The sequence below is a fragment of the Uloborus diversus genome, chromosome 3, assembly GCF_026930045.1.
Source record: "Uloborus diversus isolate 005 chromosome 3, Udiv.v.3.1, whole genome shotgun sequence".
NCBI classification, from domain to species: Eukaryota; Metazoa; Arthropoda; class Arachnida; order Araneae; family Uloboridae; genus Uloborus; species Uloborus diversus.
In genome coordinates, this window is record NC_072733.1 from 69,156,866 (window position 1) to 69,208,627 (window position 51,762).

At 34.1% G+C, this 51,762-nt stretch overlaps 1 protein-coding gene across 1 annotated transcript; it reads left to right on the forward strand.

The window, feature by feature from the left end:
• Positions 1-22,939: 22,939 nt before the first annotated feature.
• On the forward strand, positions 22,940-46,088 carry LOC129218501 (nucleoside diphosphate kinase-like). Its single transcript, XM_054852786.1, has 3 exons — positions 22,940-23,071; positions 34,756-34,857; positions 45,972-46,088. The coding sequence occupies exons 1-3, from the start codon at positions 22,946-22,948 to the stop codon at positions 46,086-46,088; spliced, it is 345 nt and encodes a 114-aa protein (XP_054708761.1). The 5' UTR covers positions 22,940-22,945.
• Positions 46,089-51,762: the final 5,674 nt, after the last annotated feature.

The window sequence follows — 51,762 nt, forward strand, 5'->3', positions numbered from 1 at the left end:
GTTAATAAACAGACATATGTCAATTGTCTGTTGTGAAGAACAAACAACATTTAAATTGTGAAAGCATTTAATTCAATTTATTTTATTTAAAAGTTTCTGAAAATTTGAGAAAAACAAAATTTGAGAAAGAAAAGTGGACAAAATTATTGGTTTTTACAAACGATTCAGGGGCACCCATATGGGGGGGGGGGCAAGGGGGCTCAAGCCCTCCTATGAAACATTTCTTCTCTGGCATTTAATGAATAAGTTATTAAAAATCTCAAATTTTAATAACTCTAATCTATTAAAGTCAGACCAAACAACGTAAGTAGAAGCACAAATTTGTAAATTACAGCAGACACGTGTTTCGGCGTTACAGGGAACGCCTTTTTCAATGCAAAAATAATGAGCTTATGGACGAAAAGACATCCGACAAAAGCCAAGAGCATATAAGCATGCAGCTTAAAAGATAAAAACAGCGGATTAGCCAAACACCAATGACAATGTTATAAACCGATCAGGAACCAATAGGAATGCAAGCAAAGGTCAGGAGCTTTCGCTTAGGTACGAACCCAGAAAGAAAGAATTCAATTGGACAAGGATTAAGCCGAAGCTTAAACAAAAAGAAAAGAAATTGTCAGTAACCGTGAACCGCAAAAAAGGAAAAGCAGAATGGAAAACCATGAAATAAGATAAACAGAAACAAAAAATATTCGAAAAAAGGAAAAATAAAGATAAATAGAAGAAAATTGGGGGGGGGGGGGTGTCAATCAAGACAAAAAGGCAAAAATAAACAAAGGAAGATAGATTTAAAAAAAAAAAAAAAAAAAAAAAAAAAAAAAAAAGGGGGGGGGATGGGGAAAGGACAGTATTAAAGATATGGGAGCCAAATGTTAGAAAAATATGGAACTGCACTAAGATCGTTAACTAAGTTAGAACTGTTCCTCAAAATATGAAAGGATTCCCAAAAGTCAAGATCTGATGAATTGGGGCATTTTTGGATAATCTGAAAAGAGTTAAAATCAAAAGAGTGATTCGAATCCCAACAATGTTGAGCGATACTAGACTTATTTAATTGTTGTTTTTTCACATAATTTTGATGCTCTTTCAAGCGAATTTTTAAAGCACGCCGAGTCTGTCCAATATAGGCAAGTTTACAACTACAATTAATTCTATAAATTCCACAACAATTAAGAGGGTGAATAGGATCTTTAAGAGAAGAGAATGAAAGTTTATTAATAGGAGAGAACACCACCTGGAATTGGAAACGTTTTAGAATCTTAGCAACCTGATAGCTTACAGATGGAAAGAATGGCAAAACAACCAAATTCTTTCTGATGAAGGTTCGGTTAAGAACATTAGTTTGGGATTTATTTGAAAGTTTTTTATAAATGGAATCAATCAAAGTTGGCGGATAGTCTCTATCAATTGCCACAGCTTTAAGATAATTAAGTTCCACTTTAAGAAGTTCCGACGAAGAACAAATATTAATTGCGCGATAAACAAAAGAATTGAAAGCAGAATATTTTTGATTTGGAGGATGAGACGATAGTCTATGAGGAGGTAAAGTGACAGCAAAAGGTTTGCGATAAACAGTAGTTTCAAAACCAATTTCAGTACGAGAAACAAGTACATCAAGAAATGAAATGCAATTATTCCGTTCTTTCTCACAAGAAAACTGAATATGAGGATCAATGGAGTTTAAAATAGATAAAACCTCATCACTCTCAAACTGATTCTGGTTCATTAGAACAAAACAATCATCAACATACCGAACATAAAATTGGAACTGCAGTTTTTGGAACAGCTTAACCTCAAAATAATGCATGTAAATATCACTAAGAATGGGGCTAAGTGGGTTACCCATAGCCAGACCATCTAACATAATATAAAAATTCCCATTAAAAACAAAAGAACATTGTTTAAGACAAGTACGAGTAAGGAAAATTAAATCCTCAATTTCCGTATTGGTGAAATGAAATTCAGAAAGTCTTCTACGAAGGCATAACAATGAACCCTCGACGGGAACGTTCGTAAATAAAGAGTTAACATCAAAAGAAGCCATAAAAGAATTATTTGGAACGAAACTATGAATTTTTTTAACAAACTCAACAGAATTTTTAATGGTAAATAAATTGTGACTCCTAAGGGGAGAAAACACAGAGACTAAATATTTTGCAAGTTTGTACGAAGCCGTTCCAATATTGGAAACAATCGGCCTGAAAGGAATACCAGCTTTATGCACCTTAGGTAAAGCATAAAATCTAGCACAATTAGCAATAGATGGAACAACAGAGCGTTTAACATTTGAAGGAATAGACTTAACAGACTTGACAGCAGATGCAATAGTTTTTAACTCTTTATCACTAGGATCTTTAGAAATTTCAGCATATGGCCCAGAAGAAATCAAATCATTAGTTTTATCAACATAAGATGATTTGTCAAGAACAACAATTTGGCCACCCTTGTCAGCTTTGGTAACAACCAGATCAGAATTCGAAACTAAGTCTTTAACAGAACGGCTAACAGTATTAGCAAATACAGGTTTAGAAATTTTCGAGTTAAAGTCGATATTAGAAGCTATAAGATGCCGAATCGAATCTTTTTGAGAGGAAGTTAAGGCACTAAATTTAAAAGCTTTCTCAACAGGAGCAATAAGCTTTGAAAAAGAAGGATTAACACTCACAGCAAAATTATCATTACATTTTAAAGCCTCAATTTGAGAATTACTTAATGGAACGCTAGAAAGATTAACAACAACATTCTTATTAACAACAGGTAAATTATCAAGAGGAACGACATGAGAAGATTTACAAAGCATAGCTAATTTCTTTTTCAAAACAATTTGATGTTTATCAGAGGAACGAAGAGTTCTAGACCAAGAATTTCTGTCAATAATGTTAAAGTTCGGAATGGAATTAGAAACCGAAAGATGTAAATCATAAAGTTCACGTTCAGTGAACGATAAATGTTTCCTAGTTTCCTGGATCGAAGCTCTGAGTAAAGCCAATTTCGACCGAAAGATTACTTTGTCAATTTTTACAGAACGTGGTAAATTACATTTCAAAGAAATAAACTTCGGAATAATTTTCTTGCGCCTACACTATTGAAGAAATTTTAAATGGTTCAAAAAACGAAATTTCTTAATCCGAAGATTGGTAAACCTATTGATTTGAGACATAATCAAAAGCAAAACCAAAACAAATGAAAATAAACAAAATCAAACAATAACAGAATGAATAAGAAACAAGAAGTAAAAAGTCACGATCAAAATACAACAATAGACAAAAATTCCGAAAACAAAAACAAAAACACAAATTGCATAAAAGGCGGAAAATGTAAACGTAAGGCCCGTTTAAGCCACAAATAAGATAAATAAATACCTTTGTGCTGAATAGTAAAGTCAGACCAAACAACGTAAGTAGAAGCACAAATTTGTAAATTACAGCAGACACGTGTTTCGGCGTTACAGGGAACGCCTTTTTCAATGCAAAAATAATGAGCTTATGGATGAAAAGACATCCGACAAAAGCCAAGAGCATATAAGCATGCAGCTTAAAAGATAAAAACAGCGGATTAGCCAAACACCAATGACAATGTTATAAACCGATCAGGAACCAATAGGAATGCAAGCAAAGGTCAGGAGCTTTCGCTTAGGTACGAACCCAGAAAGAAAGAATTCAATTGGACAAGGATTAAGCCGAAGCTTAAACAAAAAGAAAAGAAATTGTCAGTAACCGTGAACCGCAAAAAAGGAAAAGCAGAATGGAAAACCATGAAATAAGATAAACAGAAACAAAAAATATTCGAAAAAAGGAAAAATAAAGATAAATAGAAGAAAATTGGGGGGGGGGGGGTGTCAATCAAGACAAAAAGGCAAAAATAAACAAAGGAAGATAGATTTAAAAAAAAAAAAAAAAAAAAAAAAAGGGGGGGGGATGGGGAAAGGACAGTATTAAAGATATGGGAGCCAAATGTTAGAAAAATATTTAACTGCACTAAGATCGTTAACTAAGTTAGAACTGTTCCTCAAAATATGAAAGGATTCCCAAAAGTCAAGATCTGATGAATTGGGGCATTTTTGGATAATCTGAAAAGAGTTAAAATCAAAAGAGTGATTCGAATCCCAACAATGTTGAGCGATACTAGACTTATTTAATTGTTGTTTTTTCACATAATTTTGATGCTCTTTCAAGCGAATTTTTAAAGCACGCCGAGTCTGTCCAATATAGGCAAGTTTACAACTACAATTAATTCTATAAATTCCACAACAATTAAGAGGGTGAATAGGATCTTTAAGAGAAGAGAATGAAAGTTTATTAATAGGAGAGAACACCACCTGGAATTGGAAACGTTTTAGAATCTTAGCAACCTGATAGCTTACAGATGGAAAGAATGGCAAAACAACCAAATTCTTTCTGATGAAGGTTCGGTTAAGAACATTAGTTTGGGATTTATTTGAAAGTTTTTTATAAATGGAATCAATCAAAGTTGGCGGATAGTCTCTATCAATTGCCACAGCTTTAAGATAATTAAGTTCCACTTTAAGAAGTTCCGACGAAGAACAAATATTAATTGCGCGATAAACAAAAGAATTGAAAGCAGAATATTTTTGATTTGGAGGATGAGACGATAGTCTATGAGGAGGTAAAGTGACAGCAAAAGGTTTGCGATAAACAGTAGTTTCAAAACCAATTTCAGTACGAGAAACAAGTACATCAAGAAATGAAATGCAATTATTCCATTCTTTCTCACAAGAAAACTGAATATGAGGATCAATGGAGTTTAAAATAGATAAAACCTCATCACTCTCAAACTGATTCTGGTTCATTAGAACAAAACAATCATCAACATACCGAACATAAAATTGGAACTGCAGTTTTTGGAACAGCTTAACCTCAAAATAATGCATGTAAATATCACTAAGAATGGGGCTAAGTGGGTTACCCATAGCCAGACCATCTAACATAATATAAAAATTCCCATTAAAAACAAAAGAACATTGTTTAAGACAAGTACGAGTAAGGAAAATTAAATCCTCAATTTCCGTATTGGTGAAATGAAATTCAGAAAGTCTTCTACGAAGGCATAACAATGAACCCTCGACGGGAACGTTCGTAAATAAAGAGTTAACATCAAAAGAAGCCATAAAAGAATTATTTGGAACGAAACTATGAATTTTTTTAACAAACTCAACAGAATTTTTAATGGTAAATAAATTGTGACTCCTAAGGGGAGAAAACACAGAGACTAAATATTTTGCAAGTTTGTACGAAGCCGTTCCAATATTGGAAACAATCGGCCTGAAAGGAATACCAGCTTTATGCACCTTAGGTAAAGCATAAAATCTAGCACAATTAGCAATAGATGGAACAACAGAGCGTTTAACATTTGAAGGAATAGACTTAACAGACTTGACAGCAGATGCAATAGTTTTTAACTCTTTATCACTAGGATCTTTAGAAATTTCAGCATATGGCCCAGAAGAAATCAAATCATTAGTTTTATCAACATAAGATGATTTGTCAAGAACAACAATTTGGCCACCCTTGTCAGCTTTGGTAACAACCAGATCAGAATTCGAAACTAAGTCTTTAACAGAACGGCTAACAGTATTAGCAAATACAGGTTTAGAAATTTTCGAGTTAAAGTCGATATTAGAAGCTATAAGATGCCGAATCGAATCTTTTTGAGAGGAAGTTAAGGCACTAAATTTAAAAGCTTTCTCAACAGGAGCAATAAGCTTTGAAAAAGAAGGATTAACACTCACAGCAAAATTATCATTACATTTTAAAGCCTCAATTTGAGAATTACTTAATGGAACGCTAGAAAGATTAACAACAACATTCTTATTAACAACAGGTAAATTATCAAGAGGAACGACATGAGAAGATTTACAAAGCATAGCTAATTTCTTTTTCAAAACAATTTGATGTTTATCAGAGGAACGAAGAGTTCTAGACCAAGAATTTCTGTCAATAATGTTAAAGTTCGGAATGGAATTAGAAACCGAAAGATGTAAATCATAAAGTTCACGTTCAATGAACGATAAATGTTTCCTAGTTTCCTGGATCGAAGCTCTGAGTAAAGCCAATTTCGACCGAAAGATTACTTTGTCAATTTTTACAGAACGTGGTAAATTACATTTCAAAGAAATAAACTTCGGAATAATTTTCTTGCGCCTACACTCTTGAAGAAATTTTAAATGGTTCAAAAAACGAAATTTCTTAATCCGAAGATTGGTAAACCTATTGATTTGAGACATAATCAAAAGCAAAACCAAAACAAATGAAAATAAACAAAATCAAACAATAACAGAATGAATAAGAAACAAGAAGTAAAAAGTCACGATCAAAATACAACAATAGACAAAAATTCCGAAAACAAAAACAAAAACACAAATTGCATAAAAGGCGGAAAATGTAAACGTAAGGCCCGTTTAAGCCACAAATAAGATAAATAAATACCTTTGTGCTGAATAGTAAAGTCAGACCAAACAACGTAAGTAGAAGCACAAATTTGTAAATTACAGCAGACACGTGTTTCGGCGTTACAGGGAACGCCTTTTTCAATGCAAAAATAATGAGCTTATGGATGAAAAGACATCCGACAAAAGCCAAGAGCATATAAGCATGCAGCTTAAAAGATAAAAACAGCGGATTAGCCAAACACCAATGACAATGTTATAAACCGATCAGGAACCAATAGGAATGCAAGCAAAGGTCAGGAGCTTTCGCTTAGGTACGAACCCAGAAAGAAAGAATTCAATTGGACAAGGATTAAGCCGAAGCTTAAACAAAAAGAAAAGAAATTGTCAGTAACCGTGAACCGCAAGAAAGGAAAAGCAGAATGGAAAACCATGAAATAAGATAAACAGAAACAAAAAATATTCGAAAAAAGGAAAAATAAAGATAAATAGAAGAAAATTGGGGGGGGGGGGGGTGTCAATCAAGACAAAAAGGCAAAAATAAACAAAGGAAGATAGATTTAAAAATGAAAAAAAAAAAAAAAAAAGGGGGGGGGGAATGGGGAAAGGACAGTATTAAAGATATGGGAGCCAAATGTTAGAAAAATATGGAACTGCACTAAGATCGTTAACTAAGTTAGAACTGTTCCTCAAAATATGAAAGGATTCCCAAAAGTCAAGATCTGATGAATTGGGGCATTTTTGGATAATCTGAAAAGAGTTAAAATCAAAAGAGTGATTCGAATCCCAACAATGTTGAGCAATACTAGACTTATTTAATTGTTGTTTTTTCACATAATTTTGATGCTCTTTCAAGCGAATTTTTAAAGCACGCCGAGTCTGTCCAATATAGGCAAGTTTACAACTACAATTAATTCTATAAATTCCACAACAATTAAGAGGGTGAATAGGATCTTTAAGAGAAGAGAATGAAAGTTTATTAATAGGAGAGAACACCACCTGGAATTGGAAACGTTTTAGAATCTTAGCAACCTGATAGCTTACAGATGGAAAGAATGGCAAAACAACCAAATTCTTTCTGATGAAGGTTCGGTTAAGAACATTAGTTTGGGATTTATTTGAAAGTTTTTTATAAATGGAATCAATCAAAGTTGGCGGATAGTCTCTATCAATTGCCACAGCTTTAAGATAATTAAGTTCCACTTTAAGAAGTTCCGACGAAGAACAAATATTAATTGCGCGATAAACAAAAGAATTAAAAGCAGAATATTTTTGATTTGGAGGATGAGACGATAGTCTATGAGGAGGTAAAGAGACAGCAAAAGGTTTGCGATAAACAGTAGTTTCAAAACCAATTTCTGTACGAGAAACAAGTACATCAAGAAATGAAATGCAATTATTCCGTTCTTTCTCACAAGAAAACTGAATATGAGGATCAATGGAGTTTAAAATAGATAAAACCTCATCACTCTCAAACTGATTCTGGTTCATTAGAACAAAACAATCATCAACATACCGAACATAAAATTGGAACTGCAGTTTTTGGAACAGCTTAACCTCAAAATAATGCATGTAAATATCACTAAGAATGGGGCTAAGTGGGTTACCCATAGCCAGACCATCTAACATAATATAAAAATTCCCATTAAAAACAAAAGAACATTGTTTAAGACAAGTACGGGTAAGGAAAATTAAATCCTCAATTTCCGTATTGGTGAAATGAAATTCAGAAAGTCTTCTACGAAGGCATAACAATGAACCCTCGACGGGAACGTTCGTAAATAAAGAGTTAACATCAAAAGAAGCCATAAAAGAATTATTTGGAACGAAACTATGAATTTTTTTAACAAACTCAACAGAATTTTTAATGGTAAATAAATTGTGACTCCTAAGGGGAGAAAACACAGAGACTAAATATTTTGCAAGTTTGTACGAAGCCGTACCAATATTGGAAACAATCGGCCTGAAAGGAATACCAGCTTTATGCACCTTAGGTAAAGCATAAAATCTAGCACAATTAGCAATAGATGGAACAACAGAGCGTTTAACATTTGAAGGAATAGACTGAACAGACTTAACAGCAGATGCAATAGTTTTTAACTCTTTATCACTAGGATCTTTAGAAATTTCAGCATATGGCCCAGAAGAAATCAAATCATTAGTTTTATCAACATAAGATGATTTGTCAAGAACAACAATTTGGCCACCCTTGTCAGCTTTGGTAACAACCAGATCAGAATTCGAAACTAAGTCTTTAACAGAACGGCTAACAGTATTAGCAAATACAGGTTTAGAAATTTTCGAGTTAAAGTCAATATTAGAAGCTATAAGATGCCGAATCGAATCTTTTTGAGAGGAAGTTAAGGCACTAAATTTAAAAGCTTTCTCAACAGGAGCAATAAGCTTTGAAAAAGAAGGATTAACACTCACAGCAAAATTATCATTACATTTTAGAGCCTCAATTTGAGAATTACTTAATGGAACGCTAGAAAGATTAACAACAACCTTCTTATTAACAACAGGTAAATTATCAAGAGGAACGACATGAGAAGATTTACAAAGCATAGCTAATTTCTTTTTCAAAACAATTTGATGTTTATCAGAGGAACGAAGGGTTCTAGACCAAGAATTTCTGTCAATAATGTTAAAGTTCGGAATGGAATTAGAAACCGCAAGATGTAAATCATAAAGTTCACGTTCAATAAACGATAAATGTTTCCTAGTTTCCTGGATCGAAGCTCTGAGTAAAGCCAATTTCGACCGAAAGATTACTTTGTCAATTTTTACAGAACGTGGTAAATTACATTTCAAAGAAATAAACTTCGGAATAATTTTCTTGCGCCTACACTCTTGAAGAAATTTTAAATGGTTCAAAAAACGAAATTTCTTAATCCGAAGATTGGCAAACCTATTGATTTGAGACATAATCAAAAGCAAAACCAAAACAAATGAAAATAAACAAAATCAAACAATAACAGAATGAATAAGAAACAAGAAGTAAAAAATCACGATCAAAATACAACAATAGACAAAAATTCCGAAAACAAAAACAAAAACACAAATTGCATAAAAGGCGGAAAATGTAAACGTAAGGCCCGTTTAAGCCACAAATAAGATAAATAAATACCTTTGTGCTGAATAGTAAAGTCAGACCAAACAACGTAAGTAGAAGCACAAATTTATAAATTACAGCAGACACGTGTTTCGGCGTTACAGGGAACGCCTTTTTCAATGCAAAAATAATGAGCTTATGGATGAAAAGACATCCGACAAAAGCCAAGAGCAGATAAGCATGCAGCTTAAAAGATAAAAACAGCGGATTAGCCAAACACCAATGACAAAGTTATAAACCTTTCAGGAACCAATAGGAATGCAAGCAAAGGTCAGGAGCTTTCGCTTAGGTACGAACCCAGAAAGAAAGAATTCAATTGGACAAGGATTAAGCCGAAGCTTAAACAAAAAGAAAAGAAATTGTCAGTAACCGTGAACCGCAAGAAAGGAAAAGCAGAATGGAAAACCATGAAAAAAGATAAACAGAAACAAAAAATATTCGAAAAAAGGAAAAATAAAGATAAATAGAAGAAAATTGGGGGGGGGGGGGTGTCAATCAAGACAAAAAGGCGAAAATAAACAAAGAAAGATAGATAAAAATGAGTGGGAAAAAAAAAAAAGGGGGGGGGGAATGGGGAAAGGACAGTATTAAAGATATGGGAGCCAAATGTTAGAAAAATATGGAACTGCACTAAGATCGTTAACTAAGTTAGAACTGTTCCTCAAAATATGAAAGGATTCCCAAAAGTCAAGATCTGATGAATTGGGGCATTTTTGGATAATCTGAAAAGAGGTTAAAATCAAAAGAGTGATTCGAATCCCAACAATGTTGAGCAATACTAGACTTATTTAATTGTTGTTTTTTCACATAATTTTGATGCTCTTTCAAGCGAATTTTTAAAGCACGCCGAGTCTGTCCAATATAGGCAAGTTTACAACTACAATTAATTCTATAAATTCCACAACAATTAAGAGGGTGAATAGGATCTTTAAGAGAAGAGAATGAAAGTTTATTAATAGGAGAGAACACCACCTGGAATTGGAAACGTTTTAGAATCTTAGCAACCTGATAGCTTACAGATGGAAAGAATGGCAAAACAACCAAATTCTTTCTGATGAAGGTTCGGTTAAGAACATTAGTTTGGGATTTATTTGAAAGTTTTTTATAAATGGAATCAATCAAAGTTGGCGGATAGTCTCTATCAATTGCCACAGCTTTAAGATAATTAAGTTCCACTTTAAGAAGTTCCGACGAAGAACAAATATTAATTGCGCGATAAACAAAAGAATTAAAAGCAGAATATTTTTGATTTGGAGGATGAGACGATAGTCTATGAGGAGGTAAAGAGACAGCAAAAGGTTTGCGATAAACAGTAGTTTCAAAACCAATTTCTGTACGAGAAACAAGTACATCAAGAAATGAAATGCAATTATTCCGTTCTTTCTCACAAGAAAACTGAATATGAGGATCAATGGAGTTTAAAAATAGATAAAACCTCATCACTCTCAAACTGATTCTGGTTCATTAGAACAAAACAATCATCAACATACCGAACATAAAATTGGAACTGCAGTTTTTGGAACAGCTTAACCTCAAAATAATGCATGTAAATATCACTAAGAATGGGGCTAAGTGGGTTACCCATAGCCAGACCATCTAACATAATATAAAAATTCCCATTAAAAACAAAAGAACATTGTTTAAGACAAGTACGGGTAAGGAAAATTAAATCCTCAATTTCCGTATTGGTGAAATGAAATTCAGAAAGTCTTCTACGAAGGCATAACAATGAACCCTCGACGGGAACGTTCGTAAATAAAGAGTTAACATCAAAAGAAGCCATAAAAGAATTATTTGGAACGAAACTATGAATTTTTTTAACAAACTCAACAGAATTTTTAATGGTAAATAAATTGTGACTCCTAAGGGGAGAAAACACAGAGACTAAATATTTTGCAAGTTTGTACGAAGCCGTACCAATATTGGAAACAATCGGCCTGAAAGGAATACCAGCTTTATGCACCTTAGGTAAAGCATAAAATCTAGCACAATTAGCAATAGATGGAACAACAGAGCGTTTAACATTTGAAGGAATAGACTGAACAGACTTAACAGCAGATGCAATAGTTTTTAACTCTTTATCACTAGGATCTTTAGAAATTTCAGCATATGGCCCAGAAGAAATCAAATCATTAGTTTTATCAACATAAGATGATTTGTCAAGAACAACAATTTGGCCACCCTTGTCAGCTTTGGTAACAACCAGATCAGAATTCGAAACTAAGTCTTTAACAGAACGGCTAACAGTATTAGCAAATACAGGTTTAGAAATTTTCGAGTTAAAGTCAATATTAGAAGCTATAAGATGCCGAATCGAATCTTTTTGAGAGGAAGTTAAGGCACTAAATTTAAAAGCTTTCTCAACAGGAGCAATAAGCTTTGAAAAAGAAGGATTAACACTCACAGCAAAATTATCATTACATTTTAGAGCCTCAATTTGAGAATTACTTAATGGAACGCTAGAAAGATTAACAACAACCTTCTTATTAACAACAGGTAAATTATCAAGAGGAACGACATGAGAAGATTTACAAAGCATAGCTAATTTCTTTTTCAAAACAATTTGATGTTTATCAGAGGAACGAAGGGTTCTAGACCAAGAATTTCTGTCAATAATGTTAAAGTTCGGAATGGAATTAGAAACCGCAAGATGTAAATCATAAAGTTCACAATCAATAAACGATAAATGTTTCCTAGTTTCCTGGATCGAAGCTCTGAGTAAAGCCAATTTCGACCGAAAGATTACTTTGTCAATTTTTACAGAACGTGGTAAATTACATTTCAAAGAAATAAACTTCGGAATAATTTTCTTGCGCCTACACTCTTGAAGAAATTTTAAATGGTTCAAAAAACGAAATTTCTTAATCCGAAGATTGGCAAACCTATTGATTTGAGACATAATCAAAAGCAAAACCAAAACAAATGAAAATAAACAAAATCAAACAATAACAGAATGAATAAGAAACAAGAAGTAAAAAATCACGATCAAAATACAACAATAGACAAAAATTCCGAAAACAAAAACAAAAACACAAATTGCATAAAAGGCGGAAAATGTAAACGTAAGGCCCGTTTAAGCCACAAATAAGATAAATAAATACCTATGTGCTGAATAGTAAAGTCAGACCAAACAACGTAAGTAGAAGCACAAATTTATAAATTACAGCAGACACGTGTTTCGGCGTTACAGGGAACGCCTTTTTCAATGCAAAAATAATGAGCTTATGGATGAAAAGACATCCGACAAAAGCCAAGAGCAGATAAGCATGCAGCGTAAAAGATAAAAACAGCGGATTAGCCAAACACCAATGACAAAGTTATAAACCTTTCAGGAACCAATAGGAATGCAAGCAAAGGTCAGGAGCTTTCGCTTAGGTACGAACCCAGAAAGAAAGAATTCAATTGGACAAGGATTAAGCCGAAGCTTAAACAAAAAGAAAAGAAATTGTCAGTAACAGTGAACCGCAAGAAAGGAAAAGCAGAATGGAAAACCATGAAAAAAGATAAACAGAAACAAAAAATATTCGAAAAAAGGAAAAATAAAGATAAATAGAAGAAAATTGGGGGGGGGGGGGTGTCAATCAAGACAAAAAGGCGAAAATAAACAAAGAAAGATAGATAAAAATGAGTGGGAAAAAAAAAGAGGGGGGGGGGGGAATGGGGAAAGGACAGTATTAAAGATATGGGAGCCAAATGTTAGAAAAATATGGAACTGCACTAAGATCGTTAACTAAGTTAGAACTGTTCCTCAAAATATGAAAGGATTCCCAAAAGTCAAGATCTGATGAATTGGGGCATTTTTGGATAATCTGAAAAGAGGTAAAATCAAAAGAGTGATTCGAATCCCAACAATGTTGAGCAATACTAGACTTATTTAATTGTTGTTTTTTCACATAATTTTGATGCTCTTTCAAGCGAATTTTTAAAGCACGCCGAGTCTGTCCAATATAGGCAAGTTTACAACTACAATTAATTCTATAAATTCCACAACAATTAAGAGGGTGAATAGGATCTTTAAGAGAAGAGAATGAAAGTTTATTAATAGGAGAGAACACCACCTGGAATTGGAAACGTTTTAGAATCTTAGCAACCTGATAGCTTACAGATGGAAAGAATGGCAAAACAACCAAATTCTTTCTGATGAAGGTTCGGTTAAGAACATTAGTTTGGGATTTATTTGAAAGTTTTTTATAAATGGAATCAATCAAAGTTGGCGGATAGTCTCTATCAATTGCCACAGCTTTAAGATAATTAAGTTCCACTTTAAGAAGTTCCGACGAAGAACAAATATTAATTGCGCGATAAACAAAAGAATTAAAAGCAGAATATTTTTGATTTGGAGGATGAGACGATAGTCTATGAGGAGGTAAAGAGACAGCAAAAGGTTTGCGATAAACAGTAGTTTCAAAACCAATTTCTGTACGAGAAACAAGTACATCAAGAAATGAAATGCAATTATTCCGTTCTTTCTCACAAGAAAACTGAATATGAGGATCAATGGAGTTTAAAAATAGATAAAACCTCATCACTCTCAAACTGATTCTGGTTCATTAGAACAAAACAATCATCAACATACCGAACATAAAATTGGAACTGCAGTTTTTGGAACAGCTTAACCTCAAAATAATGCATGTAAATATCACTAAGAATGGGGCTAAGTGGGTTACCCATAGCCAGACCATCTAACATAATATAAAAATTCCCATTAAAAACAAAAGAACATTGTTTAAGACAAGTACGGGTAAGGAAAATTAAATCCTCAATTTCCGTATTGGTGAAATGAAATTCAGAAAGTCTTCTACGAAGGCATAACAATGAACCCTCGACGGGAACGTTCGTAAATAAAGAGTTAACATCAAAAGAAGCCATAAAAGAATTATTTGGAACGAAACTATGAATTTTTTTAACAAACTCAACAGAATTTTTAATGGTAAATAAATTGTGACTCCTAAGGGGAGAAAACACAGAGACTAAATATTTTGCAAGTTTGTACGAAGCCGTACCAATATTGGAAACAATCGGCCTGAAAGGAATACCAGCTTTATGCACCTTAGGTAAAGCATAAAATCTAGCAATTAGCAATAGATGGAACAACAGAGCGTTTAACATTTGAAGGAATAGACTGAACAGACTTAACAGCAGATGCAATAGTTTTTAACTCCTTATCACTAGGATCTTTAGAAATTTCAGCATATGGCCCAGAAGAAATCAAATCATTAGTTTTATCAACATAAGATGATTTGTCAAGAACAACAATTTGGCCACCCTTGTCAGCTTTGGTAACAACCAGATCAGAATTCGAAACTAAGTCTTTAACAGAACGGCTAACAGTATTAGCAAATACAGGTTTAGAAATTTTCGAGTTAAAGTCAATATTAGAAGCTATAAGATGCCGAATCGAATCTTTTTGAGAGGAAGTTAAGGCACTAAATGTAAAAGCTTTCTCAACAGGAGCAATAAGCTTTGAAAAAGAAGGATTAACACTCACAGCAAAATTATCATTACATTTTAGAGCCTCAATTTGAGAATTACTTAATGGAACGCTAGAAAGATTAACAACAACCTTCTTATTAACAACAGGTAAATTATCAAGAGGAACGACATGAGAAGATTTACAAAGCATAGCTAATTTCTTTTTCAAAACAATTTGATGTTTATCAGAGGAACGAAGGGTTCTAGACCAAGAATTTCTGTCAATAATGTTAAAGTTCGGAATGGAATTAGAAACCGCAAGATGTAAATCATAAAGTTCACAATCAATAAACGATAAATGTTTCCTAGTTTCCTGGATCGAAGCTCTGAGTAAAGCCAATTTCGACCGAAAGATTACTTTGTCAATTTTTACAGAACGTGGTAAATTACATTTCAAAGAAATAAACTTCGGAATAATTTTCTTGCGCCTACACTCTTGAAGAAATTTTAAATGGTTCAAAAAACGAAATTTCTTAATCCGAAGATTGGCAAACCTATTGATTTGAGACATAATCAAAAGCAAAACCAAAACAAATGAAAATAAGCAAAATCAAACAATAACAGAATGAATAAGAAACAAGAAGTAAAAAATCACGATCAAAATACAACAATAGACAAAAATTCCGAAAACAAAAACAAAAACACAAATTGCATAAAAGGCGGAAAATGTAAACGTAAGGCCCGTTTAAGCCACAAATAAGATAAATAAATACCTTTGTGCTGAATAGTAAAGTCAGACCAAACAACGTAAGTAGAAGCACAAATTTATAAATTACCGCAGACACGTGATTTCATTTCCTAAGACAACTTTGGAATAACTGTTAGATATGTTCTAACCTTGCAATTGCAGTCCGAGAAAAACAAACCCTATGAGCGAGCTGAGAGTAAGTACATAAGAATTTAGGGAAAATTAGTGATTTTCAAACTTCAATTATTCCTGCCCATGATGTCCCTGGGGGTTGAATTTTTGTATATGTACTCAATGGCCTCCCAAGAATATGTATACAAAAAATCATTACCGTAGCCCCCCCCCCCCCCCGGGGGCTGTGATAGAACCCCGGGAAGGTACAATTTGGGGGTAAAAACGAGGGGGGAAGGGGAGGGGGTCAAATGGCACAAAAGGCACATCAGTAGGGCACAAGGAATGTGTGTGCGAAATTTCAGCTTGATTCCTTTTTTCGTCTCGGCTGTAGCCCTGTCAAAGAAAGCGAAAACTTTTTTTGAACAGCGATTTTATAACTTTAATACCTCCTCCCCCTGATGGTGCAGGGGATTGTATTTTTGCGTACGGCGTCAGGGGCCACTAGAAATTGAGTGTACCAAAAATCAACTCCGGGGGTCTTCATGGGGCTGAGATACAGAGGGGTGAAAAACCCAGAAACCCCCAACTTGTTCTCTCATGTAAACTGTACTTATCGCGTTTATTTCCTTTCGTCTTTCTTGGCGGTGGATTTGATTTTGTTGGCTGCTGACGTTTGGTTTCCTTGGCGGGGCGGGACGCTTCCGCGTCCCGTGATACGTTAGCTCAAGTTATTTCAATGAGTTAAACCTGTGGTTATTCTTTTTATTGCTCATTATGCTAAACTATTTGCTTCACCAAAGGTTCAAGAAGCCTGTATTTTACTAAGGCTAATTGTTTCAAATTTTGGTACCACTTCTTATCACTGCTTCTAAAACCAAATATTTAATTCCTTATGCTTTCATCTCTAGGAAATGAAAATTTATTTATTGTTTGTAAATAATGCTGACTTTGCTTCAAAATTGCATTACGTAGCTACAAATTCCATTTTTGTTTATTCATCGTTTACTAATATACTTGTTGAAACCTGTAAGATTAATTTCATGACAACCCCCATTTCTCAATTTCAACTTACCTACATACAGATCTCATATTTGGGCAATCAGGGGGGGGCAATTGATTCGTCTAGATTTTCAAAACATAATGCAATTATGCATTTCTGTTTGTTGATGATTTTTTCCTACAAAATGTATTGAAATCATTCCCTTTGCCCTCCCCCCCCCCCCGAAATCTTTGAAAATATGTGGTGAACTAGTGATGAAGCTGAACCTATTGCAGCTTTGTGTCCTAGACTTCTAAAGTTCTCTCTTACCTCAAAACATTTGTTGTGTTGAAAATAAGTACTTTGGATACGGATAGTAAAGTTGGATGCCCATATCCTTATATATTATTTCTGTAACCTGTTTTTTGTTCCTACGCGAGATCTTCCTCAATTCTTGATTGATTTCTTTGATTTGCACCTCATTTTAAAGTTTATCGTGCAGGCTAATGACGAAAAATAGACCCACGGTTTAAAAATTGTTTATTCTGTCAAAAAAAAAAACCTTTTTTTAAAGCACCGGACTGAGGTTTTCGGTTAACTTTATAAGTTTAACTTGCGCTGTACAGAGCTCGATCGGCAGAGCGTTCGAATGGTAACCAAATGACGAGTGTTCGGGCCCGCCCCGAACGATCTGCATCAAGAATTTAGACAAATATCGTGCACTACATGAACAGTTGGAAACAATAAATAACACAAGAGGTAATAAAATTAATGTGATGAAATCACTCCTAGCTGGAACGAAACCTTGATTCAACCTAGCTAATTTGATTCTTAATTGTATGTTTTTTTTTGGTTTGTTTGTTTTTAAAGCTTTGACCTTGGTCAGAAAACTAAAGTATAATGTAAGCGAAAATATAAGTATCAGGCTTAAGATTTCACACTAAAAGGGAGTAACTTTTTGTTCAAAAAAAAAAAAAAATCATGCAAGGGTGGGTCACAATGAGACATGAGTAACAATGAGACATTGTAAATTCAAAAATAAAAACAATTCTGACAACTACAACCACTTAGGAGGAGTAAACATAACCAAAATGCTTCCGAGAATTCCTAGTTCCATGCTGCTCTACGCTTTTGTTTTGTAAAAAAAAATTAGTTACTGTTTGGATCACTGAAAGTTATTTGAATAATTTCTTCCATCTATCATTATCTAGAAAAACTTCAACAATTAAGCTTAGTGTTTTAGTTTATGTTGTTACTGACACCTTAATCTTCTATTATTTAGTTATATTATTTTTAACTCATGGTTTATTTTAATGATATGAAGCAAAAATCTTGGTTTTGTTGTGTGGGCCACGATTAGACAATTTTTTTGGGCCACAATGAGACGTTTCCTTGTGGCCCAAGCAGCAGTAAGCAAGTGTAGAATACTTATCTACTTCTTGTTTTAGTTTACAAAAAAGAAATTTAACAATAAAAAATAGGTTTGATTTAAAAATATTTATATTTTAACTAATTATTAAAAGTGAACTTTTTATTTTACTACACAGCTTTGTACAAAACAAAACTAGAAACCTGTTAGCTGTTGATAAGGTTGCCAAACATGGTACTTATTTCAAAGAACTTTATAATTATAATTAATACTTGTATAAACTATAATTATATAAGTTAATTATCAATTAATATTTGGCATTTATTATTTTATTCTTTTCCTGTTTTTTTAACTCCTAATGATTTTTTTTTGCTTACTGTAATTAAAATTGTTTCGTATGTAAGAAAAAAAACAGTTTTAAACATTTAAAATATGCTTTAAGGGAACACAGGACCTTGAAACCATCACATTTATGAAAAAAAAAATCGTTGGAATTGTGGAAAAAATCAATCTGTATTGCTTGGTGTTGTATTTTTTTTTTTTGTAATTTTTTAATAACCCTGTACTGAATTAAGTTTCTTTAATAAATTAACTAAAGGTACTTATTTTGCAAACTTTAGGTAAAAAACAGTGATTATTCAGCTGTCTCATTGTGGCCCTACTTAATGTCTCATAGTGGCACATCACTGCCCCACAATGAGACACTCTCTTAAAAAATTCCAGCGATTTTAACTCAGATTGAGTAAATTTTCACTCCTTTACAGTTTCGAAAACGCACTTTCCTTATAGGAGTGAATTTCATTCCTTTTGCGGAGCGATTATTTTCACTCCATTTGGATAAGCTAATTTCACTCCCTTTTGATAAGTGTTTTCCACTCTTTTTTAAGACTAAATTAATATCCTAAATGAGTGACTGCTTTCCGTTTTGGAAAGCCGCTATTTCACTCTTTTTTAGAATAAAATAGATAAAATCATTTCACTCTCATTTGGTGAAATTTTTTTTTAAAATGTGTTTTCATGTGCTTATGCTGTGTATTTGAATTTAAAACTGTTTTTAAAATTGTTATTTCATTTGAAAAAAAAAATAGGTTAAAAAAGTGTGAAAAAAAAACTGTTTTTAGTGTTTCCGAAGAGGTTGCACAAAAACTGTATGGTAAGTACGAAGACTTTTCTAATTTATCAAAACTTTAACTGATAATATTTCTTGAACTACTCGTATATCGTTACAAATCACCCACGTGCAATATTACGTACATTTCCGAATTTAAAGATTAAAATAAAATTAAACAAACCCACACAGTTCCAAATAAATAGATTTAAAATTTTGAAACTCTATATTGATATTCTCGGTGTGCCTTTTAACATTAATAATGTTTTAAAAGTTACCTCATTTCAAATTAATTTAAAAAGTCACTCATAAATTATGACAAGATACGTTTGAATTCAATTTTGTTTCTTCGGGGCCATTCATTAATTACGTAAGGACAATTTTGGCAATATTTTTGACCTTCCCTTCCCCCTATGTAAGGGTATGTAAGATTCCCTCCCCCCCCCCCCCATCTTACGTAAGATTCTTTTTTTTCTTCACAATAATAAAATAACAAATATTACATCACTGGGATCGTTCTTAAATTAACTACCATTATTATTTTTTAAAACCTTTTTGAGTAAAGAAATGTTTACTGTAAGGAATGTAGACCGAATGTTTTTTCGACAAATAATTTTTGTATATGATGCGATACTAATTAAAAATAAGATATGCAAAACACAGAGCGATTCTTTTATTATATTTTACACGTTTCATTCTTTGAAACACAAAACAGCTCATCCTATAATACATACTTTTACCTTCCTGAAGCAAATGAAATATAATATTTACCAAACCACTTGACCTCGGATTTCTAATATAAAATATCGGCTTGGAAAATATTAGTAAGAATGGATCTACCCCCCCCCCCCCTCCAAGCAAGGGTATGTAGAGAATTTTCCACCCCATCCCCGTCAGGACACTTACTTAATTAATGAATTGGATGTTACACATGTTGAATGAGTGTATTGTACAAAGTTTATGATACTCTTTCAAGTTTATTATACACACAAACAATATTTGATTAATTTAAAATATAGGCAGTGGTTGGAGCTCCGACCATCGGGAGCGGATTCGGTATCCGACCTATAGATTTGCGCATGGTCGGGTCTGTAACACCTGCCTAAAATATATATACAGTACACACGCACACACCAAAGATGGTAACGACTGTTTCAAATGTCCTATTTTTTATTCGATGACCGAAACAAAATTGTTGATGAAAGTTTCATTCATTTGGAAGAAAAAGTCACAAAAAGTTCGCCGTAACATTGCACGTGGATGATTTGTAATGATATACGAGCAGTTCAAGAAATATTAACAGTTTCAAGTTTTAATAAAAAAGAAAATTCTTCGCACTTACCATGCAGTTTTTGTGCACTTCCTTCAGAAACCTCATTTGGCAACAAATATTGTTTAAATTCATTAAATGAAGACATTTAGATAGCGACATCCACTTGGTACTCGCGACCAACGTTGGGTAAGCCTAACGTGGAGGTATAGAAGATTCTCCCTAAACAAAATCACGTGACAGAATCGAACCAATGAAAATGTTTTTGAGTCCTTCTTTAAAGAATGTTTTTATATTTCGCTCATCAAACGGAGTGTTTCCGAATTTCACGCGAATAAAGAAAAGTTTTAGTCTTGGTTTTTTCGTAAAGCGTCATTTTTCGATAAAGCTAGCACTCAGAAAGAATGAATGCACCCGCAATAGATTTCACTCTTTTTAAGAGTTATTTTTTCGCTCTTTTGAATTAAGAGTGCACTTTTCATCGAATTTATAGACTCATAACTTTTCTTTTTCTAACATTAAATGAGCTAAATTTGATGCAATATAATATAATTTGATACCTTTAATACAATCAAGTATGTTTCTGCGGCTTAGAACTCACCAATAAAGGAAAAATGAAAAAAATGCGTTTTTTGTCACAGTGTGGCTCATCCTCCCCTACTGAAATGTAGATTCCTCTAATGACAGTTCGTGTCTGAAAAACAATGATTTTACAAACATAAACGACTATGTGATTTCAAATTTGCTACCCGGAGACGAAAAAGTGTTTTTAAGCTCTGATTCGGTTGAGGAAGAGGAAACAAACCGGCGATCAGTTGTACCCATTAGAGTTTCTGAATTCTCTAAATCTTTCAGATTTGCTACCTCATAAATTGCTTTTAATAAAGAATGCTATTATCATGATAATTAGAAATCTTAACGCTAAACATGGATTAATTAATGGTGTAAGATTATTAATAACTAATTTAGGAGAATACTCAATAAAGTCAAAATTCCTCGATTCTGACAAAACTGTAATTATTCCTCGCGAATCATACTCACTCTTTCTGATCCAACTATGCCATTCAAACTAGTCAGGAAACAATTTCCCATAAAGGTAGCCTTTGCCATGACAATTAATAAAGCACGCTTACAAAATCAGGTTTATATTTGCCACAACCCGTTTTTTCACACGGACAATTATATGTAGCTTTTTCAAGAGTAAAAAAAATAATGATACTCATGTGTGTATTAAAGATACGTACAGCCAAAGAGGTTTTGTAAATGTATAATGTTATCGGTATATCTTAATGTATTACTTCTGTAAAGAAATTGTAACATTTATTTGTACTGAGATGTTCTACTTGCATGTCTTCTTTTATGGTAACATCCCCCCCCCCATTTAAAATTTCTATACTTCTTCATAATGTCATTACTTCCAAATTTTTAGAGAATTGAAGGCCGCACAAAACGATTTGTAGCGCAGTGCGAAGTTCCGCACATGTCAACTAGTTTATACCAATTTCAGCTAAGAAGGTTGGCCACTATCACATGCAACCTAAAAAGCGTACGTGACAAAAGGCGCTGTTCCAAATGTAGCTTCGAATCTCCACTTTCCCGATATCATTGGAAAATTATTTCAAACTAGGTATAAAAACTTGACAAGGAAACGATTTCAGACCCCTGTCAAACATTTGCAGCTCAGAAGAACACGAATTTGCGAAATGACTCACTCTGCACTAACAAGTGCGTGGCTCCGTCTATAGTCCTGACCGCCAGTCTTCACCTCACATACCCTCTTGGACAGTGATGACTAGACCATACTTACACCGTTTACTTTATCGAAAGAAAGCTGTTTATGGTTAGCAGGTCAGATTAATTCTTAAAATGCCAAAATTAATAAAAAATAGAGCTGTTCAATTAAGTATTAGCTCACTCTTGGCAAAAAACTTTTTTTTTTCATTAAATAGTAAACTCCTATTATTGTTAACACAAATAAATGTATTGTATAAGATGGACCTATAATTATTTCTGAATCTAAAAGTAGATGCCGAAATAATGGATATTGTTTCATAATTTGGCATTAATAACTTGGCAGATTTGACCGAATTAAGTAAAATTATTCTTTTATTTGCAATTGACTGGATAAATAAATTATTGTGTTTCTAATAATTGCTAATGAATTCTGTGACAGCATTAATTTTCATGACAAGAACATAACAAACTTTAAAAAAAATGAAATAGTAATGGGAGATACAATGTTGTATGAATTCCGTAAGAAAAAGAATAAAAATCTCGCCAACCATTATTCTTTCCACTCGCCAATAACTGCTTCAAGACACTCACCAAGCGAAAAACTTTTCCCATTATTCCAAGATCGCTACACCAAGAAAAGATCCGCTCTTCAACCTGGTAATAATATTCCAACGAGGTCGTATATTTGGTGAAATGGCTGCGCAAGAGAGAACCTTCATCCTTATTAAACCAGATGGGGTGCAAAGAGGCCTTATTGGGAAAATTGTATCTAGATTTGAAGAAAAAGGATTTAAATTAATTGCCATGAAATTTATGCAGGTGAGAATTTTTTTACTTGTGCAAATTGATTTTGTCAAATGTTTCGAGTTTGATTGATGAAATTCTTCAATCATTATGTGGATCTCTAATGAGGAAAAAAGAGGGAGGCGAAATATAATTTTAAACATAATTGAAATTATTAAAGAATTTAATAATTTCAATGCATTTTTAAATGCATGCGAAACATTGTCAAGATTTAAAAATAATTTCATCTAATATTGTGTAGCATATTGCGTGCATATATTCATTCACATTGTGTATAGGGCTCGAACGATGGCATTTTTTGGCCGATGGGCCGATGCCGATTGTTGGCCGATTGTTCAAAGATGGCCGATGGCCGATGGCTGATTGTTTTCCTCCAAATGGCCGATTGCCGATGCCGTTGGCCGATGGCAAAAAAAAAAAATCAAACAGAAATAAATTCATAAGATTGTCAGGGATTTAAAGGATCATTGAATCATTTCACTTTACTTCCTTTCTACGAATAAGGAATTGTAATCACAAAAAAAAAATCAGATTTCGACCTAAATTTCTATTTTATGATCACCTAATTTATACTTCACAAGTTTTTTCGGCACATCTGTACATGCATATGTACCTAAGAACATATAGATGACCCAAATATCCATTTTGAACGCCTTCTCAGGTAATGGGGTCGTTTCCAAAATTTTAAAAGTATTTTTTTCTGAAAGAGCGTGCTTAAAAACAAAGAATCTGACCATTTTTTAAATAATTTGTTTCAGTTTAATATTTTTTAAAAATTACTTAAATCGGTGCGCTTTCATTGTTTACATTTCTGTCCGATGACATCACAAATGATGAAATGCCAGTCAGTGTTGACATTCACAGCGCAAAATATTTAATTAGCATCTTTACTCACGTGTATTGGCAACGATATGGTTGATAGCAAGCGTAGAGCGCAATTTTAATTCTCTTCTTGATTATCATAACGTGGAAACGCAGTAGAAAGATGCGCCAAAGAGCATCTTTTGTGACGTCACCAACACCACGCCTTGTTTGAAAAATCGGACATTTAAAAAATTAATTAAAAAATAACTGTTGGGAAAATGAAAGTATTTTCTGGGTCCATGTTACTTTTTTTTTTTTTTTTTTTGCTTATTCTATCAATTTCAGTGACAAAAAGTACTACTTTTGACTGAAGGAAACAACCCCATTATCGCAAATTCTCTTGTGATGTCTTCATGCGCGTAAACTTGCGTCACTCCAAAACGTTATGAAATAGTAAGTTGAAAAATCATACGTACGTAGTATGATCTAAAAGTTCGAGGGCAAGTTGTATAATACCTTACCCTGAATGGTTCACATTATGCGAAGCACATCTATCTACAAAATAGTCACCTTGAACGATTATGCACTCTGCCAACGTTCCTATAGCTCTTAGAAGCACTCCTGGAAGACATTTTTCGCAACCTCCTGTAAGGCCTCTTGCGCTGAAGATTTAACTTCATCGTGGGGAAGAAGGCGACTTTCATGTTGAGGATGCACGGTTCGATTGGTCAGTACTCTGATATGACAAACAAATAACATAACGTTTCGTCGGACTTAGCTCCGTGTGACTTTTACCTGTTCCCAGCAAAAAAAAAACATTTGCATGGACGCCGCTTTCTACCGTCAGGAAAAGATAAAGCTGCATCATAGAAGGTAGCGAAAAATGGCTTCCAGGAGTGTTTCCAAAAGTCACTGTGTGTGCCAAAATGAACACTGGCAGAAGTACATAGTCCCTCAAGGTGATCTTTTGAAGGTGGATGTGCTTCGGTAATGTGAACTATTCTGGGTAAGGTTTTATACAGCTTGTCCCCGAACTTTTGGATCGTACTACGTACAATCTGTATAGGGTGTAGTTATGCTTCTCCTTTTTGGACTGCTGTATGATGAAAGAGAAAGAACAACAGTCCAAAAAAAAGGGGGGAAGAAAGAAAAAAAAGGAAGAAAAAAGAAAAATTAATTTGAATTTTGTCATCTTGAATTCAAATTATGTTTTTCGCAATCACGAGTGTGTGTTTGTATGTGTGTGTGTGTGGGGGGGGGGTATGTGTATGTGTGTAGACATGTGTGTTTGTGTCTGTGTGCAGTCATGAGTGTGTGGGTAGTTGTGTGTATGAGTGTTTGTGTGCGTGGGGGCGGGGTATGTGTATGTGTGTGTAAGCATATGTGTTTGTGTCTGTGTGCAGGCATGAATGTGTGGGCAGTTGTGTGTATTTGTGTGTATGTGTAGGTGTCTGTATGCATGCGTGTGTGTATGTGTGTAGGGGTATGTGTGTGTATGGTGGTGTTTGTGTATGTGTGTGTATGTGTTTGTGTGTGTGTGTTGGTGCGTGTATGTATGCGTTTGTGTGTAGGATATGGACGCAACCTGGAGACGGTTTTCGGTAGAGGAGCAGCATCGTGAGGCCGGCCGACGCGACGGGTGGTGCTGGCAGAGGGTGGCGCCGCGCCGGGGGGAAAAATGATAGCACGCCAAAAACAGTCAAATGAAAGCAATAAGCAATCGTGATTGCTCAAAAAACAAAGATACTGTTTAGTAACCAATTAATTTGTTTGTTTTCTTTAAATCGAACATGTATAGCTTGACCACGAAGAGAAGGCGGATGACCTTGAAGTGAAACCTCATTTTGTATCATTTGTAATAGGTAGAATCAACCAGAAAGCACCTAAAAGTGAGAGTCGTTTTCATTGATCCTACCTATCACAAAATAATTACAATCAATCTATTACAAACGATACAAATGATGTGTTTGCTTCAAGGTCAACCGCCTTCTCTTCGCGGTCAAGCTTTAACTAAGATTTCCATAATATTGCAATAATGTATGAATTTAGGTACACTAAACATAGTTAAAAAACATTAAATTATGTTGTTTAACCATTTAAAAAAATAAGAATAAAACTATGAAACGTCAACAAATTACGCAATTAAAGGGGAAAGATTGCACGTAGATATTTTTTAGTCAACAAATTAAACAAAAAAGGTAACAGATAAATTACAACATTAAGTTAAGATAGGAGATTTTTTATACTTATTTAAAATTTATGAATAGAAAAGTTTGCATTTTTCATAAAAGCCATAACAGTGACATAACTTTTGCTGAAAAAAGAAATAGCCATAAAAAGAGCGAGGTTCTTAAAACGCAGCTACAATAAACAAATTCAATATTTACACCAAGTTAATAACTGAATGCATATACTACTTGATCTGATGTTTGCACACATAATATTGAATAATTTGATTGTTTAATCTTTTATGAAGCTTTACAAACAAGTTCAAAATAAATTTTTCAATTTAACAGCAATTTTCTGAAATTTTAAAAATTGCGTAATAGAAAATCCTTGAAACTTTTCTATAAAAAACGAAAATAACTTATTCATTGATTTTATATACATACATAAAAAAATTACTTACAACAGAAAAGAAATCGATCGCTATTAAAGATGCAAAAAAGATGGCGCATTACGAAATATAGGTGAAACAAGTATGAGAAATAAGCAAATTGACATTTCTTGACCAAAATAAGTAATCGCTAAATATTTAAGAAATACTTGAAACGACGAGGGAGGGTTAGGGAGGTCACCCTCTGATTTTGGAGTAACTCACATTTTGGCCTCAACCTCGGCCTCATTTTTTTTGGTATACAGAACTGCTACCACCAACGCCTCGTAAGAGTTTCTGAATCTATTTCAGCACTTCCGAAGAAAAAAATTCAAAAATCTCCTTGATTTCTGAATAATGTCACCATTCAAAACGTCTTTAATCAATTTCTTACATTAATGCTCTAAATTCTTTCTAAACAATAGATAAAGTTTGAAGAAAAAAAAATCTCTAATTTTATAAATGGTGTTAATTTTAAACAACTCAGAAGTATAACTAGAATTTAATTTCAGAAATTGAGGGAGTGGGAGGAGAGGCACGCAAGTGTTCTCGGAAATTCAAAACATAGTCGTCAGATAGAATTCAAAATAATCATAAACATTGAGCAGAAAAACCCTTTCAAAACTTGCACTCGAGTTTGTTTTGACGTGCAGTAGCAGATTTAAAATATAGCAAATGCTGCAATTGCGCGAGAGGCCCCATAACCATAGGGGCATCGTAGGAGTTACAAAAATGCTTATGATAAATGTTTTACAACTTCTGTGATAGAGAAATAGGGCCCCAAAATGTATTTCAAGCAACTCAAACTTCGGCCTCAAACTTGTAACTCCGCCGAAGCGATACAGAAAAGACTGCATTACTGTGATTCATATTACAAATATCGAAAAATTATAAATTACCGTCGGTTCAACGGGAATCTAATAAAATGACACAAAAACCGGTTTCGCAATCTCAAATTTGTTTCCATGGTCTCAAATTTGGCAATATTCGTACGCACACCCCACATGAGAAAATTTATCCTTCTACAGATTACCATTTTTGAGTTATGACTTATAAGAAATACATACGTACATCCTGCTGCAAGAAACAATGCAATAGTTAACTTGTTTGGTACCTGAATGCAGTATTGAAAACGCTTTCAGGGGTGAATAAAATATAAATTCATACTGAAATTTAAGTAAACAATTTCATATGAAAACAATAACTCCCTTTACCTTGTATTAAAAAGGAAAACAGCAAAGGTCCTTTTTTTTCTCCAAAACATCAGCCAATTCCATCGGCTTTTCAATGTTTTTAAGGCCGATGTTTCCTCCAAGTTTGCATTGGTCGCCGATGCAGATGGCTAAATTGTTGAACCATCGGCGAAGATGGCCGATGCATCGGTCGAGCCCTAATTGTGTATACAGCGATTTATTTTTTTTTAATATAACTATCCTTTTCCCTTAAGCAGTGATGCCCAACCTACGGCCCGCGGGTCACATCTGTCCCAAGAAGCTTATCCGTGAGTTCCGTTGTTTTGCAAATCGAAAAGCAGGATTAATGACATTGTTACAAATTTGGAGCCAAATACTTAGAAATTGATTTCTGGAAAGCAGATGCATTTAAAAAGAAGCATATAGTGGGTGATTTTCAGAACAATTGACAGTTTAGCGTCCTGATTTTTTCCGTTCAATTTAATGTTGATAAAATAATTTTTTTGGCATTAAACATATAATAAGGCATTGTTTTACATTTAATTCATTTCATTCAGTACCTTTTTTAATGGTTGTAAATTAATATGTCTTTTCTATACTTTAGTTAACTAGTAATGAAATTTCTTTGTCCTGACTAGAAAGTTTGCATAAACTTTATCTTTTTTGTACGCTTTCAAGCAGCTTTTTATTTTTTGTGCATTAAAGAAAGAAGTAATATTTGTTAGTCAATTACGACTGAAATTGATTTTACTGAACTGCTCATTTAACATTTTAAAACTTCAATGCAGTTTTTGTCCTTAAGTGCAACTCATGAGTGTTACCCCAGGGAGTTAAATATTTTTATATGCGAAATATTTCTTTATCGCAGTTAGCAACAGTGATAGGGAAGCCGTATTTGTTTCTTCTTAGAATGTATAAGTCTAAAAATGGATGGATTTATTCCTTTTGTGTTATATATTGGAGTGTACAATTCAATGTAAAGAGTCTTTTAATAATCTCTCATCAGTGTTACCCATTTATTTGGTATTATTATTTTTTTCTTTTTTGTAACCATGAGTCAGTAATCAACCATTTTACAGAATAAAGATGCTTAATAGCCTATACGAAATACGTTCCAAGCTTCATTTTTTTAACCAACGTGAATGTCTATCATTAGTTACGACGAAAAAAAAAAAAAAACCTCCACTCCTTTATTAATTGTCAAGATGTGCATCTTCATAGTTTTAAGAAATGTTTAGAGTTAGTCTTACTTTTATCTATACCGATACGTTTTTCTACAAAAATATGCATTTATGTCGAAGTAAAGTAGCGCCGTACGACGTTTATTACCGTTTATAATCAAATTATGTATACATATCTTTGACACGGTTTCCCTAAGTGCACACTTGTGGCTTTGATAGACTTCAAGAAACTCTCTTATTTATTTTTCTTCCCTTCTGACTTAAATGTAAGGCGAAAAAGCATTGTCGAAAAAATAGAATTGCTTTACCATGAACAATATATCAACCTGTATTTACACAATAAAAGAGGGTGAATAAAAACTTCTGAATGAATGAATTCCAATTTTGTGAGTTCTGCAGACCTCTTTTTTTATTGAAAAGAAAAAGAAATGCAAATTGTAAAAAGGTCTAGGAATGTTTGGTTTTATTTTATACACTTTCTAAATACACTCATTACCAAAAGTTAAGCACGGAGAGGTAAAATGCGAAAACAATGGATAAGAACTACTTTGATTGACAAGAAATTCGGCAGGAAAGTAGCAAATATGTTAACGCAATGAAAAAAAAAAAAAAGACTTACATACAGAGAAGAAAACAATAATAAATTTTCATGAATTATAATATGACGTCATATTGGAGTCATTTACAAAATATTGTTTAAATTCAAAAAAACTACAAAAACTGACATTAATGGGGTATGTGAGCACCCCTCATCTGCTCTGCATACAAAGTTAAGAGCGTGTATCCATGCTTTTTATGAGGTGAATATCCACCGCAGAGTCGAATAATCGCCATTCCTCATGTAGAGCAGTTTCCAACGCTTTGAGAGTGGCCGCTAATGGGAAACGTGTACACACTGCAGGGCCTAGGGCACCCCGAAGATTTTCAATGGGTTTAAAGTCAAAATGGGTTAAAGAGTACGCCAGTCAGTCCATACATGGAATACTCTCACTCGCCAGGTAGTCGTTAACTATGGCAGCTCTATGGGAATGCGCAATATCGTCCATTAAAACGAAAGTAAGACCCACTGCTGTAGCGTACAATCTCCCAGTAGAGTCTAGGACTTCTTCCCGATACCGCATAGCCGTAACAGAGCCCCGTCTGTACATGTGCAGGTCGTTGTGATACCCCAAAGAAATCCTTGCTCAGACCATGATACCTCCACCTCGGAATGTATGATTATCGGTGATGTTCTGGGGCTGATTACGTGTGGCTTGCTCTCTCCGGACGTTTTCACGCTTGTCATCGAGTTGTAGAGCAAACCTTCATTCATTTGTGAGCATGCCATTGCCCCAATCAGACAGTCCAACAGACAAGTTGGCGACACCAATTTAATCGTGCCCCTCTGGATAGGACGTCATACAGTCCATTCATGTGTAGTATTCGGCGCATAATAGTAGCAGATATCATCTTATCAATGGCCGCTGCAACCAAAGATGTCACATGTGCGGTGGCCGCTCTTCGGTTCCGCTTGGCTACAACAGCAATATATCGATCTTTCCCCGGGTTCGTAACCCTTCGGGCGACCGGTCACAAGTCTTCGGACAACTGTTTGGCTCGTTAGGAATTGTTTCCATAGTCGTGAAAGGACGAAGTGATGATTGCTAAAGAAAAGAGCAACATTTGTAATTTATTGTCCTGCTTCAATGCTTCCGAAAGCGCGCCATTGCTCACAATCTTCCATTTGTCTTCTGGAAGCCATACAAATACGTCTTTCTTGAAAACAAATCGTACGAAATTTCTCAACCCTTCACATTGCTACCTTCATATACGACTGCCGTTTTTGCATATTTCTCGACACGAATCCATGAGATTGGCTGTTACCTAACTTTTATTTGCATACTTATATCTACCTCTGCAGTGAATTGCAGCCTATCCAATTCGGCTTGGCTTCCGGAAATTCAAATTTTCCTCTCCTTTTGGTTGTGAGTGTATATAGATGAATATAACTACTTATTTAAAAATAAAGGACGAGCTACTTCAGAGTCTTTCAATGCAAATCAAACGTTAAATTATGACTTAAGAATACGAAGATGGTATTATAAGTATCTTAAGTATTAAAACCTGAGAGTATGTGTCTATCTATTTAGGTTAGTATGTCACTTTAACTTCTTCCGAACGCAAGAGAATTGAAGATCGAACCAAGTATCAATATATAGATTCGTAAATTTTCAAACCTCATGTTGAGCCTATTGAGTTATAATACTAAAAGGAGAGAAAATTTCTCATTCCTCAACAATGAATCTCGCGGTCTGAATTTCGAGCAAGTATGGCAAAACACTTCGCATAATAAAACATCTAGCTTACTGAAAAAAGACAGAATGGAAAATTGTGCAGATTAAGGACTCAAAAATGGCATGGTAAAGCACTTTATAGACTAAATTTTGAGTTTAAATTCGAAAAGAGCTCTTTTGCCATACTCGCTTGTGAAAAGAGCGCTTCTTTTGCAATACTCGCTTGAGTAAAAAACGGACCGCCAAGTTCCCTCTCCTCTTTTAGAGCTCAATGGTTGAACCACCTATAGCGTAAACGTACCAGGCGATACAGGCAAGCATTTAGGCATAACAATTTCGCACGATGTTTATGTCATCTAGTTATACAGTTACTGTAAACGTGGCTCTAATTCGATCAGACTCGTATGCTATGTAACTTACCGTCGAAAGCGATCCTAGTTATGCTCGATCTGTGACAAATCAGGGGATCGAGCAGGTCAGAGAAGGTGATAAATTGGAAGAGTAAGTTCTCTGACACCCTTGCTGTGTGTGACCGAACATTATACCGTCAAAAAATAGCAATGCCACGAATGCTATCACATGCGACTGGAGCATGATCATATGTCGTGGCACCTGATAGTATCACCCAAGCTGCAGGTGTGGTGTGGCAGTATTAGGGTTTTCACACTGTCCCCCTAGTGTCCCAAAGTGGTCCATTTGGAGTAGTATTGCTTTCGACGGTATTCGACTTCAACCGAATGGATCCAGATCGTCTTTAGAGACGAATCCAGACTCAATTAGGAAATGAATGAAAATTGTGTACGCTTGTGGCCACAAATGATGTCATGCATTGAGGAGGGAGGTGGCTCGTGAAATTGACAGTGTGTAAGAAGGGAGGCGGAGGGCGTAACAGAAGTGTGACAGCAAGCATTTTTATAAGAATAAGTTTATGAAAAATATTGTGACATGTGACAAGGTGGGGAGGAGTACGGTAAAGTGTGACACTTTGTGAAGAAACCGGGGAAGGGGGATGTTAAAAGTGTCGAAAAAAAATGAGACATCATTTATGGACAGCCCCTCAGAACATAGTTTTGAGTTCAGTATTTAAAGTGTAAAGCCAAAAACAAAATACAGATGGCAGCACTACAAATTTAATGTGGCAACAGGGTAGCCAGGTTTTTTCCCGTGACGAAAGCTAAAATTTCTTTCTGGAAAAAATAATTACGGCGCGGCGGAACTTTTCAGCCCAATACCATGTGCTTATTTAATCTTTTATTGATCAGTTGTTTGATATGGAACCAGGTAAGCCTCACCGAAATCAGCAAAGCATTCAATGAAATATTTAAAAAGAAGTTCATTATCTGCAAATAAAATAATTGATTATCTTCTTTATTAACAACACTTAAAATTAAACTACAGACTTTCGTTAATTTATTTAGTTTGAAATGTTTCATTGCGGAGATTCCCGTATCGCAAACTTGAAAACAATTGATCTCACTTTTCAGATCGAGTTTGAAGGGAAAAGACCTCCCTTTTATTAGACCCGACCAGGGAACTAGGAGCTTCATCAAAAAATATCTGTCTTGTACACGAACATATAATTTAAACCGGCGAATTATTTTCTCAAGAGGCTTTGCGGGACGCAGAAACTAAGCGCGTAGGCCTATGAAACTAATTTAAAATGTTTCTTTTACCATCATTTTCCAGTCATAAAATTTGTATAACTTTCTGACCAAATACCTACATACAAGATTTTGGAGATTTTTCTCTTGTCCTTATAATTTTGGCCACCACTGTACACACAAAATGCCTTTTTTAGCCATGAAATCATTATGGAATGCAGAACATTTGAATATACAAAATATAAATAAATGTTTTGCCGTGATAATAAACAAATGTCATTGCTAAAACTAGACAAAATTATAAGGACAACGAACGTTTTGCCCTGAAAAACCCGAGTAATCTATAATACCCCGAATTTTTTTCAATCACTTTTATCAGTTTTGATGTCATGGAAATAGAAGAACGTTCTTGGAAATTTTTATCCTGGCTTTTTCGATGGGGGAAATGAGTTCTTGCTTGTTTCGATTTGAATACCCTTTTTTTCATACTTTGGAGACCAGAATGATTCACAAAGTTTCCATTAAACTAATTTCGAGCCTTTTGACCAGCCAGTACAGTAATTTCACGAAATAAGCATCAAACAAAGATTTTGAGGTTTGTGAAACATGTAATTAGGCATTATCCTGCTGGAAAAATTGTTTCAACTAGTAATTAATAGTGTTTTTGGCTTTAAAAAATATTGCTCAGGACATCAAAATTACCCCCAGAATTCATTCTGCCCTGCCTAAGAAATATTGGTATATTTTCCGCCCGTTGCGAAACTTCCTCAGACCATTACTGAGGCGTCTCCAAATGTACGTTTTGAAATTTTTTCCCCTTCACAGAGATCGTACCAGAAGTAGCAAAAATTATCTAGTACATCCTAATTAAACTTTTCCTCATTAGAAAAGATTACATTATCCCACTTTTTGCCGGTAACAACGCTTTTTTGGCACGCTCAAGCTCAACCCTTGGTCACTTATGAACTTTATTAAGAGTCGGTCGTGATATTAATTTCACATTATAAAAGTTTTTCTCTTTTTGTAAAACACGTTGAACAGCTCGAGAACTGTATCGTAACTTGAATTCCCATCTAATATCCCTTGTTTGTTTTTTGGAGCAATCTCGTCTTATTCGCATGTTTTTCGCACGTACAAAACAGAAGATTTCCTACCTGTTCGTCTTTGTGGCCCCTATTTGCCGGGATTTTTGAGAAAGCTCTAAATGACCAATCTCTATCAATTCAGATTGTTTTGTCGCTATTTGACGTACAGTAAGTCGTAAAGTTTTTCAAGCAATCAAATTCTTTTCAAATTCTTTAAGTTTAGTACCAAAAAAGACATGAATGTAAAAATAAAATGTGACGTCCCCAACCGCTTGCTAAGCATTTATATCGTTATGTAGTGCAGTATGCAGAACAAAGAAACAAGCAAATTTTGCTTTTTAGAACACACAAATCTAATTGTCCCTATAACTTTGTCCATATAAGGACGATGTCTAAATTCAAACTTCATTCCATATGAATACGAAATTCCTATGTATTTCCAATAAAAGTATAAATAAGTTTATTTTATTAGTTTCCAGTCATAAAATTTGCATAACTTTTCGACCAAATACAGCCAAGATTTGGGAATTTTTCTTTTGTTCTTATAATTTTTGCTACCACTGTAGTTTGAATGCAATTTTTAAAATGAGAATCTTATACATAGCTTTAGTAAATGGAATACAATACCTATTTTTTTTTTTTTTTTTTTTGTTAAAGAAAATGACTGACATAATATGTAAAAAATGTCTCAGTAAAAGGATATGAAAAAGTGTTGTGTATCTCTCACATCTTAACCTAAAATGGCAAACGGTCATATCCATCACTGCGTGATAGTTGCAACTTTATTTTTTTTAAATCTTCTTTTTAAAGTTAATCACACACACACACACTCATACACACGCATACACACAGATCGAGAGAGAGGAATTAATTAGAAAGAAAGTCATTTCTTTTTTCAAGTAACGTTCTGTGAAATTCTGTTTATACATTTGGTATTAAATTGATGCTTCTGTGGTATTTTTGCAGGCTTCTACATATCTCTTAGAAAATCATTATGCTGGCTTAGCAGACCGTCCATTTTTTCCTGGTATAGTTCAATATATGCAATTAGGACCAGTTGTACCAATGGTAAGTTGACTGAATTTCGTAGTCAAGCTCATGTGTTACAAAATATTGACGGAGCGAAAGAGGTTTATAGTTTAGCTCTGATAGTTTGAGTTTCAAAGGATGAGAAGTTAACGATTCCATATGTTGAAATAGGAATGGGGAGAACCGGTTTTCTTAGCAATAAAGTACTGCGACAGTTATTGGCTTCGTACTAATGTAAGAATTTCTAGTTTTTCTCCCCAAACAGAAATGAACTCGTCTAAAGTCAGACGTCTTGTTATCAGACCCACACTATACCTCATTTATAAGTTGCTCACATGCTTCAGCTGAGATGATTTTTTACGAACGAAAAATTCGTACCCTGGCAAAGTCTCTCGGTTGTGGCTGTTATGTTGTCTTATAGATATTGGCATATTTTGATGGAAAAAGGGAAAAAACCCATCAGAAATAAGAAAAACAATACTTTTAATTAAAGCGAATTATTTTCCTCAATAAGTACACATTACGAACTAAGCTTAACGAACTAAGAGTGAAAAAAATAAAGAATAAAGCAACGACGACAGATGTTAGTATGACAATATTCATAGTAACCTCTCTATAAGTAAAATCTTTTTCCCGAATGAAAATTGTGAAATGCAGTGACTCTGGGTCTTGAAAACTAGTGGACGTGCTCAAGCTCAAAATAGGGTAGTGGTGGTAAGAGGTTCAATTTAAAATTTCAAAATTTCACCATAATGTAAGTATTCTGTAGATACACATCTTCTATATATATATAAATGAATGTTTGTCTGTATGTCATCCATGAACTCAAAAACTACTCGGCAGATTTGGCTGAAACTTTCACCGTTTGTTATTTTCGGTACTGGGAATGTTTATAGACCAGTTCGAAAAAAATACGACCGATAGTTCCTTTTTTATTCCAATTTAAGTCACAATCCATTGGATAAATACGAATAAAATTATCGGCTGCAGAGTTAGCTGTTGCCATTTTTCTTGAGTTTGAACAAATAAATTCTTTCTTTATTGTTTTATGGCTTTTCATGCAATGGGGGGATTTAAAACTTTTTCTATTTGATATTTTTAGCGATTGATTGATCTTGCAAACTGCGTGAGTACAAAATTTGAGTATAGTCACGGCTTCCCTTGATACCAGGACCGATTATTATGAAAATTGCTATATATATGTATTTTTCCACGGTGAAGGTGCATAATATGCTCATTGAAGCCACTCGCCACCAGGTGGCACTGCAGAGTAGCAACTTCTTCCCCGCTCAACCGATTGTCATGAAAATCAGTATAATGATGTATTTTTTTTTGTTTGCGTAGCAACGCGCGTCGGGTACAGCTAGTTTCTTTCATAAGAAGTATACGTGCTGGAAATCATTAAATACTGTCGCGGGCAGCACAATGACGTATGTACAAAAGAGAGCGATATATCGCCAAGTATCCGCCAAATTATAACACCACTCGAGTTTACATCGCTTTAACAATGATTTCGCCCAAAAAGGGGCAAAAGACCCCTTTAGAAACACCCGAATGCAACCAAAAAGGAAGGTGCACAACTAGACCCCACTAGGAGTCTAAGTACCAAATTTAAACTTTCTAGGACATTCCGTTCCTGAGTTATGCAACATACATACACACCTACACACATACGCACACACATACGTACATACAGACGTCACGAGAAAACTCGTTGTAATTAACTCGGGAAACGTGAAAATGGATATTTCGCGTGTCTATACGTTCTTAGGCCCTTATCCACGTGTGGTTGAGTCGAAAAAAAAAACTCAACATTCATTCGGGGATGAGTAAAACGGAAATTAAGGTTGATTTTTGAGTGAAATTTTTTTCGCGAATACAATACTTCCTTTTTTGTAAAAGGAAGTAAAAAAGTCACTTCAAGATCTCAACCTCTTCCAAACATTCTCGAAACATAGTTCATTGCAGTGGCATACTCAGAGTGGTGAAGGTTGATAGGGCGGATGCCCCCTCATCCCCTTCCAATTTTTTAAAACTTTTTGTTAATGTTTGGTGAGATTATTTATTTCCTTTGTAAACATATCATGAAAAACATATACATATCATGAGAAACATTTTTGCAAATGAAAACAGAGCAAATGAGAAAAGCACCGAATAATGGGTTACCTTTTGGTTTTGTAACCTATAATTGACATGATTAAGAAAGAAATACAATTAAGCGAATAATAAAATTTAGTGTTTTCGAATTAGGATCATATCAGCTGGAAAGATTTAAGCAAAAAATTTAGCTGCGTATTTTAATTTTTAAAAAAATGTAAAAAAGTAGTTTTACACAAAATGTTTCCAGTTTGGGTGGGGCCCGTCGATAGCTCCATAATTCAATGATTTCTCGGACTCAAAAAGACACCACACAATATCATTGTGGACTGTACTCCTCTTTTTTATTTCTCACTCAAATGCTAGCGACAGCAGCTACAATCTTTTATGCATTTAGTGTAGGCGTTTTACTCAACAATGGGGCACACAAAAGAAACATTTAAAACAAATACAGCCTGAGTAAAAACTTTAAAACCAGTATAATTTTCTTTGAAAAAAGGAAAATGAAATTGAAGGGATTTTAATATTATTGTATTATTAATTATTAATGTTCATTGGTAAAAACTAACGCAACATACAGGATTTGTAAAGCATGTAATAACCAGAAAAGCAGTGGTTTATTCTAGGTTAGCATTTTAGCTTGAGTAAAAACTTTAAGGCCACTAGTATTTTTAAAACACTGCAAGTACTTATACTGTCATAAATGTCACATCAGTTAACAAGATTGTGGAAACCCTTCAACTTGCAGTTTTGTGATTAATTTCTTTTAGTTTTTGTCCTACTTGTGATGATATCGTAAGGTAAAAAGTTAACTGTTCAAGAAGGAGAGCAGATTGAAGCTTTTTCTTCAACAAGGATAAGTAGGCGTACTATTGCAAAAAAAATAGGAAGATCGAAGACTGAAGTCAACATTTTTGTTTGATTTAAACACAATTAGGGTAAAAAGAAAACCCGGGAAAACTAATGCTTTGTCCTCGCGTCATGGAAGAAGAGTTTAGAAATTATTACATTAGCTGAAAAGTACTCAACCAGGAAACTTATTCAGACGATAGGTTTAAATGTTTGTCAATAACGATATATAACACAATTAGAAGATGTAGAAATTTTATTAATGCTGCAAAATTGCTTAAACCTCATTGCTTATGAAGATGCACAATAAAGAGCGTTTCAACTTTAGCTAGGAAATCATGACCTGGAATAACCAATGAATACAAATAATTTTTTTCTAACGAAAAGAAGTGGAGTTTGGATGGACCAGACGGACGGAAGTACTATTGGTATGATTTACGAAAGGAAAAAGAAATATTCTACAAGCGCCAATTAGATGGAGGCTCTGTCAAAACTTGAGAGTACTTTGTTTACAATGGTGTGTGCTCAGTTGCGTTTGTTTCAGGTAAAATGAACTCACAAGCATATCAAAATGTCCTACCAAGTCATCTTTTACCAAATGCTGAATTTATTGCTAGAGAAAATTGAAAATATCAGCAAAACAATGCATCTATCCATCCGAGTAACAGTGCAAAAAATAGGCTCCAAGTAAACCATGTTGAAACGTTGAAATGGACCAACTAAGTCTGCAGATCTTACCCCTATAGAGAATTTATTGGATGACTTAGCAAGAAGAGTTTATGCAAAGGAGAGACATTTTACTTCATCAATAGAGCTGAAATCTACCATCGAAGATGAATGGTAAAAAATACATATATATATATGTATGTATACATATATATAATACATATATATATATATATATAAGTACTTTAAACAACTGCTGTCAAACCTCGCTCAAACGAACTCCAAAGTTCCTTTTAAAATGAATTCGTCGCAACGGTAGTTCGTCATAACAGTAATTCGTTTCAAGCGTGTTCGAATTAACGAGGTTTCACTGTAATATTCTCTTTTTTTTTTTTTTTTTTTTTTGATAACCAGCAAATCTATATGGACCTATTGGAAGCATTTTTGACACCAAAGCTACTGTTCACCCCCTAATCGTTTGAAAATGACCTTGCGCAATGAACACACATAGCACCACCATAATCCGCGCTTTTACACCTCCATTTTTCTTTTTCTGAAGAAAAATTAACTTACCTCACTCCATTATGCGTATTTTGCTTTATACAGTACCCTACCCCATATTGCGCTCTTCTCAGACTTGATTTCATTCTCAATCACATGCATTAATTGTAATTGCACTTGAAATTAGCGCATGCATTTCAAAATTTCATTTGTGGGGTTGAGTTTTTTAAATATGATTTACCTCCATACAGTATAAAAAACATATTGGTTAACAGGAAGCGATCGTAAAATTGAGTCACCATTAAAAGAAGCTTCTGTAGTTGAAAAAATGTAAATTATTGACCAAACTTTTAATTTATTTTAAAATAAGTCATTACTCAAAATATCTGGGTATTGAATTTTTTTATCTTTTAGAACAATTCTATTATACAATTTTTAAAATCAGGGCGGAGAGAAAATGTTGCTACTACAGTATTAAGAGCCGCAGTGTCTTGCTCAGTTGCCAAATTGAACTTTCACTTCTAGCAGAGCTGATTGAAATAAAAGAACAATTGAAGCAATAAAGTTACACTCGAACTCGTTTATAACGAGCGCGAAGGGACCGTGATATTTGCTCGTTACAAACGAGTGCTCGGAAAAAACGAGTTCGTGAAAAAAAATTATAGTTATTTTTATATTTCTATACAGTAGCAAAGAAAGTGGTTATTTGCTTTGAACTGTCTCATTGTCTCTTTTTTATTGTTTTCGAGGAACGTGTAGCTCGAAAAACATCGTCATTCGCGTCTGTGGCTTCGAAATAGTAGTAATTTAAAGTTTTTCTATCGGCAGCATTCAAAATGTTTATGAAACTGTTTCCTAAAAATAGGATAATCATTTCTGAGGTGAAAATCAACAGAAATTTTATGAAATGTAAAAATTACGCTTGCTTTATGCGTTGTTTGGTCGTTAAAAGCGAGTTATGTTTGTTCCCATAGACTAAACATTGTACCAACCAAATCTGTTTGGTTTCCTCGTTAAATCCGAGCTCTCGTTAAATCAGGGAGCGTTATAAGCGAGTGCGACTGTATTATGGAAGCAAGTACAGTTTTCTGATTCCTCTTTCTGAAATATTATAAATTAAAATCGGGCTAATCAGTGCATTTTTCATCAGTAAATATCATAAAGTTGATATCACAATAGTTACTATTCAGAAATTCTTCCCCCCCCCCTTGTGCTATATATTTTACTTATATTTGGGGAACTTTCTTCTTCATTTTGAATATCAGATATAGACAATATTGAACTTAAGATCAACAACACATAGGTATATGTTTCTCATCGAATCTTGTCTAAATGTCATTAGAAACTTAATAAATTATTTTATATAAAATAGTAATATGATTTTGCATCATCCGCTTTAATTTTATTGCCTCCCAAGAAGTAAATTTTTGTGCAAAATTATGTCACGAGGTGCCACACTTGATTGAGATATGCATCGGTGCGAAACGATGCATATCTCACAAGACGAAAACGAACATGCATCGATGACTGATTTTGAATAAAAAGGCAAAACAGTGGTACAAGCTACTGTTGAAGTAGAAACATTGCCACAGTGAGAGGGCTTAATTTGCCAATTATAAATAATGTTAGGAGAGTAATCATGATCGAAAGCCCAAAGCTTTAACAGTTCATCATTTAAAGAATTGGATGAAGAGCAGATGTTCAAAGCGCGAAACACAAAATTAATAAGTTAAATAAATACCCCTGTGCATAACAAGTAAAATAAGAAATAACAACGTCAAATAGCAGAAATTGCAGATTACTGCTGACACGTGTTTTGACGTTACAAGGAACGCATTTTTCATTGCAAAAGAACTGAGTTTATAGATGAAATTTGTCGGATGTCTTTTCATCCATAAGCACATTTCTTTTGCATCGACAAAGGCATTCCTTATAACGCCGAAACACGTGTCTACAGTAATCTGCAATTTGTGTTATTTGATGTTGTTGTTTTTTATTTTACAAAATTAATAATTCCATTCATTCAAAAAATTATTGATTCTCTTTATAACAGACTAATTAAGCCCTGTCTCTCTGGTAATGTTTACTAACACCTGGCAAAAAATTTCATTAAATCAGCACTCATGAAATCTAAAAAAAAATAACTTTAGGAGTGAAAATTCAATTTGATTAGTCTTTCAATGCATTAGCCAATTAAACTTTCATTGCAACACATAAGTTAAAATAAAAATTGCATAAACTTCATGTTTTCTTACGACATTATAACTGGGTTCTTTGGGGGAGGGAAGAGGGGGCACACCATAAATTACTACCCCGGATGACACCCATAGTAGAAAGCTACTGTACGTTTTTTTCTAAATTCACGAAAGTATTAATTTTAGCTGTACCTTCTGTAAAAACACAAATCATTCAAGAAATTTAAAATTGGCGAAAACAGCTCTATCGTTAAAACTTCACATGGATCAGATCAGCATAGAACTTGTTGAATGTAATCGCTTTCTCCATTGGTTTAAAAGAAAGAACTGTGCTTATTTCTTATTGGAAGAAACATTTGCAGCTTTCCACGGAGTTCGCAAAATCTCTTTAATCCACCATCGGACTTTGGAGAAAGCTTATTGCTATTTGAGAAACATCATTGGATACTGAAAATCTGCCCTCTATTCTATTTAAAGAGCCGCAGTCTGTTTATCAGGGTCTTCACTACTTTTCTAAATGTCTTGCTGTATGTGTGTCCCCATGTTTCGTATTAAACGTATTTGTTTATGTTCAGCTGTCTGAATCTCTGCTTTACACAACCTTTCAACAGCAGAGCGTGGTTAGTTCTAAGTTTTACCCAGCTACTAAATCACTGCAGTAGCGGAGTAACATGGGAGACGAAATAAAATATTCCGTTGAGCCTTTTGACGGAAGGAATTTCTCTCTGTGGTGCAGGAGAATGAAAGCGATTTTCGCAGCAAAGAATTTAGAGATGTTTTTGGAACGTGAAGCGGATTCATCGAAAGCTAATGAACTTTTAGCGAGTAAGAAGGATTATGCCTTGATGTTATCATTTCTTAGTGATAAAGTTTTAGTTTCGCTTTCGGAAGAAAAGACTTGTGCTGAAGTAATTGCAAAATTGAAATCGATCTATGTTCGAGAAGGAGCGGTCAGTCAGATATTGGTTAGAAAGAGACTTTCAACTTTGAAAATGAAAAAGGACTCATCCATGCAGGAGCATATTGATGAAGTGAACAGGCGCGTTACCCAACTAAAATCGTGTGGCGTGAAAGTGAGTGACATGGACAGTGTTGTCTATCTTTTGATGTCTCTTCCAGCAGAGTATGACGCATCGAAACCTGCAATAGAAAATCAGCCTTCGGAGAACTTGACTTCAGAATTGGTTTGCGGTCGTCTTCTGGATGCTGAAGCGCTGATGAGAGATCGTCGACTCTCGGAGCCCAAATCTTGGAAAACAGTCATCAAATGGTGCAGCCTTTTCTACAAATCATCGGGTAGTGTGTAACAAGTGTCGCAAAACAGGGCACATTGCGAAATTTTGTAGAAGTAACATAGTTTGCTACCAGTGCGGAAGAAAAGGACATTTTAAGAGGAATTGCACAGTCCAGACAGGAAAGAATACTTCATCAAAGGATGGAGCAGTTGCAGTGACTTTCGTTGTTGGCGAAGTAGAACATCGGTCATTTATAGTAGATAGCGGATCTACAGCTCATACGTGTGCACATCGGGAATGGTTTGAGGAGTTAAAACCATCCTCAGGAACTGTGTCATGCGCTGCAAAAGCCAGTAAACTGGAAGTAAAAGGAATAGGAACTATTCCCGGTGTATTAGGTGACGGTGTGCAGGAGATCCTACTCAAAGATGTGTTATATGTTCCAGAACTAAATGGAAACCTCATTTCAGTGAAACAGATACAAAAAGCTGGATATACTTTGAGCTTCAAAAATGACGAAGCAGTTATTGAAAAGGGAAGTACAAATTTCGTTTTGTGCAAGCTGAATTCAAAAGGTCAATATGCAAGTGATTTTGTTCCCTTCATTTCAAACTCCTTTGTTGCAGAAAAAGATGGAGGTGAACTGTGGCATCGCAGGTTAGGACACTCCGGAAACAATGTTCTGAGCAAACTAGGATTACCAATGAGCGAAAAATTTTGTGAAAACTGTGTGTTAGCAAAGCAGTCCGCGAACCCTATAGGAATAGGAAACCGAAGAAGAGAAAAAGCTCCCATGATGACTATCCATTCTGACCTATGCGGTCCGGTCAACCCACCAACTCAAGCGGGTGAAAGGTATGTGTTAACATTAGTTGATGATTATTCTCGTTTTTGTGAAGTTCGTCTTCTTAAGAAGAAAAGTGATGTTCCCGTGGAAATCAAAAAGTTTCTCAAATTGAATGAAAGCGTTCGAAAAATTCGTTGTGACAATGCCCAGGAATATGTTTCAGGTGAACTTAAAGTGATAGCAAATAAACTTGGAGTTACGATAGATCCCTGCCCCTTATACTCACGAATTAAACGGAATTTCAGAGCGGATGAACAGATCACTTTTTGATAAAGCCCGTGCACTTTTATATGATGCAAATTTACCTAAGAACTGTTGGGGATATGCTATTCAAGTTGCAGCATATATTCATAACAGAATCCCTAGTTCAAGCATAAATGAAATGTTACCCTTTGAACTAAAATATTCCCAGAAACCGGATTTAAATCAAATTAAATTATTTGGTTCTGATGCTTATGCTAAAATTCCTGATACTGGCAGACAAAAATTAGATCCGAAATCTAAACGAATGATCTTCATTGGATATTCTAGCATGGGATATCGATTAATGGATCCTGATACGCACAGAGTTATTGTGTCACGTAATGTTCGCTTCAATGAAAATAAAGTATAAGTGCAAGATAGAAGTAATTCACCAGACGAGCTCCCGAAAAGTGAAGAAAAAGACCAGGAAAAACACGACAGAAATGTAAATAAAGAGTTAGGAGAAAACGAAACCAAAACGCCCGCAGCTGCACCCCGACGATCAGAAAGAAAAAGTAAAAAACCAGAGCGATATGAAGCAATGTACACGTCAGAAGAGACGTTGACCTTTTATGAGATCTCAAAACTACCGGAAGAACAACAAGCCCAGTGGAAAGTCGCGATGGGGGAAGAATTGCGCTCCATCCAGATAAACAAAACTTGGGAACTGGTAGATCTCCCTGATAACGCAACCCCCATAAAGTGTAAGTGGGTGTTTAGGAAGAAAAGAGATGGAACTCTCAAAGCCAGACTTTACGCCAGAGACCAGCAGAAGGAATACGTAGAAACTTATTCGCCAGTCATTGGGATGCCTTGTTTACGATTAGTTCTTGTTTCGATTCTTCAAGAGGATTTAAAGGCTTATGTGATGGATGTGAAAACAGCTTTTCTGAATGGTGAGTTGCAAGAAATTGTTTTTATGGAACAACCGCAAGGATTCAACGATTCATCTGGCAGAGTATGCAAATTAAATAAAAGTTTATACGGATTAAAGCAAGCTCCTAGACAATGGTTCTTCAGATTTTCGCAATTTATGTTAAAAATTAATTTTAAGCAGTTAAACTCGGAACCGTGTATTTTCATCAGAATTGTGAATGGAAGAAAAATAATAATTTGTTTATATGATGATATTCTTATCGCTGGATCAGATGTTTCAGAAATAATGATTGTGATTAAACTTCTTCAAAATGAATTTCAGATGTCCAAACTCGAACCAGCTTCTGAGTTTTTAGGAATTCGTATGGAATTTACTTCTGCTAAATTAGTGCTAGATCAAAAGGAGTACATTCTTAAACTATTGAAGAGATTTAACATGAGTGAGTGCAAGCCGAGTGCAACACCTTTAGAAGCAAAGTCAACTCCAGCTGACTTTGAGGAAGGAACTATCTTCAAAGGACCTTACCGTGAACTAGTTGGATCTTTATTGTATCTTGCGATGACAATACGACTCGATATACTGTTCGCTGTGAACTGTCTCAGTCAATTGCAGGAGAATCCAACGGAATCGGCTTGGAATGGACTTAAAAGAATTCTACGATATTTAAAAGGTACATCGGATTATAAAATTGTGTACAGTAAGTGTTGTGACTCTAATGTTGATTCAGATTGGGCATCAGATCCGCGTGATCGCAAATCAGTTTCAGGTTACGTTATTTTTTTATAAAAAGTGTCCAATTTTATGGAGCGTGAAGAAACAAAGTTCAATAGCTGTTTCTTCTACTGAAGCTGAGGTACTTGCAGTTGGTAAGTCTTTATTAGATCTAGTGTATTATAAAAATATTGCATGTGAATTTCTTACTGTAAATAACATTGTCATATATGAAGATAATCAGTCTGCAATCAAATGTATAACTAATGAAAATAGTTCTGGTAGATTGAAACATATTGATGTTAAGTTAAAGTTTATTAGAAATATTTTAAATGTTGAAAATATATATATATTGAATATGCTTCTACTGATAAACAAATTGCTGATATGTTTGCTAAGGCTCTCCCTAAGTTTAAATTGCATGAACTTATGTCATTGTGTTGTTTAGTAATAAGCGATTAAGGGCGGGTGTTGAATGTAATCGCTTTCTCCATTGGTTTAAAAGAAAGAACTGTGCTTATTTCTTATTGGAAGCGACATTTGCAGCTTTCCACGGAGTTCACAAAATCTCTTCTTTAATCCACCATCGGACTTTGGAGAAAGCTTATTGCTATTTGAGAAACATCATTGGATACTGAAAATCTGCCCTCTATTCTATTTAAAGAGCCGCAGTCTGTTTATCAGGGTCTTCATTACTTTTCTAAATGTCTTGCTGTATGTGTGTCCCCATGTTTCGTATTAAACGTATTTGTTTATGTTCAGCTGTCTAAATCTCTGCTTTACACAACCTTTCAACAGAACTACTGTTCACTATCCCCATCTTTGATAAAAATTTTGATTCTGAATTTCCCGTACTAAGTCAAAAAGTGAACAATATTATTACTTGATTTTTTATTTACGCCACTCTATAAAATTTTGTTTTATTTGCTTAGGTATGGGAAGGTTTAAATATTGTAAAAACGTCTAGAGACATTATTGGAGCAACGAATCCTATGGATTCCTTACCTGGTACTTTAAGGGGCGATTTGTGCGTTCAAGTTGGAAGGTAAAGTTGATTTATTTTTCCTTAATTAAAGGTTTTATGATTGCTTTTATGTAGGTCTTAATTCCTTCTGGGTCATTTCAGCGATGTTCGAAAATGTATCACGTCGTTTGTTTTACAAAATGAAGCAAAAATGGAAGATTAATTAATAAAAAGCTTTGAAAGGTTAATCGCATTGAACTGCAAACTTCTAAAATAAGCTCTTTTTCTTCTTTTTTTTTCGTTTTGCAAAACTATCAGTGCACAGTTTGGATTTTTCTGTATCTGCTGTCGCAAAACGCATAGTTTGGTGAGGGCTACATTTATAAATGTTTTTTTTTTCCAGAAGCATTACGCGATTGTGTGCACCACAAATTGAAAAAAGTAGAATTTTTACATGCATTATTTTCATACATTTATTTCATTCATCCAGGCAAAAGGATTCATTTTGTTTGTTTTATTTTTCCTAAATCTGTAACTTTTGAGGGGGTTTTTTTTTATCACTTCTTGTTTGAAGGAAATCATACATTCTACTAATCTCATTCATTTTTTCCCCTTTGTATAAATATGTATTGGGGAGCCTTTTTAATTAGTATTTGGATGCATATTAATTTGGACGTTTTTGTAACAAGTGTTTTATATATTTGCATTTAGTTTTCACTTGAAGTAGTCAAGTGGTGTAAATGAAAATTTAATTGAAATATCGAGTTAGCATCTTAAACTATTTAGAACTAGCTATTTTATAACCCTATATTTTAAATTGAAAAATTCCATATTTTTTATACTCCTCCAGTAATCTTCATTTGCTCAATATATTGAAGTAAAAGCACAGTGTTTTAGAGTATAAAAATATGATGAAAAAATGGTATTAAAAAAATATTAATGGAAGATAATTTTTAAGGTAGGAAAATGAAAGGTTTGTGTATTTGCTAGTTTCTCACAATTAGTTAGCATTACTTTTAGCATGACAGTCTATCTGATTTGTGACATATAAATAAAACATTGTCATTTTTTTTACACACGTGTTTATAATTTTTGTTAAAATTTGTGTAAAAGTATGTTTAACTCTTCTTAAAATTTATTTTCTATTTAGAATAAATATTTTCATTTGTTCATGGAGAAAACTATAGGTTCTGAAGTAATTGAACTTCTTGTTTTAGAAAAGACACAAGTTACATTTTTCAAATTTGGCACCAAATATGAGAAACTTTCTATGACAGACACTTTCCCAAACGGATTTTTCTAGCGTCCATAGCAACGAATTCAGTGAAACCAAAAATGTGTTCATTTGAGTTATAATGAAGCAAACACAAAACAATATCATGTATTGTGTTAGCGAAAGTATAATAATTAGAACAAGAAAATGCGATCTCCCAAAACGATATGACTTATGCCTTATCTAAAATAAACGATTCAATTATGGTAAAAATTATTATCAAACCCAGTTACTACTATTATTATCATTTTATTATTATTATCATTATTATTGTTGTTGTTATTATTCATGACGACGTAGTTTAATTTTTCACGACTTGCCGTTAAAACAATAAACATTCAAGTTTCAGAAGTTTTTTGATGAAATAAAAATAATCTAGTGATTAAAAACTCTATGCTACACTGTTAAAACTACAGGATGCATTCGGCACCTTTCAGGGGAGAAACGCTTGTTCACCAGCGGCACCCAATACGGAGCCGAAATCGCACCTCTAAATAGGGTGAAAAACAGGCACCTTTTAAAAACTAGACAGCCGGAGTGAAAAAAAGGATCCTTCGGAGAGAGAAATGGCACCCTTACTATAGATCCTCCTCCCCCCTCCCCCGTATTGTGTGCGTTTTTAAATACAGTTGTGTACCTTTTTTTTTTTAGTTTTGTTTTGATTTATGATATTTTACGTTTTGGACATTTTTCACATTGAACTCGGTATTGGAAATGATTAAAACATGTAATTACAGCATTTGATCATATTTCAGAGTTTTCAACATAGTTAAGAAGTGCTCATAGCGTTAATTCATCTGATCGTGCTCAAACTCAGTGTTTCTCAACCTCTTTTGACCCACGGGCGCGGTAAAAGCAAATGAAAAACTTTGCGGACCGGTGAAATCTTTATCGTTTTCTTAAAGAATCATAAAATAAATAATATGAATAATAACTCTGGGGTCGTTAAAAAACATGTGAAAAAATTCAGGGTTCTGATGGTTTTTTTTTTTTTTTTTACAAAAAGTAATGTTAAAAATTAATAAAACAATAAATATCTACCCCTTCACTTGTATCAAAGATCTGTCACAAATACGTTATAATTTAAAAACGAGTAATTATTTAAAACATGTGAGAAATTATACATTTACTAAAACTTGACGTATTCCAAAAATGAAGCATAGCTGTACTTATGGATTATTTAAATGATGAGCCAAAAATATTCAGGGATATTACAATTACGGAAAAACAAAATCGTTTCATAAACGTTAATCAAGAGTAACAAAAGAAACTGCACATAAAGTTTTTCAACAGTTAAATAAAAAACCAAAAGAAAGTTCTAACGCTTTCGAGGACTGCTAACAGGAAATGATTCTAACACTTGAATGAAAAAGCAAAAAAAAGAAAAAAAGAGCTAGACTGAGAGAGATTTTTTTTTTCGCTATCTTTATGCTATAATCTACGAAGCACAAGAAACATTTTTATTAAGGTTCTTTTGGTGACTAATAAAAGCTGCTTATCGAGTATTCAAGAAAATAATGACAGATATTTTTAGTAGCGTTTTGAATGATGGAAATTTCACGATAGTAACGGTAAACGAGAACTAGAAGACTAACGGCTACTGTGAAAAGCAATAAATGCACTTTTAAACACTTAACTATGTTTGAAAGCCCTAAAAGCTACAAAGTGATCAAAAGCTGTACTTACTTGTAATTTCGGATAATTAATCCTAGAAAAGTTGGGTTTTAATCCAATAGTGTACTTCATTCAATGTGAAAGACACACAAACGCAATCATCATTTGTCCGCCATATTGAGGTGGTTGAATGTATGTCTAAGGCAAAAAGCGCATGCGCAATGAGTCTTTCTGCGATTGCATGATGTTCTGGCTCCTCTGCTCTATTTTCTAGCCTGTGATGCACCTTCAGGCACTATGCTTTCACCTTAGAGGGAATATTTTCACTCGTCTGGAACCCCTGCTTTTAACAGTGTATGTTGTGGATTGTTTAACTGACAACAAACAAGTTGCATATCCAAGTCCTATTTGCCTTAAATTGAGCATTGTACTTTGATAGTAACAACCCCGGTTAATTTTTCTTGACAATATCTCATTAAAAAAACAATCTATATGTAGTAAAAGCACAATCTTCATAAGTTATTTTATGTTATATCTATTAAACTGTGTCTATGAATTAAATTAGTACCAGTACCGTTCAAATGTCTTCCATTATAAAAATCAAGTTTTTAAAATACATTATGCATTTTCGAAATTTTTATTTTTACATTTTTTTTTACAGTCGCACAGTGGAATTAACTTTAACTTAAATCAAGACCTTTCTGGAATGTAACATACGTAAGATAAAGTACGACGTACTACTGAACGCTTTTTTTTTTTTTTTTCAAGGGTTGGCCTTTTTTCCAGCTTAGCAATTAAGTTGATTTCCTTCAGCCTTTAGCCTTAATAATTGCAATGCGCGGTTTAGAAATTTTTGGACAGTAGACCAGACTTATCTGCAGGAGCCCCCCTGAAAGGTACAATCAACGAAAATGCTATAGAGTGTAATCGTGTGCCCGTACGCCATTCCTGTAACTGATATAATTTAAATTCAAGTAGTCAAGTTTCATGATAACTATTGAGTAATTCAAATGCATTCAAGTTAATTCTTTATTAGTTGACACGACATTTATCGTAGCTTCATGCACTACTACAACTTCTCTATATAACTGGCAAATTTCAGAAAATTCAATGAATGATCAAGATTCGCATTAGGTGCGGTTACAGTATATAAACTAGATCACTTGTGCAGATCTAATTTACATAAATAATTCTAACACACTGGGCCCGGCTGAACAGAATGTTCAGAACACCAAGAACCCAATAACTTTCATATTAGAGCTTCAAGATGCTCAAAAATCAAATTCAAATATTATTTTTAAACAATTTCAATTGTCTTTTTTTTTCAAAGAATTACTTACCAAACTTCTCAGAAATATCTCAAAATACCTTCAAAAAATAACTTTAAATGAAGAAATTTTTACATTTAAAATTTTTCAAACAATTCAAATTAACGAAATTGAAAAAAGTTCAAAATTTAGTTTAAACAACAATATTAGTAAACATTTTTTTATAGCATAAACTTGTTAGTAAGAATATCAAATATTAGTAAACTTTTAACTTTATACAACAATTAAAAACAAATGTTCACAATAATTTACAATTTTAAATACATGTAACAACTCATTCACATTCTAACTTAACCAGCAACTGAACTGGCCTTTTTAATATGCCTCTTTCCGTTTTAATTTCGCAACTGCGAATTAATCCATCTCTTCCAGTAAAAGTCTTAACAACCTTTCCTAATCTCCACATGTTACGCGGTAAAAGTTCTTCTCTTATTACAACAATATCATTCACGTTTAGTTCTGTTTTAGTTTTTTGGTTTTTCGCACCGTTTACCGATTTTAATTGCAACAAATAGTCTGTAGAACAACTTCCAAAATCTATTTAAAAGTCTTTCACGATATTGATACATTTTACACATAATTTTCCTATTACTAGTAGGCACAAAGTCTGTATATTTCACTGGAGGCAAATTTAATGGTTTATTTCCTAAAAGAAAATGAGCGGGTGATAATACCTGGTATTCATGTTGATCATCCTCAATGTACGTCAGAGGTCTGTGGTTTATCACCGATTCTATTTCAATCAAGACAGTTTCCAACTCGTCGGCATGCAGTGAGGAGCGACCAAGTGTTTTTCTTAGCATAGTCTTGACTGATCGTACAAGTCTCTCATAGAAGCCACCCCACCAAGCTCCTTTTTCTACTATTTATCTCCACTGTATACCTTTTGCGGCATAAAAGGTCTTTACGTCAGGATGACTTAATACTTGCCACATCTTTTTAAGTTCTGCATCAGCTGCCTTGAATGTTCTTTCATTATCAGAATAGATAACAGAGCATAATCCTTTTCTTGACACGAATCTACTGAAAGCTTGCAAGAAAGATTCCGTAGTCAAGTTTTTAGTTAATTCCAGATGAATACCTCTAGTCACCGCACAGGTAATCAGAAGAATATAATACTTCGTATCTTCGTTTTTAACAGAGGTCCAGCATAGTCCACGCCGATTACATCGAACAGATTTGATTTTTCGATTCTGGCAGATGGCAAAGGGGCTATGTCTTGCTGCATTGGTCTGGAATTAAACCGCTGGCAGATGATACATTTTCTTATAATACGTTTCACATTCTGCCGTCCTCTAACTATCCAATATTTTTCCCGAAGGTACTCAAGAGTCCCTGCAATTCCCGAATGGAAAACTTTTTCATGTGCATCTCGCACCAAGATTTCAGTAAAATGAGTTTTTGATGGAATAATAGTTGGATGTTTTTCGTAAAAACTAAAAGTCGGTTTTTGTAGTCGGCCTCCTACTAACAATATCCCGTCTTCACTGAGGAATGGATTCAATTCACGAATTTTAGAATTTCTACTAATTTGATGTTCTTGT

Coding starts and splice junctions, on each gene's coding strand:
- LOC129218501 (XM_054852786.1), top strand. CDS start 22,946: ATGGCTGCGCAAGAGAGAACCTTCATCCTTATTAAACCAGATGGGGTG. Junction 23,072..34,755: donor TTGCCATGAAATTTATGCAG/GTGAGAATTTTT, acceptor GTATTTTTGCAG/GCTTCTACATATCTCTTAGA. Junction 34,858..45,971: donor TAGGACCAGTTGTACCAATG/GTAAGTTGACTG, acceptor TTATTTGCTTAG/GTATGGGAAGGTTTAAATAT.